The sequence below is a fragment of the Dipodomys merriami genome, unplaced genomic scaffold (genome assembly GCF_024711535.1).
Source record: "Dipodomys merriami isolate MVZ:Mamm:240054 unplaced genomic scaffold, mDipMer1.0.p SCAF_56, whole genome shotgun sequence".
Taxonomy (NCBI): Eukaryota; Metazoa; Chordata; class Mammalia; order Rodentia; family Heteromyidae; genus Dipodomys; species Dipodomys merriami.
This window is the reverse complement of record NW_027206135.1, coordinates 5,813,588-5,881,835: the sequence shown is the minus strand read 5'-3', so window position 1 is coordinate 5,881,835 and position 68,248 is coordinate 5,813,588. Positions and strand designations below refer to the sequence as shown.

The following is a 68,248-nucleotide window of genomic DNA, read 5'->3' as shown; positions in this document are numbered from 1 at the left end:
TCCTTTCCTCCTGTGCTTGCTCAGTTAGACTTTGAGTAATGCCTGTTTGGGGCAGGCCCCAGTTCCTGGTTGCTTTCTTCAGTTTGTGTCCCCCCTCTTAGAATTCTTTGTAATGCTGGCTTAATGTTTATGTATTCATTTAGTTTTTCTTTGCTATTAAAAGTTTTCAGTTCTCCATCAAATGTGAATGCTAGCTTTGCAGGGTATATCAGTCTGGGTTGGCAGTTATTGGCTCTCAGGGCTCGTATGGTGCTTTCCCAGGCTTTTCTTGCATTCATTGTTTGTGTGGAGAGATCTGCAGTGATTCTTATTTTTTTCCTGTTGTAGTATAGCTCCTTCTTCATTTTTGCTGCATGCAGGATTGTTTCCTTATTATTCAGATCTATCATTTTTACTATAATGTATCTAGAAGTGTTTCTCCGGGGATCTTGCTTGTTGGGTGTTCGATAAGCTTTTGTGATGTAGTTAAGATGGTCATTTTTCAGGTGGGGAAATTTTTCATTGATTATATTGTTAAATAGGTGTTGCATTCCCTTGCTCTGGAATTCCTCACCTTCGTCCACTCCGATTATGCGAAGGTTAATTTTTTTAGCATTTTCTGCTTGCTCTTGAATTTCCCTTTGGTTTAATTTGAGTGATTTTTCCATATCTGTCACTTTTTGGTCCAGTTGGTGTATTCTGTCTTCTGTATCTGACACTCTACCTTCCATTTCATTCACTCTGTTGACAGTGGCTTCTATTGTGGATTGCATGGAGGAAATGGATCCCTTTATGGATTCAATGTTGGTTCTCAGAGTACTGATCTCACCTCTCAATGAGGTATGCATTACCTCTAATTTGGTGTTTATCTCACTTCTTACTGAGGTTTGTGCAGCTTCTATTTTTGCATGCATCTCTTGTTTGATACCCTGTATCTCTTTGGATAGTTCATCCTTGTGCTCTTTCAATTTCTGATCAATTTCTCGCTTTATTTCTTGAGTCATTGCCTCCAGCAACCCTTGGATGTAGTTTTTGTCTTCCATTCCTGCTTTGCTCCCATTGGGGCTCTCCCCTGCGTGGCTGCTGGCTTTTGAGGTGAGCTTGCTGTCCTGGGTGGTGGTAAACCTTGTGATTTTTCTCTGTGATTTTCGCATGGAGGTTCAGGAGACTGCTCTTCAAATTTGTTTTGGTGTGTCTGTCTTTGCTTGGTTGCTGATTCTGTATTGGTAGAGAGAGTCTGTGCCTGATCTGGGTTCTGTTGGGAGCCTATTTCCAGCTGCTATTCTGACTTACTTAGGATTCTCAGCTCTCTGCTGTAGATTGCTGAGAGTTCCCGCCTTTGGAAGGGTTGAGCAGACTAGACTGCTTGTGTTTGCTCCTACGGGTGCTCTTGTGAAGAATAGATGCTCTGGATGCACTCTCCCAAATACTGGAGTCTGCTATGGGCTCCTGATGTGTTTTTGTTTGTTTGTTTTGGGCTGGTTGTGGGCTTGAACTCTAGGTTTGGGTGCTGTCCCTCAGCTCTTCAGCTCAAGGCTGGCACCCTACCATTTGAGCCACAGCACCACTTCTGACCCTTTTTGCTTTTGTGATGCTGAGGAATCAGATCCAGGGCCTCATACATCCAAGACTATCACTCTATTGCTGAGCCGCCTTAACAGCCTGAGCTCCTGCTTACTATCAGGTGCTGGCAGCCTGTGTTGCCCAATTCCCAGTCTAGGGTATATGGGTGGAGTTTTGGTGGGGTTTGGGCTTCTCTTGTCCTGGGCCTCCAGGTCTTTTGTTGTCACAGGCGTGCTTCCCGGGGAGTGTTGTTTCCTGGTTTTCTCCCCTCTGTTGAGGCGTATGCTCAGCTTTTTACTTCAGTTGGGAGGAGTTGGTTGTGTTGTTCAGGCGCCGGATCCCCGGGCCTGGTTCCGGCCCCAGCCTGGAGCGCACTTGTTAGGCCTGTGCTGATGTGTATACCACCTAGGTTATGCAGCCTGGAGCGCACTAGTTAGGCCTGTGCTGATGTGTATACCACCTAGGTTATACAGCCTGGGGGACACAGTTCAAATTTCTTCTACTGTTGGTAGTCTTGACCCAGGGGCGCTGTTCCTGGCTTGGGCATTTAAGCTCCCTTCCAGGGGCGCTCTTGCTCTAGCCTGGCCAGCTGAGTGTGCTCCACGGGCTGGTGGAGCTCTCAAACAGTTCCCAGTTTTAGTGGGTCCTGTGGTCCGGGTGTTGGGGTAGGGAGTCTAGGTCAGGGTCTGGGGATTCCCTCCAGCTCTGGTCTCCCTTGAGGGATACACTGTCCCCTGTGGGGTACTCACCCTGGAGCTGGTTGTTTCTGTGTGGTGTAGGTCGTCAGTTGTTGTTGCTATCCGAGTTCAGTTGGGGTGGTTGCGGGCTGGGTTGGGCGGTGGTGGCTCTGTGTGATTCTTTTCTGTCTCCGCCTCTGTCAAAGCTGTCGGGTCAAAAAGTGTCCACGCTCAGGCAGCTTCTTCGCGGTGTCTCTGGGGCCCGAGCGGCCCCGCTGGGTCGTTGTGATCGTGATCGGTCGGGTGGTCTGCCAACAGGTCCCTTTGTCGCGCTGCTGGTGCCAAGCGGCTTTGGCGGGATGGAGCCTCTCTGCTCGGGTGGAGAGTGAGGGGTGGGGGTGGGATCCTCGTGGAGACTCCCGGCTGGTAGATTTCTCTGTTCCTGGCGATCCGCTGTTCTTCAAACCGGTACCTGGTGATCTGAAAGTGGCCTCCTGTGTCTCTGGGGCTCCCGCAGCCCCCGCAGGGCCGGCTGGCCGGCGGCATGGCGCACTGCCGCGCGGCCAGTAAAGGTTGGGGGAGGGGTCTTCGCTTTTCTCTGTTCTGAAATTCTTCTTTTCCTCTCTTTCTTTTTTTGTTATTCTCCGCCTCTGGTTTTTCTCTGAGTGTTCGTCTTTTTGTTGTTGTCGGTCTCTTGGGGAGATTAAGCGTTAGAACTCGAACTCTCTTTTTGGTTGGAGAGAGCTGTGGCGTTTCCCTACTGCCCCATCGCCATCTTGGTCCCCCCTTCCCAATATCCTTTTTAGATAATGTCTTTTAGTAAAGTCTTAAAAGAATCTCAGAAGCAAAAGAATTCATATTATTTTTATTTTTTCTATTTATTAACATTGCCTTTGTCCCACACTAAAAGGAATGGGCTACTTAACAGATGAATTTGATAATGCAAAGATATATGAAGACAACATTAATATTTCCTAATTCTCTTTAAATCTTCAATGGATCTGTCTCATTTTGTTGGAATACAAAAGCCAAACATAAAATAAAGTAGCATCTCAGAGAAAAAATATATATATGATAATGGACTAGGAATAATCTCTATTTTATAGCATCTTCAAATAATCTATGAATATTAAAAGAAAATTAACTGAGCTAAATGAACATTGTGAACTATATGTGTGTGCATATGTGTTTTGTGTGTGTGTGTGTGTGTGTGTGTGTGTGTGTGTGTGTGTGTGTGTGTGTGTGTATTTTGGTTTTTTGTTTGTTTGGTTTTTTTGTTTTTGTTAGTCATAAGGCTTGAACTCAGGGTCTGGGCACTGTCCCTGGCCTTTTCATTCAAGGCTAGCTCTTTGAGCCACAGCACCACTTCAGGTATCCTGGCAGTTAACTGGAGATAAGAATCTCATCGACTTTCCTTGCCTGGGCTGGCTTTGAATCATGATCCTCGTGACTAGTTAGGATTACAGACATAAGCCATCAGTGCCTACCTAGTTTTCTCTGTCTCTGTCTCTGTCTCTGTCTCTGTCTCTCTGTCTCTCTCTCTCTCTCTCTCTGTCTGTCTGTCTCTCTCTCTGTCTGCCTGTCTCTCTCTCTCTCTCTCTCTCTCTCTCTCTCTTTCTCTCTCTCTCTCTCTCTCTCTCCCCTATTCTTTTTTCTTCGCTTTATTCCCTTTTGTCTTTGTTTTTCATTTCCGGACCCTTTGTCTTGTATATAAGTTTATCTGATTTGGGGAGAGGAAGGGGAAGCACAGAAACAATGGGGCAAAGGGTAAACCAACCCAGCAGTGACACTCACTAAACAGTATGTTGGAAATGAACTATACAACTTGGGAGAGAGGAGAGTCGGGAAGGGAAAAACTGCAAAAGAATGAGGGAGCAGGTGACACTGTTCAAAAGGAAATGTACTCATTATCTGACTTCTGTAACTGAAACCCTTCCATGCATCACCTTTACAACAAAATTTTAAAAATAAAAAATAAATCAGAGGGGCTGGGAAGGTGGCTCAGTGGTAGAGCGCTTGCCTTGCATGCTTGAGGCCCTGGGTTTGATTCCTCAGCACCACATAAGCAGAAAAAGCCGGAAGTAGTACTGTGGCTCAAGTGGTAAAGTGCTAGCCTTGAGCTGAAGAGCTGAGGGACAGCGCCCAGGCCCAAAGTTCAGGCCCCATGACTGGACCCAAAAAAAATAAATAAATCAGAGATGAAGATAACACAGGGACAATTATCTTCATGGCTTTAGGGGTAAAAATATTTGATAAAAGTCATCAAGCATCCCTCATAAAAGTCCTAGAAAACAAGGAATAGAAGGATACTTTCTTTACTTAAAAAAAAAAAACAACCTATGTGTAATTATACATACTTAATGATGAAACACTAAATGCATTACCACTAAAGTCAAGATAATCAATAGAATTAAGAAGCCTCAATTTCAGGAGGCACAGTATGCTGAATAACATACTTAATTGTTGTTCCAACTTTTCTTCTTGTATTTTACTTTTCCCCATTATTATTATTTCCCATTCTTGACCTCAGTGCTGTAGTCTTGGTGAAGAACAGAAGCATGCTTAAGGAAGGAGCTACCAGACTTGTATCTAATTTAAAAAAAAAAAAACTTAGACCATTAAAAAGATAATGTTACGCATTCCTGAATGAAAGAAGTCATTCTAATTCTAGTGTAGCTCAAGTGACAGAACACTTGACTACCTAGCCCAGGCAAAGTTCAATCCCCAGTACTGACAAGAGAGGCAAGGTACAGGAATGGGGAAATCATTTTGTGTTATGTAGCTGAGGAGTTACAAAAACTCATCATCTTAAATTCTTCTGTGTTCTTAAAGAGTATATGTATTCTTTTTCTGAAAAAGAATATACATTCTAATAAGAAGGAGAAAAGAAAGCTGGGTGCCTAGCTACTCTGGAATGGCTAGCTACTCTGGAAGCTGTCAGCTTAGGATCAGGGTTTGATGCCAGCCTAGAAAGACAAATCTCAAAGACTCTTATCTCCAATTAGCCAGCAAAAAGCAAGAAGGTATGGCTCAAATGTAGAGTGTCATTCTAAAGAGAAAAAGCTAAGTGAAGTCAGCACCAAAAAAAAAAAAAAAAAGAGAGAGAGAAAGAGGTATTCAAGGGCAAAAGACAGCCAAATCAAGGTACCAGGCACCAGTGGCTCTATGCCTATAATCTGTGCTATGTAAGAGAATGAGATCTGAAGATCACAGTTCAAAGCCAGCACAAGCACAAAAGTCCATGAGATTCTTCTCTCTAATTAACCACTATAAAGCTGGATGTGGAGCTTTGTCTCCAGTAAGTAGAGCAGAAACCTTGAGCACAAAAGCTTGGGGACTAAGCCCAGGTCCCAGGTTCTGAGTCAAGCCTCAGGATCTGTACACCCACATAAAAAGACAACCAATGAACAAAAAGAAAAACAAAAACCTAGATATTGGTAAATGCAATGCAATAATGAACTTATGAAATTAAGAACAAACAAACAAAAGGGAAAAGGGCAAAACCCAAAACACTAACAACTTTCTAGTTTCCCAAAATCTTTTTATCAAGATTCATTTTCCTCAAGAGATAAAACTCCTCATAAAACAAAATGTTAACGTCTTCTTCATATATATATTTTCCAGATAGCATTAAAACACAAATCACTGTAAAAGACCATCTACTTACAGGAACATGCTGAGTTGAAGAGGAGGATTCCACTGAGCCAGGAGATGAGACTGAACAACTTGAAGAAGCTGGTGAAAGTGGCTGAGGTTCTGTCTTAATATCTTTAACTGAAAAACCGAGTAAAAAAACATGTTTTTACCAGACAAGATAAACCACAATAAAATGAATGAGAAAAAAAAGGTAAAATCTACTCTCAAAACTCGATCAGATTTGGAAGTTAACAGATCACCAAAATGTATCACTAAATGAAACATGCAAGATGCACAAACCAGTGCATTTAGTGCATTTCTAATTGTAGAATAAGCTGTGTGTGTATAGCTATAATAACTTACATCTGCACTCATTCTCTGTAAGAACAAACAAATGAAATTGTAGGAACAAAACTTATTGGCTGAGAAATAACAGCAGAAAGAGACATTTTTCTATTATATAAACTTTTATACCATATGCAAAAAGTATAAACTCCAAAAAAATTTTTCAGAAGATTTTAGAAAGTATTTTTATAATTAAATTAGAACTCATAAAAAATTTCCTATCTTTTGAACTACTAAGTGATTCTATAAAAATGTATAGACCAGAAGTGGCAGGATGGGGATGAGAAAGAGAAATAGAAGGGTTGGATTTGATTCAAGTACCAAATATACACATGTATGGAAATAGCACAATGAAATCTCTTTGTACAATTAATATACACTAATAAAAAATTGCTTAAGCCTTGAGCTGAAGAGCTGAGGGACAGCGCCCAGGCCCAGAGTTCAGGCCCCACGACCGGACCCCCCCCCCCAAAAAAAAAGAAACTTCAAGATGATTCCAACCCTCAAATGTTGAGCTATTCCAGTTTCCAGTCCCAAATATTGACCTATTCCAGTCTCAAAATTCCCATCACTTAAGTCTAGACATCATGGAGTTATTCCATGATAACCAGCCATTCCTAGGACACCCAATTCAAATTCCTGACCCACAGATTCTGAGAACCTAATACAATGATAGCTGTTTTCAGTGGCTGAGATTAGAATCCCATCAAAACACTGATCTTGTGCATCCATATTCTATACAGAAATCGAGCAAAATAAGTAAATATAGAATAGGAAGGACAGTAGGAAGTAATTCAGATTAGGAAATGTACTGGTTATTTATCCACTGTCAGCCAAGACTACCTCCTATATGCTGGAATACAAATTATTAATGAATTTCCAAGGCGGCTTTCTCTTAGGTGCTAACAATAGGGGATACTGGAAGGATGCTAGAAGGTAGAAAAAAGATATCTTTATTATTCTGTCAGCTTCATCCATCAGTGGCAATCTGCTCCAAGTTCTATCAGCACACCCAACCTCATATGCATATGCAAACTCCAATAAAGACATTAACACTAGCCAAGTAGAGCCTTGCCTCCTCCTCAAACAGGACCAAATTCATGAAACACCAAAAAAAAAATTTTTTTTTTCTGGTTGTGGGGCCTGAACTCTGGGCCTAGGCGCTGTCCCTTAGCTCTTCAGTTCAAGGCTAGCGCTCTATCACTTGAGCCACAGTGCCACTTCCAGCTTTTTCTGCTTATGTGGTGCTAAAGAATCAAACCTAGGGCCTCATGCATGCAAGGCAAGCTCTCTACCAATGAGCCACCTTCCCAGTCCCGAAACACCAAATTCATGGGACCTCGAAACACCAAATTCATGGGACCTCTCACCAAGTTCCTAGGTTCTGCTAACCCCAGCTTCATCCTTTGGATCCCTAGGCTCTGTTGGGTTTCTAGATGGCCTAATGTGTCACAGACATTATTCATAATTCAAAATTAATATTTTTGTTGGCCGTGGGGCTTGAACTCAGGCCTGGGTGCTGTCCCTGAGCTTTTTGACTCCAGGCTAGCACTCTTCCACTTTGAGCCACAGAGCCACTTCCAGTTTTCTGGTGGTTATGTATCATGGACTTTCATGCCTGGACTGGCTTCAAACCACAATCCTTATATCTCAGCCTCCTGAGTAGCTAGGATTACAGGCATGAGCCACTGGCACCCTGCTCAAAGTCAATATTTTCTATTTTCAAAATGATTTATTCATTATAATACTAAAAGATAACTGAAATTTTGTCAAGTTTATATATACATATATACATGTGTGTATGTATATATCTATATACAGTATATATGTGTATAGATACACATATGTGTATGTGTATATATATATGTGTATACACACACACACACACACACACACACACACACACACACACACACACACACACACACACACACACACACACACACACACACATGCATTGTTGTCCCTGCCATTCCATTTTCCTAAGTTTTTCTTCTTTCCTTTTCTCCTTGTGCTTGCTCCGTTAGACTTTGAGTAACGCCTGTTTGGGGCAGGTCCCAGTTCCTGGTTGCTTTCTTCAGGTTGTGTCCCCCCTCTTAGAATTCTTTGTAATGCTGGCTTAATGTTTATGTATTCATTTAGTTTTTCTTTGCTATTAAAAGTTTTCAGTTCTCCATCGAATGTGAATGCTAGCTTTGCCGGGTATATTAGTCTGGGTTGGCAGTTATTGGCTCTCAGGGCTCGTATGGTGCTTTCCCAGGCTTTTCTTGCATTCATTGTTTGTGTGGAGAGATCTGCAGTGATTCTAATTTTTTTCCCGTTGTAGTATAGCTCCTTCTTCATTTTTGCTGCATGCAGGATTGTTTCCTTATTATTCAGATCTATCATTTTTACTATAATGTGTCTAGAAGTGTTTCTCCTGGGATCTTGCTTGTTGGGTGTTCGATAAGCTTTTGTGATGTAGTTAAGATGGTCGTTTTTGAGGGGGGAAAATTTTCATTGATTATCTTGTTAAATAGGTGTTGCATTCCCTTGCTCTGGAATTCCTCCCTTCTTCCACTCCGATTATGCGAAGGTTAAATTTCTTAGCATTATCTGCTTGCTCTTGAATTTCCCTTTGGTTTAATTTGAGTGATTTTTCCATATCTGTCACTTTTTGGTCCAGTTGGTGTATTCTGTCTTCTGTATCTGACACTCTACCTTCCATTTCTGTTGGGAGCCAAGAAAATGTATGGAAAGATAAGATTCCCCCAGCCCTAAACAAACTACATTTGGCTAACCATAAATATTCCCCCAGCCCTAAGCAGACAACATTTGACTAACCATAAATATTCCACTTATCTCCAGCCCTAAGCAAATGGCACCTGGCTAACCATAAATATTTCTTAGAAAGACTAGCACAATGGCCAAAGGAAAAGCATGACCCATCCCTGACCCCAGAACTTCTCACCCTTGCTTCTGCAAAGTTTTTTTCATTCTTTCCCTTCCCCTGTCCCTTCGGGTATATAAACCCTGCCTCACTTTAATAAAGCAGACCTTGACGCGACTCAGACTGACTGTCTTTCTTTATGCGCTTGGTCTCTTTTCTCTCTCACCCCCATGGTTCTTAGGAGGTGCCTCCTCTAGTCTAACGAATAACTGAACCTGCTGGATGGGTCAAGTGGCGCCCAACGTGGGGCTCAAGGCGCGGGGACCTACCCTACGGCGCTGGAGATGGGGATCCCCAATCCTTTAAGGGTAGAGACGGCCACATCGCATTACTCGTGTACCATGGGAAGTCTTGAGGTAAGTTTGCCGTTCAATCAACCATGGGAAAAGCAGGCTTTATTTATAAAGGAAATGAAGGAAGCTCTTAGGGAGAGAGGAATAAGAGTAAAAAGAAAGGATCTTGTAAAAATTTTTTTGTTTTGTCGGGGAAAAATGTCCTTGGCTAATTTTGAGTGGCCCGGACATTCATCCTCTTACCTGGAGTAAAGTAGGGAAAAATATTAATGATTTAGCGGCTAAAGGAGAAGAAATTCCCGAGGCCTTTTTTCAGTATTTATGGGATTATCAGGGACATTTTAAAAGAGGTAGAAAAGGGAAGAGATGGTGCCTGTTTATTGATTTTAACGGAGGACACCTGCTGCCTCATGAATGGAATAAGATTGTACAATTGGTTCTGACCAGAGGTCAATATTTAACCTGGAAGGCTGAATTTATAGATAAGGCAGAGGTTCAGGCTATCATAAACAAAAAACATGTTCAGATGGCCACTCCCATCTGAAGTTGCCTTTTCTGTTTGCAGTCCTTCGACTGCAGCGCGCAGCGCCTGTCTGGTTTCCTCTGTTTTTGTTTAGTGTTAATTGTCTCTGTTGTCTGTCTTGTTGTCCTTAAAGGGATGGGGCGGCAACTAACAACCCCCTTAAGTCTGACTTTAGATCACTGGAAAAAAGTTACAGCTCGAGCCCAGATTGTCAGGTTTTAGGAACCTGCTTGTTTGTCAATTATGAAATTGCCACTGACCACCTGCGAGTGGCCCCAGTTAGATCTCAGCCTTGGGCCTTGGCTCAGGGGGTCTGAGCATGGGGGAAAACCTGTCAGTCTGAGGGGACAGCCGCTAGGGATTTTTCTTTTCCCTTGCCCCAAGATGACTGGGAATTCTCCTCCGCCTTGGAAGGCCCCTGGGTCAATGTCTGCAGGAATCTAAGAGAAAAATCCTCCGGAGGTGAGTAGGGGGGGGTTGAGTCCCCTAGTAAGTGAATGGTGGTAAGATGTTGCCCCATTCACTGAGACCTGATTTTGTCTTTGTGGCCACTTGTTTGTCTTGTTTAGTGTGTGTGTTCGTTTTATGTTTTCTGAGGTAGGGAAGATTTGGGTGAGTGTGACAGGCTCATTCAGCAGACTCTGGATTCAGCTTGCTGAATGAGAACAGCACAGAGATTCAAAAGACTAATTAGTGAATTGCCTTGCTAGATAAGCAAGCTCTGGGAAAATGAAGCCCAACAAAGGTACCTGGTTTAAAAGAAATACTGTCTTAAATTTTTGTTTAAAAACTTTAAAAGGTGTACGTACAACTGATTTTGATTTTTGCGCGCTTTAAGATCTGTGTGAGTGTTTTGTGTGTGTCTGTGAACGTGTTCAAAGATAAAAATTGTCAGCATGCTGTAACAATTGGGTGAGCTTAAATTTAAAATTCAAAAAGTTATGAGGTTTGGACATTGACAAAAAAAATCTTCGCATTGTTTTAAATGGCTTTGTAAAGATTCTTTAACTTGCAAATTAGAAAATCTGGTATTTACAAACTAATATTTTAAAATGCATAAGACTGTTTATACTGTAACCAAGTTATCTGGCTTAACAAAAATGCATTGGCTGTTTGGGATCTAGTTCCCTTGGCTAACATTTGGGGATAAGTATTAGAAATTCAAATGTAAAGGTTAGTTTAACACTGTCAAAGATGTTACTTGTTCTGTCTGTCTAAAAACTGTGTATTTCATTCGAGAACCAAGAGATAAAAAAGGAAAAACTTAGAAACCAACAGAAGACCTGTCTTTAGGGGTGAGGGGTGAACAAGCAGAAGTGCAGTTCAGCTGGTCATGCATGGTGGGACAGGCCCTGGGAGGAGTCCACGCATGGTAAAAGAGGGCAAGCTGGCACAAACGCAGTTCATCTAACCCTAAAGAGTCGGATTGGGTGTGTGCCCATTCCATAGAAGGGGCTGAGTGGCCCATCTTTGTTCTCTCTTTTCTCTGCAGATAGACACTGAAAACATGGTGGTTAAAATGAGTGATGTAATTATCTGATTAGTATTGCTAAAACCTCCCCTTCGATGTGTTAACATTAAAATTAGGAAGGCCTTAAAAGAGGGCTAAAAAGTTATTTGTATAATGTGGCTTACTTTCAATTATGTTCTACAATTAGGATGTTTTTAAAAGTCATAAAGACGCTAAGTCTAGCTTTTTGGTTCAGTTATGATGATTGTTATTTCGCATTAAGGAAAAATTGTCATTTGAGTTTAAAAATCTTAATGTGTGTCTGTTTTAAAACAAGCAACCAAGAAGCAATGAGTGACACTTGGCCTCAAGATTTCTAGGGATCTTTTCAAAATGCAAATAAAAACTAAAGTATAAAATATTAAAGGTAATTAATAAGAGGTTTAAAAAATAGGAATGGATTTTTGGATATAAAGTTTAAATGTAAAATTGTTCTTAACATTGGCCTCAATGTGCACAAAGGAAAAATTAGGATTACCAAAATAATTGCTATTCTAGTTTGCTCTTATAGGTTTTTTAAGTTTCCAGCAAGCCCAAAGCAAAGCACAGAGGATTCTTACAAGTTGTCAGATGTAACTTTGACTCTTAATAAGTTTCAGGTAAGTGCATGCTTAAAAGCTACTTCTATGTTGACCACCTTGTTGCTTTTAATTGGAGTAAAGTGGCCTTTTATAAGACTCATTGATCTGAAACTGGTTCAAAGCCAGCCCGGGGAACAAAAAGGTTCCTGTGAGACTTTCACCTCTATTCAGCCAGCAGAGTGCTAGCCCTGGACTGAAGAGTTAGGGGACAGCATTCAAGCCCCGAGTCTGGGACTCAAAGTGGCAGAGTGCTAGCCTTAAGCTGTAGAGCTGAGGGACAGTGCTCAGGCCCCGAGTTCAAGTCCAGAAACTAGCTAAGGAAAATGCCAATGAGGCATTTATCCAGTGTGAAGAAGACACTCCTGGGACAAAAGCAATGGAGGAGCATCCAGAGGCAGTAAGCCACTGCTTGGATGGCAGAAATGTCAGATCCTAGAGTCATTTGTGCATGGCCCTTCAAAACTGGTCAGAGCCGGGAGGTCATGGAAAGAGTTTGTAAGCATGCCTAATGTCCATGACTATCTACCTTGTAAGGGACAGGAACTTGCCAGTCCTCTGTGATAGTAATAAAAAGCTAATGTTATAAAATGTGGGAGATAGTTTAAATCTCAACCCCTTTATGTGCCAAAAAGCTCTATTTGGCAGCTCTAATTGAGCTGACACTAGTTACATGAAGTTCATCTGCTCAGGAAAAAGTTTGTAAACCTGAGAGTGTGTTTCTATTGATATCATTGATATCTGTCTCAAGGCCTGCAAAGGTAACTTAGGCATTATTTGGGATCATTAGAGATCACATTCCTAAGCCATCTAGGAAGATGCTTTTGCAAACCAGAGTGCTAAACAAGCTACACTGCTGTAGCCGGAAAAAAGGTCTGTGCAGTTGTCAAAAGTTAATTATTGTTCTTAATGACATCTAATGCTGATAGCCTCTTTGTAAAATAGGCTAAGGTTATAGGTTCCTGGCTAGGTAGGATCAACGTCCCTAAAGTCAGCTTGAAGAAGTTACGGAAGATGGACCTTCGCCCTTCTACCCCCATTTTTAAGATCAAGGGTCCAGAGTCAGAAATTTTGGAGAAATGAGGCAAAATAGATGAAAAAAAAAAGGCATAAAGAATAGTGTTAATTGTTGTAGGTGTTCAAGGTGTGGAGACTGCATCTGTCAGAGATGGCTACAAGACTAAGCCTTTTGAGCCTTCTGTGTCTATTTACAAAAATATCTGGTTAGTAAAAAGAGTTGTGATTTTGGTAAATTGTCCTGGGCTATTGTTTAAAGATCTTAAAAACCAGCAGGATCAAAGCCTGCCAAGCCTATGCAATGTATCTTTAACCAATCAGTGTAGGAATTACAGCCCAGCATGAGGTGTGACAGTCCCTTGGAACCACTGAGAGACCGGGCTGTTGCGGCTGCTGCTGCTGCATACCCTAATGGGTAAAGTTCAACGACAGCCTGACAGCCACCTGGAGGAACTCCTGCCTGATTCCATCACCTGAGTCTGCTTCCTGGTTGACTGCTGCTAAATCTAAGGTCTTGTGGGACATTCTTTTGGGTGATATCCAGAAACCCTCTCTTCCCACAGTGGATATTGGGGAGAACGATATCACTGGCTTGCTTGCCTTAGGCACTTCAATGCATAGTGACTGAAAATCCACTCTATGGTCACAGCCTAGTTTGGCTCTGGTATGGTAATAACCTGAGTGTGTTATCAATGGAGGTAATACTCTTAGCCTTAAAATCTAGCAAGCTTCTGCATCACAGTAGTGCCTTAAGGCTGTTCTAAGATAAAGGTTCCACAAGCCAAAGGAAAATTGGGCAGTTTTTAAACTCCACCCACAAAGATGCTCAAGGAATTGTAAAAAAAAAAAAAAAAAAGGTAGTAAAGAAAGCCTTGGAAAGGGAATTGGGAAAATTTAAAAAGTAAGGATTGTCTTTAAGACAAACCTCAAAAAGTTTAAGTACGTAGCAGATGGTATGAGTATGTCTTCAAATTGGAGCTTACAAGTAATGCTGGTATAAAATTAAGTTAACTATGATACACGAGTCAGGACTGGTGGGAAAAAAATGTAAGGGGCTCTGGTACTGTTATTTTTGTTACAATTGGACCTTGTATACTCAACAGACTGGTGTCTTTTGTAAAAGAAAAAGATCAGCGCAGTCCGTCTATTAGTTCTGAGATCCAAATACCAAGCATTGAGAACAACTGACACCCCACAAGATAATATAGAGACACTCGTACGACTGAGATAAGAACCCCCTAAATTTTAAGATTAAAATTAGCCCAAAGAAAAATGGGGGAATAAAAGATTAAAAATTAGAGTTACATTTTACAATTGCTAACTGCTGGTTTTGCTTCTGTAAACTTGCTTGTGCTAGCACTGACCCTTCCCCTCCCTGGAGATATATAAAAAGTTTCGGAGTCCAGATGTCGGCCCTGGGACAAGCTCTGTAGTCATAAATAAAGGGCTAACAAGTAAATTCCCCAAATGGCCAAATGGGACCCAAGATAAGGAACAAAGAGTATGTTCCTCCGCATTCCTGTGTAAAAATTCCCGATTTAGGGGGCTCAAGATAAGGGCCATTTGATGAGCCCAGCAGACTAGGCCAAGTGTTAATCAATCACAAACCTGTAACACTGTAGATTCCCTAACCCTTATCTCCCAGAGTGACTACCTCAGTTTGATCATCCGCGCTAATTGTTTTATTGCAAAGAGTGTTATAAACTTCCCCGGGTAGTATGACATTGATGTTGGGATATCCTCCTTTTCCCTGTGCAACAATGTTATTAATGTTTCTGCCTCCCTATGCTCACAACAGAGCCAGGTTTTTGTTTGTGGCAATAATATGGCCTATACTGTACTTCCCCAAAATTGGACAGGGCTCTGTATTCCAGCTATTTTGCTCCCAGACATTGACTTGATTTCCGGAGATGAGCCAGTACCCATTCCTGCCTTTGATTATTTTGTTCCCCGACATAAAAGAGTGGTACAATTTATTCCCCTACTGATAGGACTTGGAGTGGCTGGTGCTTTAGGCACTGGGACTGCAGGATTAGCCACTGCTGTCTCCTCATACTGCAAGCTTTCACAACAATTAGCTGATGATATTACTAAAGTTTATCAATCTGTTAAAGATCTTCAGGATCAGTTAGATTCATTAGCTGAGGTGGTTTTACAAAATCGCAGAGGTTTAGATCTTTTAACTGCTGACAGAGGTGGCATTTGCTTAACTTTACAGGAAAAGTGCTGTTTTTATGCCAATAAGTCTGGCATTGTAAGAGATCGAGTTACATCCAATGACGGGAGTATTATGGAGCTTACCCTGGATAGCACTACATGCAGAGGCCATACAGGCTGGCTCAACAAGGCATGTAGCCAGTAGCCTAAGACAGGATGTTTTCTCATAAACTACCTTTGGAAAATTTGTTGATAAAACAGGTGAATGGCTTACCACAACCCAGGGGAAACCTTCCCCCCGAGGATGATGCCTTTTCTCTTACAGATGCAGCTAGAACTCCAGACTTGGACCTTCCTGTTTAAATTTATTAAATAACAGATTAATCTCTGGTCTTCTAAGCCCATACAGGTTCATCATCATCACCTCGATATAACGGACTAAGGCATTGAGATCGAGGATTTACCCTAGGCTTTTAATTAGTGCTTTGCCGTGAGCTTGTTCCAGTGGGAAACAGCCCCCCTTTTCTTTTTCTTATTTAGAAAATCTTTCTTCTTATTCATAACTTCTGACCATTCAACGGGCAAGACCTATTGCCATAAGGGATAGTTTCGCCCCTCCTCCTATAGGCCCCTCCGCTTGGGGGAGGATGCACCTATGGGAGGAAGAAAAAATGCTCAAATCAAGGGTGCAGGTAAGACTGCAGGGGGATGGATCCACGAAATCCCAAAACCCAAGACCCCTGAGTGGCAAGCTCTGGTGCATGACGGTTGGCATGCATACCCACAAGCCGTCTCCTCAAAAAACATGCCAAGGCCTGTAAAACTCCCCTCTCCGAGTGAGGACGCTCGCTCGGGAGTGGAGAAAAACCCTGGGCCCTTAGAGGAACAGAGCCTCTGTCACCCCCTTAAAAAGAGCAGCCAACAATTGATGGCCAATTTTCTAAATAAGAAAGGGGGATTTGTTGGGAGCCAAGAAAATGTATGGAAAGATAAGATTCCCCCAGCCCTAAACAAACTACATTTGGCTAACCATAAATATTCCCCCAGCCCTAAGCAGACAACATTTGACTAACCATAAATATTCCTCTTATCTCCAGCCCTAAGCAAATGGCACCTGGCTAACCATAAATCTTTCTTAGAAAGACTAGCACAACGGCCAAAGGAAAAGCATGACCCATCCCTGACCCCAGAACTTCTCACCCTTGCTTCTGCAAAGTTTTTTTCATTCTTTCCCTTCCCCTGTCCCTTCGGGTATATAAACCCTGCCTCACTTTAATAAAGCAGACCTTGACACGACTCAGACTGACTGTCTTTCTTTATGCGCTTGGTCTCTTTTCTCTCTCACCCCCATGGTTCTTAGGAGGTGCCTCCTCTAGTCTAACGAATAACTGAACCTGCTGGACGGGTCACATTTCATTCACTCTGTTGACAGTGGCTTCTATTGTGGTTTGCATGGAGGAAATGGATCCCTTTATGGATTCAATGTTGGTTCTCAGAGTACTGATCTCGCCTCTCAATGAGGTATGCATTACTTATAATTTGGCATTTATCTCACTTCTTACTGAGGTTTGTGCAGCTTCTATTTTTGCATCCAACTCTTGTTTGATATCCTGTATCTCTTTTGATAGTTCATCCTTGTGCTCTTTCAATTTCTGATCAATTTCTCACTTTATTTCTTGAGCGATTGCCTCCAGCAACCCTTGGATATAGCTTTTGTCTTCCATTCCTGCTTTGCTCCCACTGGGGCTCTCCCCTGTGTGGCTGCTGGCTTTTGAGGTGAGCTTGCTGTCCTGGGTGGTGGTAAACCTTGTGATTTTTCTCTGTGATTTTTGCATGGGGGTTCAGGAGACTGCTCTTCAATTTTGTTTTGGTGTGTCTGTATTTGCTTGGTTGCTGATTCTGTATTGGTAGAGAGAGTCTGTGCCTGATCTGGGTTCTGTTGGGAGCCTATTTCCAGCTGCTATTCTGACTTACTTAGGATTCTCAGCTCTCTGCTGTAGATTGCTGGCAATTCCCGCCTTTGGAAGGGTTGAGCAGCCTAGACTGCTTGTGTTTGCTCCTACGGGTATTCTTGTGAAGATCAGATGCTCTGGATGCACTCTCCCAAATACTGGAGTCTGCTATGGGCTCCTGATGTGTTTTTGTTTGTTTGTTTTGGGCTGGTTGTGGGCTTGAACTCTAGGTTTGGGTGCTGTCCCTCAGCTCTTCAGCTCAAGGCTGGCACCCTACCATTTGAGCCACAGCACCACTTCTGACCCTTTTTGCTTTTGTGATGCTGAGGAATCAGATCCAGGGCCTCATACATCCAAGACTACCACTCTATTGCTGAGTGCCTTAACAGCCTGAGCTCCTGCTTACTATCAGGTGCTGGCAGCCTGTGTTGCCCAATTCCCAGCCTAGGGTATATGGGTGGAGTTTTGGTGGGGTTTGGGCTTCTCTTGTCCTGGGCCTCCAGGTCTTTTGTTGTCACAGGCATGCTTCCCGGGGAGTACTGTTCCCTGTTTTTCTCCCCTCTGTTGAGGCATATGCTCAGCTTTTTACTTCAGTTGGGAGGAGTTGGTTGTGTTGTTCAGGCGCCGGATCCCCGGGCCTGGTTCCGGCCCCAGCCTGGAGCGTGCTCGTTAGGCCTGTGCTGATGTGTATACCACCTAGGTTATGCAGCCTGGGGGACACAATTCAAATTTCTTCTACTGTTGGTAGTCTTGACCCAGGGGCGCTGTTCCTGGCTTGGGCATTTAAGCTCCCTTCCAGGGGCGCTCTTGCTCTGGCCTGGCCAGCGGAGTGTGCTCCACGGGCTGGTGGAGCTCTCGAACAGTTCCCAGTTTTAGTGGGTCCTGTGGTCCGGGTGTTGGGGTAGGGAGTCTAGGTCAGGGTCTGGGGATTCCCTCCAGCTCTGGTCTCCCTTGAGGGATACACTGTCCCCTGTGGGGTACTCACCCTGGAGCTGGTTGTTTCTGTGTGGTGTAGGTCATCAGTTGTTGTTGCAATCCGAGTTCAGTTGGGGTGGTTGCGGGCTGGGTTGGGCGGTGGTGGCGTGATTCTTTTCTGTCTCTGCCTCTGTTGAAGCTGTCAGGTCAAAAGTGTCCACACTCAGGCGGCTTCTTCGCGGGTTGTAGAGATCTGGTGGGTCTGATGCCAGTGCCTCAGGTGACTTCTGCGCAGGTGATCTGCAGGCAGCCCCCTGTGCCTCTGGGACCCGGGCGGCCCCCGCCAGGTCGCGATCAGGCAGGTGGTCTGCCGACAGGTCCCTTTGTCCCGCTGCTGGTGTCAAGCGGCTTTGGCGGGATGGAGCCTCTCTGCTCGGGTGGAGAGTGAGGGGTGGGGGTGGGATCCTCGTGGAGACTCCCAGCTGGTAGGTTTCTCTGTTCCTGGCGATCCACTGTTCTGCAAACCGGTACCTGGTGATCTGCAGGCGGCCCCCTGTGTCTCTGGGGCTCTGGCAGCCCCCGCCGGGCCGGCTGGCCGGCGGCTTGGCGCACTGCCGCGCGGCCAGCAAAGGTTGGGGGAGGGGTCTTCGCTTTTCTCTGTTCTGAAATTCTTCTTTTCCTCTCTTTCTTTTTTTGTTATTTTCCACCTCTGGTTTTTCTCTGAGTGTTCGTCTTTTTGTTGTTGTCGGTCTCTTGGGGAGATTAAGCGTTGGAACTCGAACTCTCTTTTTGGTTGGAGAGAGCTGTGGCGTTTCCCTACTGCCCCGTCGCCATCTTGGTCCCCCCTCAACTGGTTTTTGACAAAGAAGAAAACAATACAATGGAGAAAAGATAGATGACTTTTCAAAAATATGACAAAAGAAGAGCCAGTACCAGTGGCTTAAGCTATAATTCTAGCTACCTAGGAGGTTGAGCTCTGAGGTTCATGGTTGGAGGCCAGCCTAGGTAGGAAAGTCTGTGAGACTATTATCTCCAATTAAACACAAAACAAAAACAAAAAACAAAAACAAAAACCCACAAGTGGATCTGTGGCCCAAGTGGTAGAGTTCTAGCCTTGAAAAGAAAAGCTCAGAGAGAGTACCCAGGCCCTGAGTTCAAGTCCCAGAACTGATACCAAACCCCCCCCCCCCAACCCAGAAACCAAAACCCTAAAACAAAACCCCAGAACAACAACAAAAAAAACCCCGCTAGAACAACTGGACATCCATATGTAGAAAAATGAATCTAGACACTTTGGTTATACCCTTCAAAAAATTTAACTCAAGATTGTGTCAGATTAGATATCAAAATACAAAGCTATATGACTCCTAAGAGATAGCATAGAAAAACAGGAATAATGATACCTGTTTAGATCTAACACTAGAGGTACAATCTAGGAAAGAAATAAGCTACAACTCATTAAAACTAAAACTTTTCTTTTTGTGCCAGTCCTGGGGCTTGAACTCAGGACTTAGGTACTGTCCATGAGCCTTTGTGATGTAGGCTAGTACTCTACCACTTAGGCCTCAGCTCCATTTCCAGCTTTTTAGTGGTAAATTAGGGATAATATTCTCATGGACTTTCCTGTCCAGGCTGGCTTCAAACCATGATCTTCAGAATTCAGCTAGAATTATAGGCAGGAACCATTAGCATCAGGCCCATCATTCCTTTTCTATCTGAAATATCCTTTTTTTTTTTTTTTTTTTTTTTTTTTTTGTCTAAATCCCTCACTCACTTGACAGGTCTTTGCTTCCTTAGACCTTTCCTCCTTCCACATTAACTCTCCTTTCATCAATCTCTTTTCTTTGCTGCTGTTCTGAAGAAAAAAGACTAACAAAGATTAACATTCTGGGGCTAATGATCCACAAAGCATGAAACATTTGCATTCTAAAAGGTAGATAGAGATAACAAATGAGTTCCTTGGAAGAACTTTCCCAGCTAGCTGTGGCTTAGATCTAGTTGTATTCCTCAACCCAAGCTATCCTTAATGCAATTATCCTTCCTCCTTTCTTTGCCTTCCTTCCCAGACAGACTTCTTCTCTGGGATCAGCAGTTGCATGTAATACCTGTGGGTGGTCTAGGTCACAGTGGCTGTCTCAGGAAATCCTAGAGAGGACAGAGAAAGTAATCACAAAGATCCATGGAAAGGGTAGCTGGGGTATTAAATCTAGCCAAGCAAAGTAGAGAGGAAAAAAAGTGTACTCCAAATTAAGTGGCTGCAATCTGAGTGTCTAGAGTTGGAATCATGTAAGTTTATAACACTTATCTACCCCTATTATCTATAAATACTAATCCCTACTGGAAGCCTCAAAATAGACTTTTCTAGTCTTTAATAATAATAATATAATATATATATAATATTAATATTAAGAATAATACAAAACAGTTTAGCAGGTTATGAATAAAACTTTATTCAGGGATTTTTACACTTAATCTTTACAATAGCTCTACAAAGGTGACTACGAATGCAATCTGCATTTAACAGCCAAAGCAACAGAGCTTAGAAAAGAGGACAACTAGTTTGTTTGTAATGTTTGTAATCCTTGCTACTCAGAAGACTGAGATCTATGAGGATTATGGTTGGAAGCTGTTAGGTTTTTAAAAAGAGGTAGCCGAGTAAGAACAGCACCATGCATGTGGTATTCAGGTAAGGGGTAGCTTTATTTAGTAGACCTGCTGGGACCAGGCAAGGTTGGCACTCCACGCGGCTGGCAAAAGAGAGCATCTGGCCCTGGGTTAGGCCTTATATAGGGTAGGGGGCGGGGAAAGGTGTGTCCAGGTAAAGGGAAGTGGGACCAGGTAAGAGGTGGGACCAGGTGGGAGAAAGGTGTGGCCACATCAGATTCAGATGTGACCTCAGCAGATGCAGATGTGACCTCTTCCAGGTGTCCCAGATACCTAGGTAAGGCAGGTACTGAGCGGGGTCGGCTCACCATCCAGGAATGGACCTTATAGAAGCCAGCAAGATGATACTGTCTTGGGCCTTCCTTTTTCTACCAAATAAAGAACTGTAAAGCCAGAAAAGTAGGCACAGAATCAAAATTGATTGGAAAGTAAGAGTAAGGTGCCAGGGATAGTGAGGAAAGCTTCTTAGTTATTAGCAGGTTGGAACAAGGACCTATCCATGACTCCTGACTGGGAGGGCTGCCTTATGTTGTCAGAGGTCTGGTCCACTCACTTCCCAGGCAAGGAGAATAAGAGGAGGAGAAGGAGAGTACAGACTTCTTGGTGTAAGACAAAAAGAAGTGGGGCCCAGAAATTGGTAGCCCAATGTAGGCTTGTTGGGGTTTTCTTTCATAGCCTGTTTAGTGAGTCTCAGCTGCTCTGTTATCTGGTTAGGTCATTATCCCCCTCACCCCAAAGGAAGGAGTGCCTGTCCCCTGGCTGTGATGAATAAATGAAAGCAGAGCCTTGTCCATTTTTCATATACAAATCCCTTACTGTTACAAATAGTTCTGTTCCTGCAATATCCAAAATTTCAAGCATACACTATTGTGCATCTACTTCAACTTGTTTCTATAAGAATCTTCTATTGACTATCTAAAAAACTCCAGTATAAAAGAACTAGCCACCATATAAGGAATGAGAGTTTGCAGAGGAGGCAGACAGACTGAACTGGTTTTGTAGGGATTTACAGAATAGTAATTAAGAATAGCAGCAAGAACAGGGCATCCCCATGATTTGGACCAAAGAAAAAGTGCTTATATATTGTTCCTGCAAAGGTTATTTTATCCAATCCTGAATGTACCTGTTTTATCTCAATATCAAAGATATCGGACTTGTCCTTGGTGCTTATTGCACCAAGGTCTATTTGTAAGGTCTGAACAGGGACACATCCCTCCCTCTTGGCTAAGTTTTTGCCCAGTATCTGTTACCTAGGTAACTGGCAGACCTGGAAGCAGTCACCTTCCCCTCCTGCTAGGTTACATCCTGGGCCACCTCTGGTCACAAGCCTCCCATATGACCTTAGGGGGGTCCTAGACCCTGAGGTCACATCCAGATCCAGTGTGGCCACACCTTTTCCCCACCTGGCCCCACCTCTTCCTGTCCCTGGCCTCCCCCCCCCTTCCTTTTCAGCCATGCTTCTCCACTATGTATGGTGGGGGCAGCAGTTCAATAAATAAACTTCTTTTCCTGCCTGAATAGCACGTGGTATTCTCCTCATTGGGTACCTAATGAAACCTACCTATTTAATATATCTTACATATGGTGCCGTGACTCGGATAGAGTTTTTGAGTTGGAAATGTTAGAATTTCCTAACCACCCCTTTTCTGTGAACTGAACTGCCTTGAGACACCACGCGAGACTTTTCACCAATACAATTGCTGGCTTTCACATCCACATCCACACCACTTCTCTACTCTGGTGAGTGAAACTACTCTCTATGGCTCTCTGTTGCTCAGTCTCTGTTCAGATGTGGCTGTCATGCCAGAGAGCTCCTATGGCCTTTAGCCGAAAGGCTAGTCACCTCTGAAGCCGAGGACACTTGGTTTTGGGGTTTGGCCATTTCTCTCTAGAGGGCTCTGGTGGAAGTTGGGACGCCACTTCTGCCTGGTCAGCTCTCCTTCACTCACCAGACTGACTCCCCTACACATTTAATGGGGCACTCCGAGTCACGGCCGAGCCATGAAACCCCTTTGAAATGCCTCCTGCACTCCCTGGAAAGCCAGAGTGCCCAATTTTTATGCCATTCTCAGATATAGACAGTTTTTGCTACTGCAATGGTCAATGGTCAAAAGTCTGTTTATTTCAGGCTCTCTTTGCACTCTCTCTCTCTCTCTCTCTCTCTCTCTCTCTCTCTCTGCCAATCATTTCTAACTTTCCCTATCTCTCCCTTTCTCTTTTCTACAACATTTTGGCTTGTGCCCTGAAGAATACAATGCAGGCTGGGTCCCAGGGACTGCCCCCCCTCTAGGTTCCCTCTCAAAGGCTAGCCATTCTAGGTTTGAAAAATGTCAGAGTTTCCATTAGTTTAGGTTTGCTTGGCTTTTTTTCCCCAGAAATTTGCCATCTTGAGTTTGCCATCTTGGCCATGTGGTGGGTTAAGGATTGGGTCTCATCTGACTCTTAACCTTCCATCAAGCTTACTACTCTACCTACTTCTGCAGCCTCCCCAGTGAGGCCTCCTGTATTTTGCGGCCTCCCCCATGAGGTGTCCCCTCTTGCGGTCTTCCCTGCAAGGTACCCCCTCCTTTGTGACCTCCCATGAGAGGGCCCCCCTCTCAGGCCTCTCCTGCAAGGACCCCTCCCCTGTGGGACCCCTTCTCTGCCTTTGTAGTGGGGGTAGAACCTGAAGCTCCATGTGTGCTAGAAGCAATGGACCCTCACTGTCAAAATCTTTAGCTTTCTCTAGCATTGACCAAGTGGCAGATGCACCATCTTGGCATCATGGGAGTTCAGCTGCTATTTCATGCCAACTCGATTTCATGTCAGCCTCAACTTGATTCTGTGTGTGCACGCCTATAATTGTATGTGTGTTTCTGTGTAAACTTGTTATTTGGCATTGTAATGAAGTTCTTTGGCTTAAATTGTCTGAGATTCCTAAAGTTTGTTCAGTTTGGATTTGTAGTTCAATGCCAGCCAGTCTACATGCAGTCCAAATACAGTCCATCTCTTTCAAGCTGGAAAATAGGCCTCACTCCTGCCTAGACCATCCTGACTACCTACACCTTGGTAAAAGTAGATTGGAGTCTCGCTTGGCTCCATCACACACAGCTGATTTCCTGGTGAAAGATTGCTTTGGATTTGTAAAAGCTAAGGCTCTTTCTGTAACTTTGGTTATAAGGACTAGGTGAGCTCCATTTATTCTATTTGATCTCCTTGTTGCTTTAATTGGAAATAACAAAGGGTTTTTGTGGTAAAGATTGCAGTTCAAAGCCAGCCCGGGCCAAAAAATCCCTAAGACTCCCTCTCCCAGCTAACCTGCAAAGAGTCAGGCTGCAAGCATGGTTCAAGACTCTTATCTCTAATTAACCAGCATACACTGCAAGTGTAACTCAACATGGTAGAGTACTAGCCTTGAGCATAAGTGCTCAGGGACAGTGCCCAGGCCTTGAGTTCAAACCTCCTTGAATACCAACTGGGACAAGCCATCCCATCAATGAACACCTAGACTCAGCCAGTCTGGGGAACAAGGGACCATGGAGAGGAGTAAGAGGACATGATGTCACATCAGCAACTTTGTGCCTTCCCTTCCAAAATTAACCAGAGCTGGGAGGTCAATAGAAGTAAGAAGCTATCTAGTGTCCATACCTGTCTACCTATTAACTGGACAGGAATTTATATTCTTTTCTTTGTTACCTGACTTCTCCTCTACCTAGTCACCAGATGTCAGAAGTAGCCAGGGACATTTCAACCAACATTTTCAGCCCCAAGTCCTTCCTCTTTGCCATTTATTTGCTCTCTAGTATTTTTTTTTTCAGTCCCCCAATGCCTCGTGAGACTTCTCCAAACTTCGTCCAAGAGACTTGCCTCCTCCAGATTTCATCTAATGACTTAACACCCAAGTGACAGCTGCTGCTTGCTGCCTTCTCCCAGAGGGGACCACATCCCAGCCTTTTGCCCCTACTGTCGACACCCCTTGCAAGCTGGAAGTAGCCAGAGAGACTCTTCGCCCTTTTTCATAATTATCAAAAGGCTGGAATGTAAGGTCTGAACAGGGACACCTCCCTCCCTCTTGGCTAAGTTTCTGTAACTGGCAGACCTGGAAGCAGTCACTTCCCCTCCTGCTAGGTTACATCCTGGGCCACTTCTGGTCCCATGCTTCCCATCTGACCTTAGGGGGATCCTAGACCCTGAGGTTACATCCAGATCCAGTGTGGCCACACCTTTTCCCCACCTGGCCCCACCTCTTCCTGTCCCTGGCCTAGATAAGTCCTAGCGGAGGAGTGGGCCCATCCCTCCTCTTCCCCCCACACTTCCTTTTCAGCCATGCTTCTCCACCATGCATGTGGGGGCAGCAGTTCAGTAAATAAACTTCTTCTCCTGCCTGAATAGTGTGTGGTGTTCTCCTCATTGGCTACCTAATGAAACCTACCTATTTAATATACCTTACACTGTTCATAAAACTTCACATACCAAAAAAAGAATCTTCTATTGTAAATCATATTTTTCAAGAGGGATTCCTTGAACAAACTGCTAAAGCAGCTTTTCCAACACCTCCCAAAAAGAGAACAACCAGCTTCAAATGTCAAAACCTAGTACCTCTTATACTATTACTAGATTCTCTTTTCTTTGGGGGGGGGGGTCCAGTGGTGGGCCTGAACTCTGGGCCTGGGCGCTGTCTCTCAGCTCAAGGCTAGCACTCTACTACTTGAGCCACAGTGCCACTTCTGGCTTTTTTTTTTTTTTCCTGCTTATGTAGTGCTGAGGAATCAAACCCCAGGGACTCATGCATGACAGGCAAGCACTCTACCACTGAGCCACCTTCCCAGCCCTATTACCAGATTCTTGTAGCCAGCATTGTCCTGTGCTCCTCTAGGCCTCTGCTCATTTAAATTTCAATCATATGTCTCCATATCAGTAATGGTTTTAGAAACATCTTGTGTTTTGTGCCCTCCCAGTGGTGAGCAGCTATTGACTGGTTCTTTTTTTTTTTTTTTTTTAACTTTTGTTGTGAAAATACCATACAGAGGGGTTACAATTACATGTGCAAGGTAATGAGTACATTTCTTTTTTTTTTTTTTTTTTGGTCCAGTCGTGGGGCCTGAACTCTGGGCCTAGGCACTGTCCCTCAGCTCTTCAGCTCAAGGCTAGCGCTCTACCACTTGAGCCACAGCGCCACTTCTGGCTTTTTTCTTTTTTGCTTATGTGGTACTGAGGAATCGAACCCAGGGCCTCAGGCATGCAAGGCAAGCACTCTACCACTGAGCCACCTTCCCAGCCCCATGAATACATTTCTTATCAAGCATTGTTGCCTCCTCTTTTGTTTCCCCTTCCCGTCCCTTCCCATCTTCCCTCCTTGTCTGGTTCTTTCATCTCAGTGCACTGACTGATAATGGAGTCTGGGCCTGAGAGGATTAAGGAAAGTAACTAGAGCAGTGTGAACTGCTTCCTGACCATTTTACCACTGGGGCTGTCAGAGAAAACCACACGTGATGTTGTAAACAGATAAGGACTGCCCATAGTTGGCACAACTGGCCCATCAAGCCATTCCTAGGCCTGAGGACTACTCAATGGGTCAATGCATTTGCAACTTGAACAGGTGTACAGGTGGTTCCCACATAGCTTGGGAAGCTACACTAATGTAGAAAACATGAAATCTAACATATTCTAAATCACTTCCTAACCATTTTGCATTGGACAAAACATTTTAACCTTTCAGAAGCTAAGTTTGTTTATATGTAAATAAGGTGGATAATATTTATCTTCTGGGATTGTGGTAAATATTAAAAGACTAGGGGCTGGGAAGGTGGCTCAGTGGTAGAGAGCTTGCTTTGCATGCATGAGGCCCTGGGTTCGATTCCTCAGCACCACATAAGCAAAAAGAAAAAAGCCAGAAGTGGCGCTGTGGCTCAAGTGGTAGAGTGCTAGCCTTGAGCTGAAGAGCTGAGGGACAGCACCCAGGCCCAGAGTTCAGGCCCCATGACTGGACCCCTCCCCCCCCCCCCCAAAAAAAAAGACCAATCCAGGACTTCCTCCATTCATGTACTGACATTTACTAGGAATTTTGATTTCTTAGTAGGCTAACTATATATTGTCCTTACACTTTCATTTCTAATGATATTTAAAAAGTGTGTGTGTGTGTGTGTGCTGGCACTAGGGCTTGAACTCAGGACCTGGGCTTTGTCCTGGAAGGTCTGCTCCTTGAGGGTGAGTAGAAGTCTCCACCCAGTACCTACATTACCTAGGCAACCCACACACCTGGAAGAGGTCACATCCGCATCCGCTGATATCACATCAGGATCTGATGTGGCCACACCTTTCTCCCACTTGGTCCCACTTCTTCTTACCTGGTCCTACCTCCCTTTACCTGACCACACCTTTCCCTGCCCCTACCCTAGATAAGGCCTAGCCCAGGGCGAGATGTCCTCTTTGCTAGCGGCATGGAGTGCAAGCCGGTCTACTGAACAAACCTGCCCCTTACCTGAATACCACATGCGTGGTGCTGTTCTTACTCAACCTCTTCTTTAAAAACCTAACCTGTCCCTCCTTACCTTTTTCTGCTCAAGGTTAACAGTCTACCACTTGAGCCATAGTTCTACCTGCAGCCTTTTGCTGGTTAATTGGAGCTTGGAGTCTCAAGGACTTTCCTGCCCATGCTGGCTTCAAACTATGATCCTCAGATTTCAGTCTCCTTTTTTTTTTTTTGTCGGTCGTGGGGCTTGAACTCTGGGCTTGGGCATTGTCCTTGTGCTCTTCAACTCAAGGCGAGCGCTCTACCGCTTGAGCCACAGCACCACTTCTGGTTTTCTAGCAGTTTATTGGAGATAAGAGTCTCACGAACTTTCCTGCCTGGACTGGCTTTGAACTGCGATCCTCAGATCTCAGCCTCCTGCAGCCTCCTGAGTAGTTAGAATTACAGGTGTGAGCCACCAGCACCCAGCTGCAACCAGAGGGGTTACAATTACATGGGCAAGATAATGAATACATTTCTTTTTCTTTCTTTTCTTTCTTTCTTTTTTTTTTTGTTGGGTCCGGTCATGGGGGCCTCAACTCTGGACCTGGGCGTTGTCCCTCAGCTCTTCAGCTCAAGGCTAGCGCTCTACCACTTGAGCCACAGCGCCACTTCTGGCTTTTTTTTCCCCTGCTTATGTGGTGCTGAGGAATCAAACCCCAGGGCCTCATGCATACAAGGCAGGTGCTCTACCACTGAGCCACCTTCCCAGCCCCAATGAGTACATTTCTTATCAAGCATTGTTGCCTCCCCCTTTGTTTCTCCCTCCCATCCCTTCCCATCTCCCCCCCTCCCCCGCCCCCAGCTTATAAATTTTGATGTGAATATATTGCCCTCTTATTACTGGCAAAAACCAGACAACTGGACAAGGGATAGGAGGGGCTTGTGGTTGGTAGGATGGTATCAGTAGTAGAAGTCTGTGCTGTTGAAAGTTTCTGAAGACCACAGAGTATAAGTTTTACAATGTCATTTCCTTGAGTAAAACAGCTTGCTTCCTGAAAGGGCACTTGGGAAAGAGGCCCCAGGAGAAGATTCAAGACAGCTCCCAGAATAGCTTATGCTCTGAAGATGTTGAGATTGAGCAGAAGTTGGTGAGGATGATGACAGAAAGTAAGGATAAAAAACCCTAGTATTTATGTTGTACGTCTATTTTGTAGTAAGCACTTTGTTAGCACTCACAGTCTTTTCTTTTTTTTAATTCAGGGCTCTCTCTCTCTCTAGCTCTCTCTCTCTCTTGGTTGGTGTTCTACTACTTGAGCCACACATCCACTTTCATCTTTTATTTTACAAAAAAACACCCCTCACATACAGTGGTCCTCAACCAGGGTTAACTTTCCCCTCTTTAATGTTCCCCTCTGGGGAACATTTGCCAATATCTGCAGGAATTTGTGTTTTTCACAATGAAGGATATCACTGACATTTAAAGGATAGAGGCAAGGGATGCCCCAGAGCCCATGATTTTCATCATGGCATGGTGGTAAAAAGAGCAATATGAAAATAGAGATGCAGAAATCAATAAAATGTATTGAGATACTCATTAAATTAATGAATACATAAAACAAGAAATAGAGGGAAATAATGAGGATAAACGTGGTCACTTTAATGCTGCTCTGGCATAGATCTTTGCTTTTGTTCCACAAGTGTGCTAGAGATTGTGATAATAGGAAATCATATGACAGTGGGTAATTTCAAGCTCCTTTGCTCAGTTTTAGGAGGAGTCAGATTCCAGTAACTAGGTCTCCAAATGCAAGTAGTAATAGCCAGGCACTGGTGGCTCACACTTGTAATCCAAGCTACTCAGGGGGCTGAGATTTGAGAAGCTGTAAGACTCTTATTTCCAATTAACCACCAACAATACACAGAAGTAGAGCTGTGGGTAAAATGGTGAAAAAGCTAAGGGACAGTGCCCAAACCCTGAGTTCAAGCCCTAGTACCTGCATGAGAGAGAGACAGAGACAAAGAGTGACAGGGAGGGGGGGAAGAGAGAGAGAGAGAGAGAGAGAGAGAGAGAGAGAGAGAGAGAGAGAGAGAGAGAGAGAGAGAGAGAGAGAGAGAGAGAGAGAGAGAGAGAGAGAGGAGGTACCAGAAGATTGCCAGTGCACCAACCTCTATCATTTTTTCCTTTCTTTCTTTCTTTTTTTATTTTTCTTTCTTTCTTTCCTTCCTTCCTTCCTTCCTTCCTTCCTTCTTTCTTTCTTTCTTTCTTTCTTTCTTTCTTTCTTTCTTTCTTTCTTTCTTTCTTTCTTTCTTTCTTTCTTTCTTTCTTTCTGATGGAGATGGAGGTCAGAATTGCTGAACTGAGTTTAGGTGATCATTCCCTCTTTCTACCAGAGGTTTAGGTCAACTATGGTCCCAAAAGAAGAAGAGGGAAGTTGCTTTCCAGTGTCTAAAATTTCAATGATTTGAGTTGAGCCTCATAGATGAGAACCCTGAATTTTCTAGGCAGGAACATGATGAAAGGAAAGAGGGTAGAAAGGGAGGAGCCTATAATTAAACAGACCTTTTCACTTCCTCATTTGGACTCCAGAATTTCTCCTCTGAGTTGACTCTGCCAAGTCTGGACAGAAGCCTGTGCCTGTGAGCATCTAGAGCCACATCGCTTCAGGGGTGAATCCCAGCATTTCTATCTCTACTTGCCATTGAGAGTGACTGGGCTGTTTGCAAGCCCTTGCAGATTTGGGATCACATGCTACTGTGGACAGCTGTGTTATTCCTGGGTGAGTCAGGACCCCCCGTGAGGAGTATGGAAACCTGGGTTGAGGTCCAACTTGGGTGGGGATGAGGGTCACTTGGGAAGCCTGTCAAGAAAATATCAGGAGTGTTGTACAGGTTGATAGACTGACAGCTCTGCTGGCCTTCAAAACTCAAGGTTGGTAGAATTTGTTGGTTATGCTTTCTTTGGCTGGGCATTCAGGAACTCAGTACTCTGCCACTCTTCGTTCCCACCCCCAAACACCAGGACCTGCTCAGAGGAAAATCTAGTGATCTAAGTTGGAGTAACAAACAAGTGGCCAGAATGTTTCCCTTTGATGATTCATGTGGGCATAATTTTACGTAAGATAGCTATTTCTGCCCCAGACAAAGATGTACTTCAGGGGGTGGCATACCATTCTCTGTGCCCCCCAAGCCACAATGCAGCATCTTTATGTGTAAGGAGATTCCTCTGGGTAGAAGCACAGAAGGGTCTGGATCTTATAGGGATCTGAGGCTCAGAGAATTTACATACGTGGACAATTCTGTAGCTGTCAATTGCAAGACCACAGAAATCACTTGCTACACCCACACCCCCATTCACTGGTCATGGGTCTAACTAGTGACAAAGGCAGGGTCTTTAATTTTCTAGTTAAGTTCTCAGCTGGATAGTTGGAAGAGACTGGAGGAGATCCCTACTATCAGAATCCTGGGACTTTGAGCGTGCCTCTCAGAGCAAGAAATATGAGCTCTGGGGGATCTTTTCCCTTAATACTGGATTGACATGTTGCTACTAGAGGCAGAGGTAAGGAGCAGGAGGATTTCCCTATGTGTAGGTTGAAGTAGAATAGAGTGTAAAGTGGATTGATCTGCCTCCGTTTTCATGTGGAAAGGCTCAGCCCTAGAGAGGTGATGTGCTTCTCTGTGGATGCCAATAGTGCTATCACTGTCATCTGGGCAAGACTCCTAAGTTCTGCTGTTTACTAAATCTCCAGGAATCTATCCCATTTCCCCCTCCTATATTTAAGTCTTCACCACTTCACCACTGGTATTTGGTGTGTGTGTGTGTGTGTGTGTGTGTGTGTGTGTGTGTGTGTGTGTGTGTGTGTGTGTGTGTGTGCGTGCGTGTGTGTGTTGATGGTACTATAGTTTGAATTCAGGGTCTTACACTTGTTAGGCAGACAGGTGCTCTGCTTGAGCCATGACTCCATCCATGATTGCATCTCCTTTCCTTCCTTCCTTCCTTCCTTCCCTCCCTCCCTCCCTCCCTTCTTCCTTCCTTCCTTCCTTTTTTCCTTCCTTCCTTCCTTCTTTCCTTGTTTCCTTCCTTCCTTCCTTCCCTCCTTCCTTCCCTCCTTCCTTCCTTCCTTCCTTCCTTCTTCTCTTTCTTCATTTTTGTGTGTGTTGGCAACAGGGTTTGAACTCAGGGCCTTGTGCTCTTGCTTGCTTGCACTCTACTACTTGAGTCACACCTCCAGTCTGGCATTTTGTTGGTCAATTGGAGATAGAGTCTCATAGACTTTTCTGGTGGGTTAGCTTCGAACTAAGATCTTCCTGAGTAGGTAGGATTACAAGCATGAACCAACAGTGCCTGGTTCTGATTGTCTTGATTGCTCCTGACTCCCTCTGTGTCCACTATGCACACCAAAGCCAGGGTATTTTCAAGTAGAACTATGACTGAGTCACTGTACATCATAAATGCTTCTGGGACAAGTCCACTGCCTACTGAAGAAACTCCAGTTCTCCCCTTCTAACCATGTTCTCATCACATCAGCAATGAATCTTTATAATCAGACAGGGCATACACTATGTTTTGTTTTTAACATCTCTGCTTCTGTTTATGCTAAAGGTATTTTAGCAGAGTGTCTTTGCTTCTGTATATTCTACCATGTCTTAACCTTTAAGTCAACTCTATGTGCAAGGCACCATTCTAGAACTTGAGAATTTATCAGTGAACACATAGATGGTTTCTTCAACCTAAAACACAAGATCTTTATTTACTTCACAATGAGAACACTAGGTATGAAATAATTAGTTCTTACTACTATTTGTGTTTTTTTGTTTTTTGTTTTTTTTTTGGGTCCAGTCGTGGGGCCTGAACTCTGGGCCTGGGCGCTGTCCCTCAGCTCTTCAGCTCAAGGCTAGCGCTCTACCACTTGAGCCACAGCGCCACTTCGGGGTTTGTTCTTTTTGCTTATGTGGTGCTGAGGAATCGAACCCAGGGCCTCAGGCATGCAAGGCAAGTGCTCTACCACTGAGCCACCTTCCCAGCATTACTACTATTTGTTAAATGTGATAGTACATGATTGGTAATGTCTCTCCTTTCCTCATCTCTTTCTTTTATTTTTAATTTTTTGTCTTCTTTATCCTCTTCACCCACTTTCCCACTGAGCTGTCCCTCTTACCATTTCTACTCCCATTATTTGCTATTATTGTGTCTACATCAATAACCCAAAGCTATTTCCTTGCTTACTCTATATACTTACATATTTCTGCCTGTTGGTTGAACACCAAGTTGCCAGCTCAGAAACAACATGTATTAAAAATCTAACTTATTATCTTTCCCTTACAAATGTTCTTGTCCTTATAATATTTGTATTTTCATGGGTGCAGTCACCTTTTTCCTATTAATACAGATACCTGAAAAAGGCATGGAGAAAACAGATGCATTTCATATAGAGAGAAGGGCAAAGAAGTTAAGGAGATTGTGATGAGGTGGTTATAATGGATCATTGAATCCAAGCCAAGAGTGGCCAAAACTGGTAAGCAGCTGAAATGGAAAAAGACGAAGCTGTGACCGAAGAATGAGCTATTTGATTTTGTGACTTTAGTTAGTATGGTTTTGGTGATGATAAACATGAAAATGTGTGACTTAAGTTGTATCAAAGAAAATTCACTGGAATTGGGTGCATGTGACTCACATATATAATCTTAGTTACTCAGATTTAAGGATTGTGGTTTGAGGCAAGCCCTGGCAGGAAAATCGATAAGACTCTCATATCCAATTAATCACCAAAAAAGCTGGAAACAGAGCAGCAGTTCAAATGGTAGCGTGCTAGTCTTGAGCACAAAAAACTCAGGGACATCACCCAAGCCCTGAGTTTAAGCCCCAGGACTAGTGTAGGAAGAAAGTAAAAAAGTAAGAGAGGGGAGAGTGGGAAGGATGGAAGGAAGAAAGGAAGGAAGGCAGGAGGAAAGCAAGCAAGCTCAATGGAGATGAGTAGGTCAAGGAAGGAAGCAGCTGGATGTTGTACAGATCATTCACATGTATTCCGGATCACTGTAGTCATCTTTTTCTTAACTAATCTATGATACTTCCCTTGTTCCAAATTATTCTGACATGGCACTTTCAATCCAGTATGAACATCTTAAGTGACTTCCCATTATTCTTAAAATAAATTTTATTTTTGTCCATTGTGGGGTTTGAACTCAGGGCCTGGGCACTGTCCCTGAGCTCTTTTGCTCAAGCCTAGTGTTCTACCACTTTGAGCCATAGTTCCACTTCCAATTTTTGAGTGGTTAATTGGAGATGAGGGTCTCAGGGGGACTTTCCTGCCCTGGGTAGCTCTGAACGATGATCCTCAGATCTCAGCTGCCTGAGTAGCTAGGATTACAAGTATAAGCCAGTGGCTCTCAGCTCACTTCCCAATATTCATTGTACAAAAGAGCAAACATAAAATTTAAATTTATTTAAAATTTATCATATGTCAGATAGAACAAAAGTGCCTATGTATAGTATCTCACTTATTCCTTCCTCCAACCACATCAAGTGGGCATTGCAGTCATCATATTTATAAGCAAGGAAACTGAAGCGGAGAAGTTAAGCAGCTTCTGCAAGGTCTCTTAGCAGTGGTGAAATCAGCATTTAATTAAATTCTGTTCTCCTATGCACATTTCCATCATTCGGCCTGAGGAGCCCTTCAGTTTTCAACTTTGCTCCTAATTACTTTGCTTTACCAAAGGTCAGCAATCAGAAGACAAAAATTGGGCTGCCATTTGCTGGGAATATTGAATGCCTGCCAGCCCTTCCCATGAGTATCTCTTCCAACTCTGCCAAAGTTTTATCAGACCTTGAAGCTTCATGATAAACACTCTCTCCATGGGGTTTCCTCTTTACCAACCTAAACTTTGCCAAACATGGGCTCCTAGGATCTTTTTCTCCTCTGAACCTCCAAGACTATCTCTCATGTAAAATGGCATGTTTATTTATCTATATTGTTAGACTGTTGGGTAGAGACTTGCAGCTTTTGCTTTAGGATTGCCAATAGGAAGTTGATGCAGCTTTGTTGATTAAAGTTGGATTGTAAAAGGACAGATTTGCCTAAGTTTATGGGTGAGAAGTGGTAGTATCAGGACTAGAATCTTGCTCTACAAACTTCCAGATCAACATTCTCTACAGTGTCTCCTAATCATTCTTTGTTCTTATTCTAATTTTCTTTCTTTTTGTTTTGTTTTTTGAGCAAGTCCTGAGGCTTGAACTCAGAGCCTGTCCCTGAGCTTTTTTGATCAACGTTAGTACAGCTCACAGGGAGATAAGGAGTTTCACAGACTTTCCTGCCTCGGCTGAACCGTGATCTCAGATCTCAGTCCCCTGAATAGTTAGGATTACAGGCATGAGCCACCAGCATCTGGCCCTGCCATACTTTTGTCCCTGAAAATATACACAGATTTGGGAGACTTTTGACACTTTCTCTGCCCTAATATAAGAGAAAATCTACCAACAGCTACACATAACACGAACATATACATCTAAGGAACTGCTTTGGAACTGCTAAGGAACTTCTTTGGCCAATTAAAGTGCCTATACACCTTCACCCTTTTGATTAGCTTTCCTGGGTCTTCCTGCCCTACACTTAGCCTTTTTGCAGTCCCCTGTTCCTATCAGATTTGCCTTATAACAAAAATCTGGGCTGGGAAGGTGGCTCAGTGGTAGAGTGCTTGCCTCGCATGCATGAGGCCCTGGGTTCAATTCCTCAGCACCACATAAGCAGAAAAAGCCAGAAGTGGGTGCTGTGGCTCAAGTGGTAGAGTGCTAGCCTTGAGCTGAAGAGCTGAAGGATAATGCCCAGGCCCAGAGTTCAGGCCCCACGACCGACTAAAAAAACCAAAAAAAAATCTGGAAGACCTAAATATCAAGAAATAGAGATGTGAAGTAAACCAGAATAGAACCAAATAATGGAATAGAATGTAGGTGTTAAAAATGACAATATAGAATCTGTGAAGGTGGCTCAGTGGTAGAGTGCTTGCCTTGCATGCCTGAGGCCCTAGGTTTGATTTCTCAGCACCACATAAACAGAAAAAGCTGGAAGTGGTGCTGTGGCTCAAGTGGTAGAGTGCTAGGAGTTCAGGCCCCATGACTGACAAAAACAAAAACATAAACAAAAAAACCCAAACAACTACAAAAAAACTGATAATATAGGCTGGAAGTATGTTCAAGTAGTAGAGTGCCTGTCTAGTAAGTATGAGGTCCTGAGTTCAATCCTGAGTACTATCCTCCTCAAAAGAAAAAGGCATAGAAAAACAGAGTAATATACTAAAAAATGTTTGTATGGTACAAAAAATATTCGTCATCCTGATTAAATTGGTACAGTATAGACTCTTTGCCACTTGTTTATGTCTGTGTTTAAACATTATGTGAATATATTTTCATGGAGAAAGTCCAACAGGATATGTGCCAAGATGGTATTATTTTTGTCACATGTATTTTCTATTTTTCTATAAGAATCTCTCATGTATCTTGTCCTCCCAAAAGACAAAATCTTGTTCTCCGGATAGACATAAGAAAAATCTAGAGTTCTGTTAGGGAACTTTCCAGGAGTATTTTAATTTTAATCAGTCAAAGGTGTTAGGCCAAATGAAAGTGTCACAACACAGATGCAAGAAAGTTTTTTTTTTGTTTTTGTTTTTTGTTTTGGTTAGTCATGAGGCTTGAACTCAGAGACTGGGGGCTGTCCCCAAGCTCCTTTTTGTTCAAAGCTAACACTCTACCACTTTGAACCATAGTGCCACTTCTGGTTTTCTGGTGGTTAATTGTAGGTAAGAGAAACTCAGACTTTCCTGCTAGGCTGACTTTGAACCTTGATCCTCAGATCTTAGCCATCTGAGTAGCTAGGATTACAGGGGTGGGCCTCTGGCACCTGGCTGGAAGAGAGTTTTATATTATTTTATTTTCTTCTGTTAGTGGGAAGGAATTCTGAGCACATTTGAAAATGATCTCTTCCAGATAGTCCAAGGGAATGGTAATTGGGTGAGAGCTGGGACATGAGTAAGGGGACTGTGAGTCTGGGCAAGTATGTCTCAGTATGAGGATCAGACCCAGGTTAATCTTTGCTTTTTTTGTCTTTCAGCTCTAGTAGCCGGCACACCTGGTAAGTAAGTACTGTACCTATATCCTCTCCTTCCTCCATCTCTCATCTCCCTCCTCTCCCAGTGTCCTTTCTGGAGATGATGTGAATGCACCAGTATCAAAGCTCAGTACTAGCAAGGGGTCATTGCTCCCAGAAGATCCCCTGCCCCTTTTCCTCCTTCCCAGGGCGCAGGTGGCAAGTAGTCATAGTGCACAGGTACTTCAAACCTTCTGGTTCTGTTATGGTGAGATGTTACTAGCCTTCCCCCACCCTCATACACACACACACACACACACACACACACACACACACACACACACACACACACGAGCATTCTGACTTTTCTTAATTGCCTTTCACTGTAGATAAAACCAAGAGATTCTAAAAAGGTGTCACATGTATTTTCTATTTTTCTATAAGATTTTTCATGTATCTTGTCCTCCCAAAAGACAAAATCTTGTTCTCAGGATAGTTGTAAGAAAAAAATCTAGAGTGGAGGATAGAATAGTAGTAGTTACCAAAGCCTGGAAAGGATTAGAAAGAAGGGGAGAATAGAGAGAAGGTAGTTAACAGACATATAGACATACAGTTAAATAGTAGGAATATAACTTCTAATGTCCTGTAGCACAGAAAAGTAAATGTAACTGACAACAATTACTCATACAGTTGAAAATAGCTAATAGAGAGGGTTTCAATGTTCCTAGCACCAATAAATAATATTTGATGTGATAGATCTGTCAGTTTCTCTATTCTGATCATTGTACAATAGGTATAATGATGTCTTAACTGCTCTCCATAAAGACATATAGCTAAGTGTCAGTTTTAGAAAAATTATTTGAAAACAATAAGTACTTCCTCTCTCCAAAGAATTTCTAAACATATAAAAATTATATGATCTGGTTAGATAAATAAATCCTCCACTTTTTGCATAGGGCTGAGGGCTTCAAGGCCTGTTCTCCTGACTGGGCTATCCTATAACCCTACAGCAGCTTTGGCAGTGTGAGCTTTGCCAGCACTTCTGTGTCCATTCATTCTTCCTCCACCCCCAAGACTGGCTCCTCACCTTTTCTCCATCATTTCTTAACCTTCGGAGGCCACAGAGGCTCCTTTATGCTTGGGTGTGAGGACAGGCATCTGACCTCCTTTGTAAGAGATAACGAATGACATTAGATATGAACAGAAACCTGATATCTAATTCCCATGCCTGACATTTCCACCATATGCCTCCACTTACCTTCTCTGAGAGAGTTTACCGACTAGTGACCAAACACATTAACTTACAAATGAATTTAGAAAAGGAGAAGGGAAGAGAGAAAGATATTGAACTGCTAGAATATACTTACTTATCAAGGTAGATATATATAGTTCTGTGAGTTTCCTGTGCTATCTCCCCCTTTGTTTTCTTTGTCCTGTCCTGCTAAGGATCAGTTATATCTCCTGGAAGTTCCCTGTGCCCTTGTGGTAGGATGTATAAGGAAGAAATCCACCTCAGTTGAAAAAGTGTTTTGGACCTGGTTCCAACCTTAGTGTCCCAAGTAAGAACATAGATACTTCTTTGTCAGAAATTCTTAGCCTTCTTAGGCTCTTGAGTTTTTCTCTTCTCACATAAACTTCTCTCTCTGACCCTTTCAACAGATCTCCCCAAGGCTGTGGTGAGACTTGAGCCCCCATGGATCCAGGTGCTCCAGGAAGACAATGTGACACTAACCTGCCAGGGGTCCCACAACCCTGGGAACCACTCCACACAATGGTTCCACAATGGGAAATCCATCCCAGCCCAGGTCCAGCCCAACTACAACTTTAAAGCCAAGAAAAATGACAGTGGGGAGTACAGGTGCCAGATGAGCCAGACCAGCCTCAGTGACCCTGTGCATCTGGTTGTGATAGCCGGTAAGTAGAGGGAGCCCCAGGAAGGGGCTGGGAGGCCAGCAGGGAGCAAATGTGCTTACAAGGCACAAGTTTGCCTGTTCTTGGCAAGCCTAGTCCTGAGCTGCTAGAAGTGCTTTTCCTCATGCATTGCCCTTTTCACCCATCCCTTTGCTTAGTGTATGAGTTGGTGATGGGGTGGGTGAGTCTGTGCAGATTCCTAAGAAATACCTCAGTGCATGTGAATGGTTATTCTTGCCTCAGCCCTGATTAAGCAAGAAGGTTCTAAGGCAACAGACAGGCAGCTGAGTGTGAGAGAAAAGGAAGTCCCCATTTCACAGAAGCCCGTTCACGTTCATGTAGAGTCAAAACACACAGAGTGACCATAACTGAAGTTCAGTCCTGTAAGCAGCCAACCATGTAAATACGATGAATTCATTTACTCCTTCTCTGTTGGTTCCCTTGCCTGCTTCCCAGGGATATTAATGCCTTCCTCACTCACTGAGTTCTGGGAAGAAGTGACATTTCCCTAACCTTTATATCCCTTCTCCACACTCAGTGCTGGGTGTCCTGCTCTGTCTTTTTCTTCCATCATCCTGTAGGCAGTTTGAATTGAAATTGTGTCTCATCCATTTCTGTATTTGCATAGTAGACTCTCCATAAAGAAGAGCTATGATGTGACTATGATGACTGCTGTTGTAGCTCTTCACTTACTCCCCTCCCCTCAGAGTTCCTTCAAAACTATACAGCCAGCTAATGATTTACCTCTGACTGCTGATATTTATCAAGAAAACCAACATTTGTTGGAGGTTCAAGTCTTCCCAACATACATCTTTGTGGGGTCCCCTCACAGAGCCTTTCCTGGGTGAGACCAAAGTTCTCCCTCCCCACCTCCAGGAGTGGACTTATCTCAGGGTTTCTAGTGTCCTTCCTGACAGGACAGGCTGCGGCTGCCTATTCCCAGGAGTGGAAAGAGAAGATGAGCAAGTCCTGAATAACTGAGATGTGCCTGGAGCTATTGTAGATGGATGCTCTTATCATTCCCATCTTCACAGATGAGGCAGCTGAAGACTAGAAAATGTTAAAATTCCTTCCCCATGATTTCAGAGTACATAAATGAGTGGAGCCAGAATTAGGGGTCAAAACTGTTTGATTCCGAACTTAAGTTCTTTCTCTGCACATGAGGTCACACCAATCAGGATAGTCGAGGTCTCAGAGTGAGCCAAAAGACTTTGAGGGGGGTCTGTGTCCTTTCCTGTCTTTCAGACTGGCTGCTGCTTCAGACCCCTCAACTGGTGTTCCAGGAGGGGGACACCATTGTGATGAGGTGCCACAGCTGGAAAGACAGCTTTCTGAACAAGATCACTTTCTACCAGAATGGGACATCCAAGAAGTTCTCCCATTTCAGTAGCAACTTCTCCATCCCCAATGCCAATCTTAGTCACAATGGTGATTACTACTGCACAGGAAATATAGGAAGGATGTCTTACTCATCCAAGTCTGTGGCCATCACTGTCCAAAGTAAGTGAATTGTGTCAAGATGTAAGGAGGGAAGAAGTTGAATGAGAAATATCACCACAGCAATAGTGGGCATCGCAGCAAAGAAGAGCATTTTAGAGGCCTTGCCAAGTATTGATTAGTGGGCAGAACTAAGGACCAGAGCTCAGATCATTCAGTTTTCATGTGATGGGTGCATAAGGCTGTTCACTTAGAAATGCAGGCTTAAACTAAACACATTGGTAAAACAGAGCTTCCTCATTAGTGCAGAGGGTTCCCTTAGGTCCTGTACAGTCCTAAGAGTTGAGGTTTGCCTTGTTTGTTCTCATGTTCACTCAGGAAGGCCTAGCAGATTCTGGGTAGTACCAATACCTCAAACTATAGGAGGTATTAGTCTTACCCTCTCCACTAGAGCATCACCCCTCTGCTCCTCCATACCCATCAATGTGCATTCATTAATTTGGTAGAGACATTTGGCTATGGGGGAGGCACAAGTTCAGCCACTTAAACCTTGCACAGATGCTGCTGCAGAATGAAGTGAGTATTACATTTGTGAACAATCCAGATTACAGAGCAGCTCCAGGTGACAAGAACAAGGGCATGGAATTGGAGGAGGTGGGATAGTGGAAGTGAGACTATTACTAACTTCATATGTCTTCCCTAGGGCCTGAGTCAAGTGACTCAATGGTGATGGTGATTGTGGCTGTGGTCACTGGGATTGTTGTAGCAGTCATTGTTGTTGCCATAGCAATTTTGAGCTACCTCAAGCGAAAACAGAAAACAGGTTTGTGGCAGGTTTTTGACTCCTGTTGTTATCAATTCCTATTTGGCTGAAGCCCTAGCCTCAGATTTGCTAGAAGCCTTAACTTTGGACTGCAGCATATTTAACATTTGATATAGTTCCACCACTCATTTATTGACTCATTTATTAACTAATTCATTCAATAAGACTTGAACTAACTTGCTTATATGTCAGGCACTGTTATAGACACTGTAAGTGATAGTAAGATAAATGAGTCTAAAAAAAAATAAAAAAATAAATGAGTCTAGTTTCTGCCCCCTTAGAGTTCTCAGCATTGTTAGAAAGATAGAAGTTTAAAAAAAAGAAAAAAGAATTAACCAGCCCTTAAGAGGTTGGAGGCATGGCTTAGTTGGCAAATCGCCAATGAGCAACGTGTCAGGTACTGAGTCTGAGCCTCTGTCTCACAAAAAAGAAAAGAAAGACAGGAGTAAAAGCAGATAATTATATTATGGGATACAAGCAATGATAGAGAAATGAAAGGCTATGATAATGATAAACAAGAGGCTTCATAATACAGTTGTATCAGTTTTCTGTCACTATAACAAAATACTTCTGATAATCAGCTTGTAAAGAGAAAGTCTTTTTTTTTGGAGGGGGGATCTGGTTGTGGGTCCTGAACTCTGGGTCTGGGCGCTGTCCCTCAGCTCTTCAGCTCAAGGCTAGCACTCTACCACTTGAGCCACAGCGCCACTTCCGGGTTTTTTCTTTTTGCTTATGTGGTGCTGAGGAATAGAACCCAGGGCCTCATGCATGCAAGGCAAGCGCTCTACCACTGAGCCATGTTCCCAGTCCCAAGAGGGATCTGTTTATGATTGGTTGGCCCTGTTGCTATGGCCTTATGACAAGGTAGCATATACTGATGGGATCAGAGAACTAGGCAAAATTCCTCATCTTATTGCCAAGAACCAAAGAGAACAAGGAAGTAACAAGAAGTCCCAACAGTTCCCTTCAAGAACAAACCTCAGCTGGACCCTGCCACATAAGATTGCACAACCTTCCGATACTATCACCCCCGTGACCAAGTGTCTCACACATGGGCCTTTAGGGTATACTCAAACTAGGACACCAAACTAGGGTACTCAGCCTGTCCTGGACCAGCTAAAGTTTCATGGGGAAGGTGTATAGTGCAGTGATTGAAACACATGTAGAGCCAGACTTCCTGGATTCAAATCTCAGCTCATAATTCATATGACTTGGATGAGTTCCTCAACCTCTCTGTGCTCCAGTTTCCTCATCTGGAAAATAGGGACACTTTCCAGGGTTGTTATGACAATGAATGGAGCTGAAGTTCTTATTTAGTCCCTAGTAAATAATAAACAGCCCACAAATACGAGCTGTTGGCACTGTGGATTAGGTAGCCATTAACTAGGCAAAGAAGGCTGACAGAACATTCCAGGTGCATGAATCAAGGTATGGAAGTGAGAAATGTTATATATAGGATGGGAATTGAGGAAGAGAAAAGAGAGTGCCATGGGCCACTGAGAAAGAGAGAATAATTTTCTTGTTTCTCTCCCTCCCTCCTCTCTCCCTTCCTTCCTTCCTTCCTTCCTTCCTTCCTTCCTTCCTTCCTTCCTTCCTTCCTTCCTTCCTTCCTCCTCTCTCTCTCTCTCTCTCTCTCTCTCTCTTTCTTTCTTTCTTTCTTTCTTTCTTTCTTTCTTTCTTTCTTTCTTTCTTTCTTTCTTTCTTTCTTTCTTTCTTTGGATGCTGGGTCTTAAACTCAGGGCCTGGGTGCTATCCCTGAGATTCTTTTTTGACCAAAACTAGCACTCTACCACTTGAGCCATAGCTCCACTTCTGGATTTTGGGTGGTTAATTGAAGAGTCACAAAATTTTCTGCCCTGGCTGGCTTTGAACCAGGATCCTCATACCTCAGCTTCCTGGGTAGCTAGGATTTATAGTTGTGAGCCACTGGTACCTGGCAAATAATACTGTTAATATCTCACAAAACATGTTGCAATTGGTTGAGAGATAGGAACTCAGTTATTGCTAATAAATAGTGAGAGTTTGGAATACCGAGAGAAAGAGGTTACACTTTTAGAAGGCAGAACAGCCTAAGAAATGGAGGGGCCTTTCTGACTGTCCTAGAAGTCCCATGGGTTAGCTGTCTTATGTCTCTCTGGACCAGCCCTTTAATATGCTATAGTGGTTTCTGGGCTAGGGAGTTGGGAAATGGAGAGCAGAGAAAACGTCCGTGGGAATGAAGGGTCTGAGGGTTAGAATTTAATCCTACCCTTCCACCCGGAAGAGTCAGGCCCAAGCTGTCATCCTATTAATCTCCTATGTGCCCCTCACAGTTCTCTCAGGAAATACTGAGCACAGGGAAATGGGAGAGACCCTCCCTGAGGAACCAGGTAAGTACAGTGTTCCTTCTGGGGCTCTATGCTGTCCTGCCTATGGCTACTGATGAGCCAGCAAGAAGCAGCTTGTGTGCATTCTGCTGGAGCACAGGAGATGGAGGGGGCAGAGGGAGGAAGGCAGGGGCTCAAAGTACTTTGTCAGTTCTGAGTCTAACTCCTGGGCCGGAGGAGATGAGGAAAAGGAACATTGGTTCCAGATAGAGAGGGGCAGGCTGCATCCAAATTTCTGGGACAGACCCTTCTGGGAATCTGGATAATTCCAGAGTAGAAAATCCAAGATATTTGGATCTTTCTGCAGAGATTTCACAGAACTGGCAAAGGATAGAGGTTAGAAATTGTGAGATGGAGGTTAATAGGAATAAGGAGGTTGGAGCCTGAGAAGAAGATAGGAGGAAGCCTGGAAAAAACCTGCTAGATTTGATGAGGAATCTGCTCCTGTTTCGGGACAGATATAGATGTGATACAGCTCAGCATTACCTCTGTGTGTGTGTGTGTGTGTGTGTGTGTGTGTGTGTGTGTGTGTGTGTACTAGACTTGAACTGAGGCTCTCAGGCTCAAGGCTGGTGCTTTACCACTGAGTCACATTTTTGGTTTCAGCTTTTTGCTAGTTAATTAGAGATAAAAGTCTCTTGGATTTGTCTGCCCCTGCTGGCTTCCAACCACAATCCTCAGATCTCAGCCTCCTGAGTAGTTAGGATTATAAACATGAGCTACAAGTGCCCAGTCTATAAAACTTCTGAGTCTTTATAACTCTGACATTTTGAGAGCCAGTGCCCACTTAAATCTCTGCCACTTAATGATTCCACTACCTCCCAACACTACCAATACTTCCAAGTGGAATTATATAAAAGGGGCAGCAGTATTCCAGGCAACCTCCTAACTGAAGTTAAAGGCAGCACAAGAGAAACTGAAGTTTTTTCTTGGGCCTTCTGTGGCAGCAGATACAGGTAGCAAAGTAAGGTCCTTAAGATTCCACCTCAGACCGCTGGAGTATGACTCAGAGCCAAGACAATAGATTTGAGAGCTTTAGCAAAAATATATTACTCACCTATCTGCACTCCTAGCAAAGTCTGTATACCTTGGCCAGGCCATGTGGTGATATGGAGCTGGGTAAGCATCTGGGATCAAACCAGATGTTGAAAAAGTTTAAACACATGGGCTGGAAAGGTGGCTCAGTGGTAGAGCGCTTGCCTTGCATGCCTGAGGCCCTGAGTTCAATTCCTCAGCACCACATAAGCAAAAAGAAAAAAGCCGGAAGTGGCGCTGTGGCTCAAGTGGTAGAGCGCTAGCCTTGAGCTGAAGAGCTGAGGGACAGTGCCCAGGCTCAGAGTTCAGGCCCCACGACCAGACCCCCCCCCAAAAAAAAAGAAAGAAAAGAAAAAGTTCAAACACAACCGGGCTTACCACAGAATCCATGTGGTTTTGTCCACACGGGCATAAATGCAACCATTTATTTCACACGGCACTTATGCAACTAGGCACAAGAACTGGTAGTTTACCTGAAAGGCATAGAGAATTGCTAGGATCGTTGAGGAGAGTAATAAAAGGGAAATGTTGAAGAATTTGGAACATGGCAAATAGAGGCTCTTTGTGTCCAAGAAAAGGGAAGAGACCAGAGGCGTTGTCTCAGATTTTCCTCTGACTTTTGGAGAAATGCTGATTCACAGATCCTGACACTTCTTTTCATACTGGAAAAGTGAAGTTATGGCAAAACCATGAAGAAATTTAGTGTGTTTTGGATTTTTATGAAAGAAAATACTGTCTCCCTCTTTTTCCTCTCTTCTCCCTCGTTCTTCCCTCCCCTCTTTCTCTCCTTTTCCTTCTCCTCTCCTCTTCCCCCTTTCCCTCCCCTCCTTTCCTTTTCTTTCTTTCCCTCCCTTTTATCTTCTAGTTTCTGTTCTTCCTGACTTTCCCTTCCATCTTCTATTTTACATTCTCCTCTTTCCTAACTATTTCTTTCATTTTAATACAAAGGAATACCCAATTCTACAGAGTTCTAAGGATTTACATTTGGTCCGTGTGAAAATGACTATTGGTCTTCTTTCCCTGGAATCTGTGGCACAAATCTGGACTTTATTTCATTCTGACACAGAACATCTCCCACTGATACCTCAGATCCTCAAATCTGCCTGGTTTGCTTCTAGGAAAGCTCAGCTTTTGTATAAAGGGGGTGGCACACATGACTGTCTGTTTTTTGCCAATGTGACCAACGGGAAAAGCTAGGTCAAAGATGGCTAGGTTAGAGGATGGAGGCCATATTGTCTTAGCACTTAGACTGCAGGCCTAAGTTGGGTTGAGCAGTCTTTGCTGCAGGTATAGTTTGAGCTTTGATTTTACAGCCTCCACAGCAGCACAGGCAAACCCTCTTCTCTATCAGTACTCTGGCTGATGCTCATTCTTTTTTTTTTGGTCCCCAGTCAATACCATTGATTGTGAGGAAACTTCCAAAAGAGAGGTGAGTGGTTCTACCCAGCTCCTTTCCCCTCTCCTCCTCTTCTTTCCCTGTTACCTTATTTTCCAAGGCCTCTCTATGGATCTCATTGCACATCTCTGCTCTCTCTAGAATGGAAATACCATCACCTATTCACTCCTCAAGCACCCAGAAGCTCCAGAGGAAGGAACAGAGCCTGGTTATGAGAACCACAATTAGTGTCTCTCTCTCTCTCTCTCTCTCTGTCTCTGTCTCTGTCTCTCTCTCTCTCTCTGTCTTTCTCTCTCTCTCTCTCCCCCCCCTCTATCCCTCTCTGCCCCTTTCTCTTTCTCTCCCTATCTCTCTCTCCCACTCTCTCGCTCTTGCTCTTACGCTAGCTTTTGCTCTCTCACTCTCTCACTCTTTCTCTCTTTGCCTCTAAGAAAATCAATGAGGTGAGGGTCAAATGTCTTCTGTCTTCTGTCCTTGGAGCAGTCAAGTGGATGCTGCAGTTACAAAGGAAAAGAACTTCCAGAGTTGCCTATGTGAATCCTGAAACGAAGAGACAATACGGTCCCTAGTGGTTGACTTCAGCCTTTGCCTACATAGGCATCAAGGCTCTTTTGTTACAAATCCACACCACTAATAAAACTAATACACTTACTGTTATTAAGAGGTTGTAGCAAGGTGGGGAATACTTCTGTCACAATTTACTTGAGCACCATTATTTAAGTATATATTATTGCAGAAATGATAAAACAGACTAACAATAAACAAACATGGTCAAAGTGATTATTTCAGGACAATGGAATTATCAGTGATGTTTCATTTTCTTATTTTTCTATGAAGATCATAGATTACTTTTATCATAAAATAATATGAAAACAACATTCTGTTTATCAGGTGAGGGGTACATTGGTTGGAGCGTAGACTGAGCTCTCTGGGGTCTGTTTTTTGGTCAATGATAACTATCTTGGGAAGGTAGTAATGGATAGGGGGTGGGGAAGAGGAGTGATGAGGACTTGGAGTATCAGGTGAGCATTCTCTCCAAATTGAGCACTTTTCTTTCCTTTTTTTGGGGGGGAAGTCAGGTTGTGGAGCCTGAACTCTGGGCCTGGGTGCTGTCCCTCAGCTCTTCAGCTCAAGGCTAGCGCTCTACCACTTGAGTCACAGCGCCACTTCCGGGTTTTTTCTTTTTTGCTTATGTGGTGCTGAAGAATCGAACCCAGTGCCTCATGCATGCAAGGCAAGCGCCCTACCACTGAGCCAAGTCCCCAGCCCCTGAGCACTTTTCTTCTATGAACTGGTATTCTTTTCTTTTCTTTTTAGTGTAGATCCTGGGGCTTGAACTCAGCCTGGGTGTTGTCCCTGAGTTTTGTGCTCAAGGATAGCACTCTACCATGTAAGCCACATTTCGACGTCTGGCTTTTTAGATGGTTAATTAGAGAGAAGAGTTTCTTCCTCAGGCTGGCTTTAAACTACTATCCTCAGATCTCAACCTCTTGAGTAGCTAGGATTACAGACATGAGTCACTGGTACCAGCTGAACTGGTATTGTTCCATGCCTTCTTTTTTTCCTCCTATGGTAATCAAAATGATCATTTTGCCTTATTATGTCAGACTTTAGATGAGTGTCTGTGAGGAATGTTTTCTGCTTCCAGAGGATATGATCTTAGAGAAGCCATTCAAGACAGGTTAAAATAGGACTTCTGGCTTAGTTGGGAGGCGGGTATAGTGAATGCCCTTGAGTTGGCTTCATCTCAGATCATTGTGAAACATTTTTTAAATTTTTTTATTGTGAAAATACTGTTCAGAGGGGTTACAATTACATGGGCAAGATAATGAGTATATTTCTTATCAAGCATTGTAGCCTCCTCCATGTGAAACATTTTTTGCATTCAGGAATTTTTTTTGTTGAGATGTGCCCATAGATTTCTATGATATTTGTTATGACTGTACAATCAGATATGCATATATGCTATAAGCATATATGAAGAAGGAATATTATTTGCATTTATTGGATTATCAAAGGCTTTCACAGCTTGTCCTTTTTAATTTCTTGTTCATATAAAATACTTCGACTATTCTATAGTTATAGTATATGCTTTTGATTTAAAAATTGTTTAGCAGCGACTTCTCTCCTTATATGTAGATCATTTTACTGCACTAATGAAATACTGTTTTATAAAGCTACAATATAGATGAGCAGAGAAGAAAAAATTAGGTCACCCATGATGCACAAACCAGAAATAATGAAGGCTAACATTTATCAATCTACATTCCTGTGTGGTAATTGCTCACATTATATACTTTTATGTGCTCATAAAACACTTGGGCAGGCAGGTGTTGGTGTCTCATACCTGTAATCCTAGCTACTCAGGAGGCTGAGATCTGAGGATCAAGGTTTGAAGCCAGCCTAGGCATGAAAGTCTATGAGACCCTTATCTCCAATTAGCCACCTGAAAATCAGAGGTGGAACTGTAGCTCTAAGTGGTAGAATGCTAACCTTGAACAAAAAAGCTCAGGAACAGTGCCTATGACTGACAAAAACAACACAACAACACCAACAAAACCCACACTTGGGCAAAATTCACACTAATTGTAGCCATATTGTTGAATTACTTTGTGTTATTTGGTAAGATTTGACATATGGGTTATATTGAGTTTTCCAAAGTTAGAGCTCTTCATTTGTTTAGATAATAGAAATATTTATAGTATATGAACTTGGTGCCTTTTTTGCAATAGATCTTTGACACTTATTTTTATTTCCTATTGTTATTGACATGGTTAGGATTGGTGTGTGCGTAGCGTGCACCCACTCGCACGCCAACATGTGCACATCCACCCACATGCGTGCACTAGTGCTGGGACTTGAACTCAGGGCCGTCAGCTTAATCTTGACTTTCTTGCTCACAGATAGCTCTCTACTACTGGAGCCACATCTCCACCTGTGGTTTTTGCTGGTTAACTGGAGATCGATTCTTGCAGACTTTTTTTTTTTTTTTTTTTGCCAAGGGCTGACTTAACTTTAATCCTCCAGGTCTCAGCCTTTTAAGTAGCTAGGATTACAGGCATAAGCCACTAGGGCCTGTCTTATCTATTCTGTTTGAAGTCAATTTTGAAAGTTAGACATTTTATTTGTATGTCACTGCTGAATTTTCTTTTCTCTTTTTTTAGTATATATGTGCTCCTGCTTACATTCTCCCTTTTATTTTTAGTTTTGGGGGTTTGTTTATTTTACCAAGATGATTTAACTTGGAAATAACAGGAAACTCTGATTCAAATTGGCTTAAGCAACAAGGAAATATATTATCTCAGATAACAAAAAGTACAAAGACAGAGTGTCCCATTGTATTATAATATTGAGCCCATTTTTCTGCAATTCTCTAGGCACTGCCCTTGAGCTAGCAAGATGATGATAGCAAATTTTTTTGAAATAATTTTTTATTGTTATAAAGGTGATATACAGAGGAGTTACAGTTACATAAGTCAGATCAAGAGTACATTTCTTTTTGGACAATGTTACCCCTTCCCTTGCTCTCAGTGATAGCAGTTCTCAGAATTATAGCAAGATAGCTAGTAAAAAAGGGGGCTAGTTTTTTCTTTTACCTGTCTCTTGAGAGTAAGGAAATTTTTCTTAGTATTCTTTCCCTTCCTGAATCACTCACTAAAAAGGAGACTTAAGATGACCATAACTTACTCAGCATAGTCATGTCAAGGTGAGATGACTATTGAGAACCAACTACTTCATTCTAATCAGACTTGCTATTTTATTGCTAATAAGCAAATAAAATATTATTGCTCTTATCATAAGCTTTTGGTTTATTGATCAAGTACTCTGCCTTTGTTTTCAAACAAACATGTTTTAAATATATATTTGTCTTTGGTCCAGATATGTGTTGTGTTTCTACCTTATTTAGATTTACTAATAATTATTTCTAAACTTCCTGTTTTCAAATAAATTTACAAAGGCTTGAACCTTTTCCTTCTATTGCTGTTTTGGACATATGAGTTAGATGATGTTGTTTTGAATTTCTTTCTCTTATTTCTTTTCTTTCTTTCTTTTCTTTTTTTTTTTTGTCAGATTAGCTAGGGGTTTAACAATCAATAATTTTTTGAAAGAATCAGCTTGTTTCATTGAATAGGTTTTTTGTTTGTTTGAGGTTTTTTTTTTGCTTCTATTAGATTAATTTCTGCCCTGATTTTTTTTAACAGTTTTTTTCAGTTTACTCTTCTTTTTCTAGAAGATTTAGTTGCACTGTAAGCTCATTTATTTGAGTACTTTAAAAAAATGTAGACAGAGTTCTGGAATTTCCCCTCAACTCTGCTTTTGCTGTATTCTAGAATTCTGGTAGGAATGTCACATTCATTAGATTTTGTTATATACTCCTATCCATGTTGTTTTTAGACAGTTTACTACTTTAGTTTTATTTCTTAATCCAATATTTACTTAGAGGGATTTTTTTTTTTTGGTCCAGTCGTGGGGCCTGAACTCTGGGCCTGGGCGCTGTCCCTCAGCTCTTCAGCTCAAGGCTAACACTCTACCACTTGAGCCACAGCACCACTTCGGGCTTTTTTTCTTTTTGCTTATGTGGTGCTGAGGAGTCGAACCCAGGGCCTCAAACATGCAAGGCAAGCGCTCTACCACTGAGCCACCTTCCTAGCCCTAGAGGGATTTTTTTTGTTGCATTTATTTTGTCTTCAAGGAGCATGGGCACTATGTGGTTTTCTACTTTTTATTGCACATCAGTTGGTAAATATGGCCTGTATGAAGTAAATGTGTGTGTGTGTGTGTGTGTGTGTGTGTGTGTGTGTGTGTGTGTGTGTGTGTGTGAATGTAAGTACATATATATGTCAAGACTGTGCTTGTATTTGTGTGTATGTATGTATGTTCTAGATCTGTTTTAGTATGTGTCCCATGCCACTTAAAAACAATGTGTATTCTTTATTGAGGCTTGAACTCAGGGCATGGGATTTGTTCCTAAGCATCTTTGGTCAAGGCTAGCACTCTACCACTTAAGCCACAGCTTTACTTCTGATGTTTTGGTGGTTAATTGGAAATAAGAGCCTCACAAACTTTTCTGCCCAGGATGGTTCTGAACCACATCCTCAGATATCAGCCTCCTGAGTAGCTAAGTTTACAGGTGTAAGCCACAGGTCTAGTCATTCTATCGGTTTTTGAGTATAGCTTTGAGTCTTCCAACTGTAGTTGTGGATTGGTCAAAATCTCTCTTTAGTTACATAACTTTTGCTCCACCTATTTTGCAGCCCTATTGTTTGATGAATTAAAAATTAGGGTGTTGTTTTTGGTGGACTGGCTTAAAAATCATTACAAAAAGTGTCTTCTTATCTCAGGCACTTGTCTAGGCTGTGGCTGTCTACTTTATGTTTCTATAGGTGGTTGTATCTCAGTATTTTCTGGTGCTATTGCTAATATAGAAGTGTTTATTATCTAAACTAGGCTACATCCTTCCTTCTTGGTTCTTTGGCTAGAAAGAGCTGGCTTTTGCTGGGGCTTCCTTTTTTTGTTTGTTTGTTTGTTAAATTTGTACCTCAGGCATTTCTTGGTTGCTGGATTATATGTATGTATGCCTGGTGTGTGCGTGTGGGGGGGCACATCTTGAGGCTTGAACTCAGGGCCTGGGTACTCTCCCTGAGCTTTTATCCCCCCCAAAAAAAAGGCTGGTATTCTACCACTTGAGCCATTTGTGTGTGTGTGTAAGTGTGTGTGGTTAATTGGAGATGAGACTTGTCTGAACTTTCCTGCTCTGGATGGCTTTAACTGCAATCCTCAGCTTCTTGAATTGTTAGGATTACAGATATAAGCCACTGGAGTCTGGCCTTAAATTTAATTTTTATAAGGGTGACCTAGGCTTTTTTTTTCTTTCTGTTTGTGGGGCTTGAACTCTTGGCTTGGGTGCTGTTCCTGCGCTCTTCAGCTCAAGGCAAGCACTCTACCACTTGAGCCACAGTGCCACTTCTGGTTTTCTAGTGGTTTATTGGAGATAAGAGTCTCATGGACTTTCCTGACCAGGCTGGCTTTGAACTGCGATCCTCAGATCTCAGTCTCCTGAATAGCAAGGATTACAGGAGTGAGCCACCAGTGCCGGGCGCTCTTCTGAAGCTTTTGAGTCTATCATACTGCTTTGTCTATAAGGCTTTTTGCCTTATTGCCCTCCCTCCTCCTCCCCCTCTTCTGCCACCCCCCCACACACATAATCAACCATCCTTGGACTCCCTGGGGCCACTTGCACCAAACATATGATTTTCATATAATGGAAAATTTATTCTAAATGCTTATTTTAGATTGAGGAAGATCTACCACTCACGCCCACAATCTTGAAGCAGCTGCCCTGATCTGTGGGTTTGCACAGATGAATGGTAACCCAGTCCCTGCCTCTGCCTTTAAGTAAGACTGCTTGCCCCCATTTCTGATGGCTTGTCTCATTTTATATCCTCCTAAGAGCCTGCTGGATGCTATGACAGGAGATGGGGTAGAGTGAGGCCCCTGTGAGAAGAGTCACAGGACCTCAGTATGACTCAAACAGGCTGCAGGAGCTTAAGATTGTTTCTGTACTTTCCCTATTGCCCTTATTCCCAGGTCTCCTCTGGTTTCTCAAGCTATATGATACCTCCTGTCTCTAATTTCTTCAGGATCATTGGCTTGAGCTTTGCTCATGAGCATGTACCTTGGCCTTTCTGTTGGGGCCTCTGGAAACTCATTTTTTTTCTTTTTTTAGCTTTTATCTTTTCCAGGGGATTCTTTCTGATCTGTATTCATATTCCCACTGAGATTGTTCTTTCTTTTTCTCCCCTCCACACCCCATCTTAGGGCTTGTACTCAAGGCTTGGGCACTGTCTCTGAGCTTCTTTTGCTCAAGGCTCTAATATTTGAGCCACAGAGACACTTCTGACTTTTTTCTGGGTAGTTTATTGGAAATATGAGGCTCACAGACTTTCCTTCCTGGGCTGGCTTTGAACTGTGATCCTCAGATCTCAGCCTCCTGAGTAGCTAGCATTACAGGCATGAGCCATCAGCACCGGCTTTTTCTTTTCTTTTTAAAATGCTGGTACTGGGACTCAGGGCTTCCAGTTCTTGCTTGCCTTTTTTTGCTCAAGGTTGATGCATGATCACATTGGTCTTTTTTCTGTTTTTTGTTTTGTTTTTCCTTGATGGTAATTTCACTATGTAGCCCAGGTTGGGCTCTAACTTTTGATCCTCCTGTCTCCACCTTCCAAATGATAGGATTACAGGTGTTCACCACTATGCCTAGATCTCTGAGGGATCTTTTTGAACAGCTGAGAATGCTAGCATTTCATCCCCAACCATAAGGATGCAGATGGCACTAGTACCAACCTAGCCAAATCTGATTGATAAAAGCCAATCACAAACGATGCCAGGTGCATGGAGATAAAACAGTTAGTTTTACTTCCTCTTTTCTAATTTGAGAGGTTTCATATTAAAGAAAATCAGTGTGTTGGGGTTGCAAGAGACTTACATGTGGTTGCCATGAAGCCAATTTGTGTCCTTACATCCTGGGTCTTCTACATTTTGCTGTCTATACTCTGGACAGCCAAGATGTTGTCATGTAAGTAATGTTTGAATGTTAGCATGTTAATGGTGCTATGTCTGACTTTTGGAAAAGATCTAAAGGACTTCGACCTTATCCTATCTGAGGTGGGATTTTTAAAAAGGCATATATAAAAGAGTCTGGTGCAGGAATGAATGGCTCTTGCTGAATGCTAAAATTTTCAGGTCTTTTCTATCCTAGAAGTACCTTTAGCCTTCTTTAGCTACAATGTTTACTCTTTCATGATATGGTTTCTATCCTCTTCTCTCCCCTCCCTTCCCTTCTTTTTCCTTTCCTGCACTTTTATATCAAGCCTCTTCAGCTCTGCTATTTCTCTCTAAGCCTCACAACTTAGGTGCTAATGAATCTCTATAACCTATAACTACATGTCAGATTCTTTCCTGTGCCCAAGGTTTTTTTTTTTTTTTTGGGGGGGGGGGGCTGAACTCTGGGCCTAGGTGCTGTACCTCAGCTCTTCAGCTCAAGGCTAGCGCTCTACCACTTGAGCCACAGTGCCACTTCCGGCATTTTTTCTTTTTGCTTATGTGGTGCTGGGGAATCGAACCCAGGGCCTCATGCATGCAAGGCAAGTGCTCTACCACTGAGCCACCTTCCCAGCCCCAAGGTTTTTACTTATATTGCTACTTCCACCTGAAATGCTACCTCACTCTATGACCTAGATGCACTTCTGGGCTCATCTAGGACAGCCTCCATGGGCTTTTCTTCCACAAACCTTTGAACTCTCAGTTCTGCCCCAATGATTGCCTATGTTACCTCTTATTTTCATGTTCTCTCTCATGATGAAATAATCTCTTCATATGCCTGTATATTCCACTGAACTGACAGATATTTGTGGGCAAGCTTAATGGTTTTGGGTTTTGTTTTGTGGCAAGAACTGCAGACATGAAATCAGATGCCCTGTTGTGTGTGTGTGTGTGTGTGTGTGTGTGTGTGTGTGTGTGTGTGTGTGTGGCGGCGGGGGGGGGGGGGGAGGGCGGAGGGGGATTGTGGGGCTTTGAACTCAGGGCCTGAGTGCTGTCCCTGAGCCTCTTCATGCTCAAAGCTAGAGCTCTACCACTTGAGCAACCGCACCACTTCCGGTTTTGAGTGAAGATAAGAGTCTCATGGGGACTTTTCTGCCTGGGCTGGCTTTGAACCATGATCCTTAGATCTCAACCTCCTGAGTAGTTAGGATTACAGATATGAGCCACCAGTGCCCAGCTGCTCTGGCTTTAAGCCCCTTTTTTTAGTTACTAACTCTACATTATTGACAGTCACTTTTAATATCTCTAAATTTAGTTTTTTTTCTCTTGTAAAATGAATGATAACACTTACCAATAAGGCTTATTGAGTGAAAATGCCTGTATCCAACAAAGTTATATGTAATATATATGTGCAGAATATATATATATATATATTATATATATATGAATGTTTGTGGGTGCTTGTATATATTAATTTATTTTGTTTATGGTGCTGGGAGTTGAACCTGTGGTTGGTATTGAACATGCTAGGCAAGTGCTCTGATGTATGCCTCCAGCCATATTTTTATTTTTATTTGTGTGCTGTCCTTGAGCTTGAACTCAGGCCCTGGGAACTGTCCCAGAGCTTTGGTGCTTATGGCTAGTGCTCTATCACTGGAACCACAGTTCCACTTCCCGGTTTTTTTTTTGGGGGGGGGGTGGTTAATTAGAGTTAAGAGTCTCATGGACTTTCTTGCTCTGGCTGGCTTCAAACCAGTATCCTCAGCTCTTGGCCTTCTGAAAACAAGGATCACAAGCATGAGCCACCAGTGTCCACCTCTCTAGTTTCATTTTAAAAAGCAAAAACTGAGAGGAAGCTGAGTCTAGTTGAGTGACAGTAGAGGAATTGAAAATGTTAGCAGAGTAATGAAGAGGGATATGAGGGAATTTTTTAAAATAATTTTTTATTGAGATTGATTACATAAATTTCACAGTATTGTGGGATAGTGATACTTAGTTAAAGTGACAAGATATGAGAGAATTTTAAGAAAGCATGGGAAGCAGAGTTAAGCACAGGAAGTTACCAAATCAAAGAAGAATCCAGGGCCACTGGAAATGGAAGGAAACAAAGGTAAGTGGGACAGAAGAGGATGGAGTAAAAGTGAAGTATACATGGATGGCCATATGGCTGCAAGAGGGAGAGCGGGATAAAAGGCGAACAAGGATTAGTCACAGAGAGGCCAGAAATGTTATTTAATTTGCTCTGGTTAATTATAGACATTCTTTTTTTTTTTTTGTTTTGTTTTTTGGTTGGTCGTGGGGCTTGAACTCTGGGCTTGGGCGCTATCCCTCAGCTCTTCATCTCAAGGCGAGTGCTCTACTGCTTGAGCCACTGCGCCACTTCCGGTTTCCTAGTGGTTTATTGGAGATAAGAGCCTCATGGACTTTCCTTGCCTGGGCTGGCTTTCAACCGTGCTCCTCAGATCTCAGCCTCCTGAGTCGCTAGGATTACAGGTGTGAGTCACCAGCGCCCGGCTTTTTGTTTGTTTGTTTGGGTTTTTTTTTGGGTCCGGTCGTCGGGCCTGAACTCTGGGCTTGGGCGCTGTCCCTCAGCTCTTCAGCTCAAGGCTAGTGCTCGCTAGTGCTCGACCACTTGAGTCACAGCACCACTTCCGGGTTTTTTTCTTTTTGCTTATGTGGTGCTGAGGAATCAAACCCAGGGCCTCAAGCATGCAAGGCAAGCGCTCTACCACTGAGCCACCTTCCCAGCCCAAAGGGTTGGGTTTTTTTTTGGGGGGGGGGTTAACTGTATTTTTTTTGTCTTTTCTTTTTTGGTACTGGGGATCGAACCCAGGACGTTGCACTTGCTAGGCAAGTGCTTTGCCACTGAGCTACATCCCAGCCCCAGCGCCCGGCTTATAGACATTCTTATCTCCAACTAGCCAGCAAAATGCTGGAGTGGAGATGTGGCTCTCATTGTAGTCTTAAGTTCCTTGGTATGGCACACACACACAAAAAAACAAATAAGGTAGAGAACATATTGGAAATTGCTGGCTGGGTTTGTGGCTGTCTTTGGCCTCTGTTTTTCTGCAACAACTGGATGTCATTCTCTGTCCAACCTCTTCCCTCAACCACATTCCTTATACAGCATCTGGAAACAATGAACCAAGGTCCAGACCATCCTTCTGAAGATCCCTAGGGGTTTTCTTGTAAAGGAATCCTTGGTATCTTCCTATTCTCACCCTGAAAAGAATGGTTCTGGACTGGGAAGATGGCTCAGTGGTAGAGTGCTTGCCTTGTATGTATGAGGCCCTGGGTTTGATTCCTCAGTGCCACATAAGCAGAAAAAGCCAGAAGTGGTGGTGTGGCTCAAGTGGTAGAGTGCTAGCCTTGAGCTGAAGAGCTGAGGGACAGCACCCAGGCAGAGTTCAGGCCCAAACGACTGACCAAAAAAATAAATAAATAAATAAAGAATGGTTCTCCTGGGAGAGGGGAGGAACCCTTGTGAAAGGCCGTTTCCTCCTCTCACCTTTCTCTAAGTTTCAACATCATTTTCTGGTTCTTCCTGGACCATGCCTCTTCAGCTGCCAGTTTTGAGACCACTCTGAAATGTGAAGAAACTGTCAGTACCAGAGAGAGCAGCTGTCACCCTGATGATGAGACGACCCACCCAAGGAAAGCTGGCTACACTTTCAGTGAACCCTTTCATCTGATTGTGTCCTATGGTGAGGTTCTGGGAAGACCTGCCTAGTATCTAAAAGCCCTCCTTAGCCCCACAGCTCACTAGGAAAGTGCCCTTCAGGAAGTTGTCCATGAGTGGAGTTAATTTCTTCCCCATCTTCAGGCCCCAGAAGTCAAGATGTCCTCAGTTTTAGGCCCTAGAGAATTTATTCCACATTCCTCACCAAGTCAGTCATGGAGGTAGGAGAAAGGCTAAGGAAATGTGGTGAGAAACTCAAAACTCTAAGCTTCAAGCTGGAAGCAAAGAATTGTTTCATAGTTACAGATAAGTCTTGGAGTAGAGGGGGAGACAGAAAAAGGTCTTTGTCATTGCTTGGGAAAGTTCAAGAGACAGGGACCACTGAGGTAGGTCATTTAGAGGTGGGAATTAGCAGGGTGTTGGTGGCTCATGTCTGTAATCCTCGCTACTCAGAAGGCTGGCTCATGATTCATAGCCAGCCCTGCCAGAATAGTCCCTGAGACTCTCATCTTCTATTAACCAGCCAAAAGGTAGCAGTGGAGGTATGGATCAAGTGGTAGAGCTCCAGCCTTGAGTAAGTGCAGCAAGATCAAGAGACCCTGAGTTCAAGCCCTAGTACAGAAAAACAGACACACCCACGCATACCCACATACCCCCCCACAACACCCCAAGGGGGAATTATCTGGACCTTCAAAGTTTAGGGGAGCCTGTTGTGTACATGACTGGAGGGCTCCTTAAGGAGAGCACAGATGACATTCAGCTCTTGCTCTGGGCTACAGACTGGCTGATCCTCCAAGGTCCAGCTGCACCCATATTTGAAGGAGACCCATTGGTTCTTCGCTGCCAGGCCTGGCAAGACTGGCCACTGACTGAGGTCACCTTCTACCGAGATGGCTCAGCCCTGGCTCCACCTGGACCTAACAAGGAATTCTCCATCGCTTTGGTGCAAGAGGCAGACAGTGGGTACTACCACTGTAGTGGCATCTTCAGAAGCCCGGGTCTAGGGAACCCAGAAACAGCATCCACTGTGGCTATCACAGTCCAAGGTGAGAGCTAGAAGCAGCTTTGTGACTGCAGAATTGACAGCTGAGGGAACTGGAAATTGTCTTTTCTTGACCTAGAGGTGGAAAAAACATTGAAGCCTGAAGGAAAGGGTGCTGGCAAATGCCCAGGTTGGGTTTCAGGAGGGGTAAAGTCTCAGCAAGGCCTTTTCAGGCCATTTAGCTCCACCCAGAGTCTAGTGTGTTGTGTCTACCACCCAGATTTCTACTGCCTGATATTTACACATTGGGTATCTAGTTATTAAGTTTAAATAGAACCTTTCTAACAGAGCCCATTTCTGATGAAAATGAGAAAGGCCGTGTGACAAGGGGTACCTTGCCTTCCTTTCATGGATCTATCTAAGATATGGCTGACCTCTTCTTCCCTGCTTCTTTCCCCTAGAACTGTTTCCAGCCCCAGTTCTCACAGCCTTGCTCTCTGCTGAGCCCCAAGAGGGAGGCCCAGTGACCCTAAGCTGTCAGACAAAGCTGTCCCCACAGAGGTCAGCTGCCCATCACCTCTTGTACTCCTTCTACAAGGATGGAAGGATACTTCACAGCAGGGACCTCTCCTCAGAATTCCAGATCCCCACAGCTTCAGTAGAGCACTCTGGGTCCTACTGGTGTGAGGCAGCCACTGATGATGGCCAAGTCTGGAAACACAGCCCAGAGTTGGAGATAAGGGTACAGGGTAAGTTAATGTGTGTGTGTGTGTGTGTGTGTGTGTGTGTGTGTGTGTGTGTGTGTGTGTGTGTGTGTGTGTGTGTGTGTGTGTGTGTGTGAAAATGAGGAGAGGGAACAGGATAACTAGATCTATCAGCTAGAGTTTGGAGTAAATAGGTAAAGAAGAGACACAGGAGAGCAGGAACAAACCAGAGTCTTCAGTGATGGAAGAGATCACAGAGAATATCTCCTTTAGGCCAACTTCACTTGAACCAACCCCACAAGTAATACCATCCTGAAAAGGAGGTGGCTCAGGGACTAGCACAGATGCTCCCCAAAAGCTCAAGGCTGGTACAAGGATGAGGAATTAGACATTTCATATACAAGATAGCACAATCACGCTTCAGAGAATACAAGCCTACTGGAGAAAAGGAGAAACTGGTTAATAGTAATTGCTGTCTAATGATGAAGCCTCATCTCTAAAGATTGTCAAATACAGATAGCCAAGTTTCAGATTAAAATTTAGATCAGAAGAGACACTACAATCCTTAAGTCCCTGTTGCCATTGAACCCTACAATCACTCCCAGATTATAGGAAAGAGTGATGAAGACAGATGTCAGAGTTACACTTTACTCTTAGGTGTGCCTCCTGCTCTATAATCTAGGTCCCTCTACCTGGAATCCAGCTCCTCAGAAACAAGCTGCTCCAGCAACATCTCCAAAGAAGCCCTCTGAGCCTCTACCTCCACTGCCTACCTCCACTTCTGAGCATGCAGGCTTCTCCTCTCCAGACCCTCATCTGCATCACCAAATGCGCGTTCTTCTCAAACACATGCAAGATGTAAGGGTTCTCCTTGGTCGCATGGTCATGGAGCTAAGGGATTTGTCTAGATCCCTGAAGTCTGGGATCACAAAGGCTCCTGACAAATAAAAGTACACTATTCACCCACAATGTGGCTCAATCATTCCCAACACCAGCTGTTGTTGTCCTGAGCATCAACACTGTTTTATATGTCCCAGCAAATATAAATAAATATGTATAGAGTGATCATGGAAGTTCAGCTGTAATTGTGCATTCTTTTTAACTTGGCAATGTAAATCTGCTCTCTTTAGATAAGGAATTTCCTTCTGTTGCCCATAGAATTTAAAAAGAAGCAGTAGAGGTGTATTTAGTACGCTAGTATCTACTGTAGGCAACTTCTCCCCATCCCCAGAAGACATTTAGTATTGTCCCCTGGACATTTTGTCCTTACCAGGGTGAGGGGGTTGTGTTCTATTAGCATTCAATAGTTCAAGACATTTATCAGCCAAGGATGTTGTTGTCCGTTCTATATGACAGGGCAGCCCTTTCCTACAACAGAAGATTTTCTGTCCCAAAATGTCTGTGGTGCTAAAATTGCAGCAACCTCAGCCTAATGAAAACCAGGTGTACCACTGGGAGTTTCTTCACATTTAAATTAGTCTTCCCTTCCCATATTCTTTAGCAAGTCATGCATTACACGGTAGCATTTGGTTGGCCATATGATCTGAATGTTTTTGTCTCCCCAAAATTCATATGTTGATTCCTAACCCTGGATGATGGTATTAGGAAGTGAGACCTTGTGGAGATGATTAGGCATGAGGACAGTGTTATTCTGATCAGTGATAGTGTTCTTAGCAAAGAAACCACACAAAACTGGCTTGTTCTTCTGCCATGTAAGGATACAGCTAGAAAGTATTCTTGATGAATCAGAAACTGAGCCCTTGCCAGATGCAGAATCTGTTGGATCATCTTAATTTTAGACTTCTCAAGCTCTAGATCTGTGAAAATAAATTTCTGTTCTGCTGTTAATAAGCTACTTTCTGCCCAAGTTGGCCTGAAACTCCATCCTCCCAGTCCCTGACTTCCTAGGGGCTGCAAGTTTATAGTATCTTTTCAGCAGCTACAAAAGAATAGAGCAGTTGGCCTCTGCTACATGATCAAATTTAGGCCAACTGTGTTGGTGAAAGCCTGTAGTTCTAACACTGACAGGACTGAGAAAGGAGGATCACTTGAACCTAGGAATTTGAGACCAACTTAGCAATATAGTAAAACCTCATATAAAAAATAGTTCACTTAACAATATTTGCTGAATTTCTTTAAATAGTAAAGAAATTGGAAGTGGCGCTGCAGCTCAAGTGGTAGAGTGCTAGCCTTGAGCTGAAGAGCTGAGGGACAGCGCCCAGGCCCAGAGTTCAAGCCCCACGACCGACAAAAAAAAAAAAAACTTTATAAATAGTAAAGAAATGAACAATTAAAATTCAGGTGTGTCTGGAGGAATTTTAAAAGGAAGAAAAGATCCACTTGGGGAAAATTTAGGAGAGATTCTAGATGAACTGGGCAGGACTTGAAACAGCACAATGAAATAGTGTGCTCTGGACTCTTTAGAAACCTTTTAAAATTATTGTTATTAATTTACTTTTTTGTTATTATGAGGTTATGTACAGAGGGATTACAATTACATGAGTCAGGTAATGAGTACATTTCCTTTCATACCGTGTCTTCTGTTCCCTCATTCTTTCCTAGTCCCTCCCCCACATCTCTACCCATGAGTTGTATAGTGCACTTTCATCAGTGTCCAGTGAGTCCACTGTTCATGAGTGTCCACTGCTGCACTGTTTCACCCTTTTCCCCTAGAGGTCTGTACCCTCCCCCCAACCCTTCCAAAGATATACATGTGAATGCGCCATAATATGGTAAAGAATCATCAAAAAATAAAAAAACTAAGCTGGGTGCCAGTGGCTCACACCTGTAATCCTAGCCACTCAAGGAGGTTGAGATCTGAGGATCGCGGTTCAAAGCCAGCCCAAGCAGAAAAGTCTGTGAGACTCTTATCTCCAATAAACCACCAGAAAACTGGAAGTGGTCCTGTGGATTAAGTGGTAGAAAAGCTGAAATGAAGAACTGAAAAGCTGAGGGACAGCACCCAAGCCCAGAGTTCAAGCCCCACAACCAACAAAACAAACAAACAAAAAACCCTAAAAATTAAAAAAAAAAAAAAGAAAAGAAAACAAGAAAAGACAGGTCTATTGTTTCCATATAATGGAGTTCATTTTGATATGTATATTATTTTATATAAATATAAAGAGACATTTAGGCATTGTGCCTCTGTATTTCTCTCCTATGACTATCCTCTTTTGGTCTCACTGTGTGTATCTAGAATCCTGTATAATTTGTCCTATCTTAGTGTGTTTTAGATCTAATTTCCACATATCAGAGAGAACATGCATCATTTGTCTCTCTGAGCTTGGCTTACCTCACTTCACATGACTTGCTCTAGTTCCATCTATTTCCTTGCAAATGATATTATTTTATTCTTTCTAATGGCTGTGTAAAATTCCATTGTTTTTAGGTACCACACTATTTTGGATCCACTCATCTATTGTGGAGCATCTGGGTTGTTTTCATATCTTGGCTGTTGTGAATAGTTCAGCAGTCTTTGGAAACTTTCCTATTGTGTTGTAAAGAACAAATTCTGAGCCCTGTCTATTAATGAACTCTGAGGCTAGTTCTCAAGATTTCCAAGGATGACAACTGCATAGCACACGAGTAGTGTAGTCAGATATCTTCTGGGATCTAGTAACAGACTGAAATATATGCTCTGGGCAAAGAGAAGTCAAAATAGAGTTCATTTATTCAGGGAATAAAGGGAAACTAACAGCTGTTTCACATTATTATGGCCTGGTACAGAAGTCAGACCACTGGAGCAGGCCATGGCTGGTATGGGGAGCTTTACACTGATCTTAAGATGCAGAGTCAGGCAAGATGCCAAGAAGCATGGGAGCAGTGCTTGGCATGGGCACTACTAAAGTAGACTTTTGGTCATCTCTGTTCCCATATCTAGTTTTCTTTCTACCCTATTCCTGGGTATTCTGTCTAATACTTGCCCATTTTTTTAGACCTATATGTTTACCTCCTTATTTATTTATTATTATTATTATTTTATCAAAACCTGCTTCTGGGGGTTAGGGATATAGCTTAGTGGTTAGTGCTTGCTTAGCATGTGCAAAATTCTGAATTTGATTCTAAGCACCAGAGGTGGTAGAACTCTCAACCTAGGATCTGAAGTAGCCAGTATAATGCAAATGACTTGCCCTATTTCTTTCTTTTTTTTGGGGGGGGGTCCGGTCGTGGGGCCTGAACTCTGGGCCTGGGCATTGTCCCTCAGCTCTTCAGCTCAAGGCTAGCACTCTACCACTTGAGCCACAGTGCCACTTCCGGCTTTTTTCTTTTTTGCTTATGTGGTGCTGAGGAATCGAACCCAAGGCCTCATGCATGCAAGGCAAGTGCTCTACCACTGAGCTACCTTCCCAGCCCTCTGCCCTATTTCTTTAATGTACATTTACATTTTCAACATGATATAGCACAGTAAGCTAAACTAGGAGAGAATTAATTGCCAGAGTAGAACTTTGACTATCAACAAAAGAGAGTATGGGATCTTGCTCAGAGTTGACCATGTCTGATAATTGATCTCCTTCCTATCAGAGTTCCAAGGGAAAGAGATGTCCTTGTTTTCTAAACAGCCACTGGTGAGGACAGGAGAGAGCCCAAAGAGACATAGTATCTCCTTGGAAAATTCATTAACTATTTACATTGAAATTCAGGCTCCTCATTGCTCAAGAGTGGTCACTTGGCTTAGAGAGAACACAAGCCTGAACTGAGAAGCTTCTGAAGCACTGAGACACCAAGGTTCTCTGCCAGGTCAGGAGTCCTGGGGACTGGAGTATGGTTGCAGGAATGACTTTCAGGGACCCAGGAAGGAAAGAAGCAAGAAACAAGTGAAGAGAGGGGCCACCAGGTAAGATCACTGGGGTGAATAGGAAACAAGCCCCACGACCGACAAAAAAAAAAAAAAGAGGAAAGAACTTTTCTAATTTCTGAAGGTTTAAGGTTTCAGGAAGAGAAGAAAAGAAAACACATTGTGCTTCTGTCTTTGACTGGGGAATGGAAGCAAGATATGGAAGGATGGTTGGTGACTCATGCCTGTCTTACTCATTTTGGGAAGATGTGAGCTCTGGTGCACGGTCCTCAACATTGACCTTTTTAGGCCATGCACTAAAATTTGTCATCAGGGAGTGAGCAGAAATAAGGCCCCAGCAGACCTTTTGGTCTACCATTGAGATTTATTGCTGGGCACTGGTGGCACATGCTTTTAATCCTAGCTACTCAGGAGGCTGAGATCTGAAAGTCATAGTTAAAGACAGCCCATGCAGACTCTTTTTGGGGCTGGGGGTCCTGTCGTTAAGCCTGAACTCTGGCTTGGGCGCTGTCCCTCAGCGCTTCAGCTCAAGGGTAGCACTCTACCACTTGAGCCACAGCGCCATTCCAGCTTTTTTCTTTTTGCTTATGTAGTGCTGAGGAATCAAACTCAGAGCCTCATGCATGCAAGGCAAGCGCTCTACCACTGAGCCACCTTCCCAGCCCCCATGCAGACTCTTATCTGCAGTTAACCAGCAAAAAGCTGAAAGTGAGGGCATGGTTCAAGTGGTAGAGTACTAGTCTTGAGTGAAAAAGCCAAGTGAGAGCATAAGGCCCTGAGATCAAGCCTCAGTAACAGGGGGAGGACAAAAAAGATCTATTGGCTGATTGGGAGGGGGATGGAGTAAAAATGGAATGCTGTTGGGAGCTGGCAGGGTCACCTGAAGGAATTTTGGGTTCTTAATGGGTCTCTTACCCTATAAGGGATACAATCTCTGCAGCCCTGTCTATAGGACTCAGAGCTAGAGAAGGTCGATTGGATGGATCCTGATGTCTGGGTTGCGGGGGGAGGGGGGGGAGAAGGGAGGAGACAAAAATGCATTCATCCCATCTCCTGCTTCCACTAGTCCATCATCTTCAGGAACTAGGAATGGATGGGAGAAGCAGCAAGGTCCCTTAGTACCCAGTGGTCAGCCACTGGCCACCTTCTATCACTTTGTCCCCATCCCATGCTAGTGCATTTCCATCCTTCTGCAGCTACTGCAGGCAGATTCATCATGTGGATAATTGCAGCGCTCCTGTTCCTGGGTAAGTTCTCCATGAGGTGTTGTCAGTGTTGGTGGTGGTTACAGCAGCAGCAACAGCAGCAGGAGGAGGATTTGGGTGGTAGAGAGTAGGATGAGGCAGGTATTGAGAGTCAGAGAGGTAGGTACCAAATAGCTTATTATTTATATTGGCAGTGTGAAGAGAAGGGGGTTTCCTCAGACTGGATGGGGCAGAAGGAAAAGAGGTGTTGATACCATTCTGTTTTTCCTGTGCTCGAGCCTCTTTGTCCTCCATCCTTTTTTCTTTCTTGCTTTGCAGTTCCAAGCAGAGGGCAAGCTGGTGAGTTTTATGCATCCTTAATTCCATATAACTCTCATTCCAACATCCCTTCCAGTGACTTGCTTGTGTAACTGCTCATTCCTGGGCTGTTCTGAGATGGTATCTCTTCCCACTCTTACTCAATCTCTGGATCTAGGGTTGCTCATGGGCACTCAGGAATGGGTGCTGTCTGAGGGTTTAGGCCAATGATTGTGGTCTCCTCTCCTGCAGGGAGGGGTCAGTATATGGGCTGAGTCCAGGAAATGAGTTTCCTAAGATTTGCCAATCTCAGGCCACATCTTTGGGCACCTCATCTTCCTCTTTCCCTCACTTGCCCCCCACTCCCTGCCCTGCCCACCCTCAGCTACTCTGGAGAAGCCTATACTTTCTCTACACCCACCTTGGACCACAATCTTCAAGGGAGAGCGTGTAACTTTACGGTGTGATGGATACCACCCTCTGCTCCTGGAGCTCCGGCCCATCAGCACACTGTGGTATTTGGGCCATTCCCTCTTGCCCTCTCACAAGAAGAGTATCGAGGTGCAGACACCAGGAGTGTATCGATGCCAGACACGGGGAGCACCTGTCAGTGACCCTATCCATCTCTCTGTATCCAATGGTAAGTGGTCTGAACATGGAGGAAGAGAAAGCATACACCTTTTCTGGTGTAGTGGCCCTCCTATGGGGGAGGACATTGGGCCATTCTATAGGGGCAGAAATGATGGCCACATGGAGAACTGTCTTGAGTTTCTGGAGTAGGCAGGGGCCTGCATCCTGCATGGCACTATGTGAAAGATGTAATAAGGCTTACCTAGACTCTAAGGTCCCTCTTGCCTTGCTACCATTTTGTGAGAAAAATAAACATTCCAGCTTCTCAAATCAGCTCAGAGGAGGTGAGCTGGGATGCTGGATAGAGAATTTGGAGAGGGAGGGGATAAGAGCAAAGCAAACCAGGAAAGGCATGGGTTCCTAGGTTGGTTGAACAAAAGAAGTCACTATTCTTCCTCCTCTTCCTCCTCTTCCTCCTCTTCCTCCTCCTCCTCCTCCTCCTCCTCCTCCTCCTCCTCCTCCTCCTCCTCCTCCTCCTCCTCCTCCTCCTCCTCCTCCTCCTCCTCACGAATAGTACTGAAGTTTGAATTCAGGGCATATGTTTGCTAGACCAGGGTTCTACTACTTGAGCCATAACCCCAGTCCCCACCCTCCCTTTTTGAAACAGGGTATGTAGCCCCATGATGACCTTGAACTCCCTATCATCTTGTCCAAGCCCTCCCAGTGCTGGGATTACAAATGTGTGCTACCATATTGGGTTATGAGTTATTCTTGGTTGACAGTGTGACACTGATTTACACATCAGTGTCTATAACAGGAAAGTGGGGACAATAATATGTATTTCTGGCTGTTGTAAGGATTAAATATGAATTATGATTCTATTAATAAAAAACCTGACTAAGCTGGGTGCTTAATCAATTTTTATTACAGGCATGTAAATAAATATAAGCACATAGGAGTTGATTGAGAAACTGACTCTTGAGAAGTTTCAAGACAGAAAAAAAAAGAAAAATAAAGAGTTTGTTCATGCAAGTATAGGATTGGCTACTGCACTGGGAATAATTATATAATTGTAGCCTGGCAGGCTGCAATTTATATCAGAATTAAGGGATATTACCCACTTAATGTTCAAATTAGCACTTACATTTCATGGTTATATTCATACTCTGAGGTTTCCTTTTTGAGAATTGTTGTTGACAGAAATAATATAGACCTAATATAGCATACCAATTGTGGCTTGTTTCTTGCAGAGGTATTTTTCATTGTATGATACCTAAAAGGCAATTCCTACATGCTTGGATTATTACATGTTAGTTATAATAATAGTGATTGGGTAAATCTAGGATTCTGTAGGTGATACCTAAGGCAGTCCTAAGGATGTCAGGCTAGTTTTTCTTCAGAAATTTAGGTATAGTCCAGGTGGTATCACGCCCGTAATCCTAGCTACTCAAGAGGCTGAGAGCTGAGGATTTTGGTTCAAAGGCTGCTGAAAGTCCTTAAGACTCTTGCCTCCAATTAAATAGCTAGAGGTGGTAGAATGCCAGCTTCGACTTAAATAGCTAAGGGAAAAGTGTCCATGCCCTGAATTCAACCCTCAGTATACACACACACACACACACACACACACACAATTAAAGTCTGAACTTAGACATACAGGACAAAGAGGCCTCAGTTGGTAACAGGAAGGTCTTGGCTGAGAAAATAGGTACAAAGGCCCTGGGCTCAAAGCCCCCTCTCCCAGCAGTTCAGAGTCAACGGTAAGAAAGGTTAGGCGCGGGGACAGAAAGGACCATTAAGCAGGTGCTGGAGAGATAAGCAAGGGCAGGCTTTCCCAAGTCCTGTAGTCATAATTAGGAGTGAGACTGGTTTGAGACTGGAACAAAGTCTGGAGTATCTTTGCCTCTCCATTGCCTAAGGAAAGACTGGCCTTTCTCCCCATTTTGAGTCTTATGTGTAATGAGGTGAGGCTTTCCAATGCCAACCACCTCTGGTGGGGACGGAAGGGAGAGCAGCTATGCAGGGCAGGGGTGAGGGGTGTTGGGAGAAAACAGGCTGAGAATGGGAAATCATGTCTGCTCCTGTCTGTTGTAGACTGGCTGATCCTGCAGGTGCCCTATGCTGCGGTGTTCGAGGGAGAACCGCTGATCATGCGGTGCCGGGGCTGGTACGACAAGGTCGTCTACAAACTTCACTACTACCACGATGGCCAGGCCGTGCGCTACTTCCACTCTAGTACTAACTACACGGTGTTGCAGGCCCGCGCCAGCGACAGTGGGCGTTACCAGTGCTCTGGCACCATGCGCATCCCGGTGGAGAGCGCGCCCATGTTCTCTGCCAAGGTGGCAGTGACCGTGCAAGGTGGGGGAGGTCGGGGTGTGTGTCGGGAGGGGGGGGGGGGGAGAGACACAAATGAGCACTGAGAAAGTCTTGGAGAGGGTTAGACAGGAAAAGGAGTAGAGTTTCGAGCAGCTGCTACTTAGTCAATTGTCTACTTGGCCATGGACACTTAAACACAGCCTGCTTGCTTGTAGACTGATGTCCTCCTCCCACCCCCCAGCACGGTTTTCTTTCTGAGGGGCTGGGGACTCCCTGTAGGTGTAAGTTCTGGACACAGCCTCGGACAGAAGGGCGGCAGCGGTGGCAGGGCGTTGCTACGCCACGGGGAAGGGGAAACCACCTCCTAAGTGTCCCAGGAAACAGGCGTAGCGTTTTCCTTTGAGACTGTCAGTTGGGGTGTAACAAGAGGCCTCGGACTGTCCACCCGTCGCCTTCTCCAACCCTTTACTTGGTTTCCGGGTCAGCGAGGGGACCTGGGCGGGTGGGGGGGGGGGAAGGAAAGGGAAAAGTCTCGGGGTGGTGGGTGCCGTGGACAGGAAGACCTTAGTTCCTCCCCACGCGTGGACTCAATATGCATCCGGGGCCTGTGGCCTACCCTCTCCGCAGAGCTGTTCCGTACGCCCGTGCTGCGGATGCTGGGCGCGCAGGAGGCACGTGGTGCGCCCCACAGCGCAGTGGTCTTGCGCTGCGAGACTCGCCTGCACCCTCAGAAGCGCGACACCCCGCTACACTTCGCCTTCTACAAGTACAGCCGCCCGGTGCGCCGCTTCGACTGGGGCGCGGAGTACACGGTCCCCGAGCCCGAGGTCGAAGAGCTCGAATCCTACTGGTGCGAGGCATCTACAGTCACCCGTAGCGTCCGGAAACGCAGCCCGTGGCTGCAGCTCCCGGGGCGGGGTGAGTGGCCCCGACCCTCTGTGGGCACCC

General features: G+C 43.8%; 3 protein-coding genes across 5 annotated transcripts in view; all 3 read left to right on the top strand.

Annotated features, from left to right (window-relative positions):
- Positions 1-29,755: 29,755 nt before the first annotated feature.
- Positions 29,756-46,578, top strand: LOC138812200 (low affinity immunoglobulin gamma Fc region receptor II-like). Of its 2 annotated transcripts, XM_070000206.1 has the most exons (8): positions 29,756-29,945; positions 36,267-36,287; positions 37,902-38,156; positions 39,399-39,653; positions 40,294-40,413; positions 42,726-42,782; positions 45,206-45,243; positions 45,352-46,578. In XM_070000206.1, the coding sequence occupies exons 1-8, from the start codon at positions 29,915-29,917 to the stop codon at positions 45,436-45,438; spliced, it is 864 nt and encodes a 287-aa protein (XP_069856307.1). In that variant the 5' UTR covers positions 29,756-29,914; the 3' UTR covers positions 45,439-46,578. The 2 variants fall into 2 exon arrangements, with proteins under 2 accessions (XP_069856307.1, XP_069856308.1); XM_070000207.1 differs by lacking the exon at positions 42,726-42,782 and having other exon boundaries at positions 45,352-46,575.
- A 6,102-nt stretch (positions 46,579-52,680) lies between these two features.
- Positions 52,681-59,190, top strand: Fcrla (Fc receptor like A). Of its 2 annotated transcripts, none has more exons than XM_070000204.1 (5): positions 52,681-52,786; positions 56,316-56,456; positions 57,211-57,477; positions 57,875-58,162; positions 58,800-59,190. In XM_070000204.1, exons 1-5 carry the CDS (start codon positions 52,708-52,710, stop codon positions 59,063-59,065), a joined length of 1,041 nt encoding a protein of 346 aa, XP_069856305.1. In that variant the 5' UTR covers positions 52,681-52,707; the 3' UTR covers positions 59,066-59,190. The 2 variants fall into 2 exon arrangements, with proteins under 2 accessions (XP_069856305.1, XP_069856306.1); XM_070000205.1 differs by having other exon boundaries at positions 57,875-58,155; positions 58,800-59,074.
- Positions 59,191-64,128: 4,938 nt separating this feature from the next.
- Fcrlb (Fc receptor like B) overlaps positions 64,129-68,248 on the top strand; it is a 4,869-nt gene continuing 749 nt past the window's right edge. Inside the window, exons 1-5 of the mRNA XM_070000037.1 lie at positions 64,129-64,159; positions 64,436-64,456; positions 64,800-65,054; positions 67,076-67,342; positions 67,928-68,218. Of these exons, the coding sequence (XP_069856138.1) occupies positions 64,129-64,159; positions 64,436-64,456; positions 64,800-65,054; positions 67,076-67,342; positions 67,928-68,218 (865 nt within the window). The remainder of the gene's footprint in view (positions 64,160-64,435; positions 64,457-64,799; positions 65,055-67,075; positions 67,343-67,927; positions 68,219-68,248) is intronic.

What these genes read in the sequence shown, in the direction of transcription:
- Fcrla (XM_070000204.1), top strand. Translation starts at nt 52,708, where the DNA reads ATGAAGCCAATTTGTGTCCTTACATCCTGGGTCTTCTACATTTTGCTG. An exon ending in TGTGGCTATCACAGTCCAAG is followed by an intron (nt 57,478 to 57,874) that starts GTGAGAGCTAGA and finishes TCTTTCCCCTAG; the next exon opens with AACTGTTTCCAGCCCCAGTT. An exon ending in GTTGGAGATAAGGGTACAGG is followed by an intron (nt 58,163 to 58,799) that starts GTAAGTTAATGT and finishes TCTATAATCTAG; the next exon opens with GTCCCTCTACCTGGAATCCA.
- LOC138812200 (XM_070000206.1), top strand. Translation starts at nt 29,915, where the DNA reads ATGCTACTGTGGACAGCTGTGTTATTCCTGG. An exon ending in TCTAGTAGCCGGCACACCTG is followed by an intron (nt 36,288 to 37,901) that starts GTAAGTAAGTAC and finishes CCCTTTCAACAG; the next exon opens with ATCTCCCCAAGGCTGTGGTG. An exon ending in TGTGGCCATCACTGTCCAAA is followed by an intron (nt 39,654 to 40,293) that starts GTAAGTGAATTG and finishes TGTCTTCCCTAG; the next exon opens with GGCCTGAGTCAAGTGACTCA.